Source organism: Symphalangus syndactylus, chromosome 15 (assembly GCF_028878055.3).
Source record: "Symphalangus syndactylus isolate Jambi chromosome 15, NHGRI_mSymSyn1-v2.1_pri, whole genome shotgun sequence".
In the NCBI taxonomy this organism is placed as follows: Eukaryota; Metazoa; Chordata; class Mammalia; order Primates; family Hylobatidae; genus Symphalangus; species Symphalangus syndactylus.
In genome coordinates this window covers 75,099,759-75,168,628 of record NC_072437.2, presented here as the reverse complement: position 1 = coordinate 75,168,628, position 68,870 = coordinate 75,099,759, and the positions used below count along the sequence as shown (strand labels likewise).

Genomic DNA, 68,870 nt, shown 5'->3' with positions numbered 1-68,870 from the left:
TTTTTTTTCTTTTGAGATGGAGTCTCGCTCTGTCGCCCAGGCTGGAGTGCAGTGGTGCGATTTCGGCTCACTGCAACTTCAGCCTCCCGGAGACGAAGTAATTCTCCTACTTCAGCCTCCTGAGCAGCTGGGATTACAGGTGCGCACCACCACGCCCAGCTAATTATTGTATTTTTAGTAGAGACAGGGTTTTACCATGTTGGTCAGGCTGTTCTCAAACTCCTGACCTTGTGATCCACCCACCTCGGTCTCCCTAAGCGCTGGGATTACAGGTGCGAGCCACCGCACCCAGCCTTATTGAAGCCATTTTAAACTACCTTGTATACTAAAATTTAAAAGGGCTAGGATTCAAAATTGAAATCACTGAGAAGTATATTCAAAATGAAAAATACACACAATTCTTGGGTTGGACACTTTTCAGTAGCTTTTCAGTTACTTGCTATGGAATATAAAGAGCATTCACTTTTACAAAAATCTAAAATAAAATATTATAAAGCTTGATTAAGGTTCTCATCTTTTGATTTGAACACAAACTTCAAAGTAAAAGAGGAAATATATAAGTAAAAGTCAATTATATGGTTACAGTGTACAATGAAGTTTCAATAATCTGCTTTATGTCTTAATGCCTTCTATAAACTATATCTATTCCCACTGAAAAGCTTTGGATTATATTATCCTCTTAAATCTAGGCTGCTAGTTTTCTCTGGCACATAATCACTGCCTCTAGCCCTCTCTCTTAAAGACAGTGTCTTTATCAGGCTAGGCGCGGTGGTTCATGCCTGTAATCCCAGCACTTTGGGAGACTGAGGCAGGTGGATCACCTGAGGTCAGGAGTTCGAGACCAGCCTGACCAGTATGATGAAACCCCATCTCTACTAAAAATACAAAAATTAGCCAGGCATGGTGGCGTGTGCCTGTAGTCCCAGCTACTCAGGAGGCTGAGACAGGAGAATTGCTTGAACCTGGGAGGTGGAAGTTGCAGTGAGCTAAGATCATGCCACTGCACTCCAGACTGGGTGACAGAGTGAGACTCCATCTCAAAAAAAAAATTGTCATTATCATTTGGTGACATCAAACTTTACCATCAGAATCACCCAGATGACTTGTTAAAACACAATTTTTTAGGTTCTACCCTCAGAGTTGCTCATTCAGTAGGTCTGGAGTGGGGCCCAAGAATTTGCATTTCTAGTAAGTACCCAGGTGATAATGCTGCTGATCTGGGACCAGCCTTGGAGAACCACTGACTTACACCATTTTTAACATAGTTAGAAGGCCAAAAACAAAAAACAAAGCAAAACAAAACAAAACAAAACAAAAAGCAGGAAATAGTCTGTTAAGGAGCAAGGAAAAGAACAGTCCCAGAGGCCGGGCGCAGTGGCTCACACCTGTAATCCTGGCATTTTGGGAGGCCGAGACGGGCGGATCACTTGAGGTCAGGAGTTCTTAACCAGCCTGACCAACATGGTAAAACCCCCATCTCTACTAAAAATATTAAAACATTAGCCAGGTGTGGTGGCAAGCACCTGTAATCCCAGCTACTCAGGAGGCTCAGGCAGGAGAACTGCTTGAACCCGAGCGGTAGAGGTTGTGGTGAGTTGAAATCATGCCACTGCACTCCAGCCTGAATGACAGAGCAAAACTGTCTCAAAAAAAAAAAAAAAAAAAAAGAAGAAGAAGAGGCAAATAGTCCCAGAACCCTCTTTTTTTTTTCAAAATGTTGGGATTACAGGTGTGACCTACTGTGTCCAGCCCCAGAACCCTACCCTTTTTACTCCACAGAAGTATGGAGTCTTATACAGGCCTTCAAGCTGACAAACGAGTACATACTGGCTTTTTGATTCTCTTCCAAATTCCTTATTTGTGACTATACTTTTGGCAGTCTCCTGATAAAATGAAATCTACCAATGTATTTCAGTTCAATCACATGTTTGGGAAATACCTACTTCCCGTCAGGTCTAAACTGCTGTGAAGGAGAATATAGGAAAAACAAATAAAACCAAGTTTCTACCCACAATGTACTTCCAATCTACTTAGGGTACAAGACCAGCACACATATGTTCACAAAAACAGCTAAGAAAAGATAGTGCAGCACTAATAAATGAGGATTCAAATGATAAAATCAAATATTTGTATTTGTTCATTTAACAATATTAACTAAACACCTACTTTGTACCTGGCACAGTTATTGGTACTGGGACTAAAGTAGTGACAAAACAAAGCAGAGCTAACAATCCAGTGAATGAAACACATGTTGCCTAAGACGTATGTGTACCAGTAGCATATGTTATATTTACTTAGAACCAGAAACACAGTTGCAGGCAAAAGCAGTGAATATAAAAATAAACACAAAAAGCAACTGGATGCCTATTTAACTCTGGAGTCAAGTAGAGAACTGATGTTCAACTTAAAAATTGCTTGCTTGCTTATTCATTTATTTGTTTATTTATTTGAGACAGGGTCTCACTCTGTTGCCCATGCTGGAGTGCAATCATAGCTCACTGCAGCCTCGAAATCCTGAACTCAAGCAATTCTCCCACCTCAGCCTCCCAAGTTGCTGGGACTATAGGCGCACACCACCACATGCAGCTAATTTTAATCTTTTTGGTAGAGACAGGGTCTTGCTATGTTGCCAGGCTGGTCTGGAACTCCTAGCCTCAAGCAATCCTCTCACCTTGACCTCCCAAAGTGCTGGAACTACATGCATAAGCCACTGCACCAAGCCTAAAAACTGTATTCTAATCTGGTATTTATTCTACAGCTAGTTTTACTTTTTTTTTGAGACACTCTCTCTCTGTTGCCCAGGCTGGAGTACAGTGGTGCAATCTCGGCTCACTGCAAACTCCGCCTCCCAGGTTCAAGCAATTCTCCTATGTCAGCCTCCAGAGTAGCTGGGATTACAGTCACCCGCCACTGCATCTGGCTAATTTTTGTATTTTAGTAGAGACGGGGTTTCACCATGTTGGCCAGGCTGGTCTCAAACTCCTGACCTCGGGTGATCTGCCTGCCTCGGCCTCCCAGAGTGCTGGGATTACAGGTGTGAGCCACCGCACCCGCCTAGTTTTACATTTTAACAAACTAGTGAGTCTCCTGAAATTTTCCTAATAAATAAAATTACTGTACCATTTATTTATCTATTGTTACATTTCAAAAAAGGTAAGATGTGAACTTATGGATTATATTGAAAATAAAGATAAATTTCATTTTATGTTTTTTAGAGATGAGGGTCTCTCTTTGCTGCCAGGTTAGGAGTGCAGTGGCATAATCATAGTTCACTACAGCCTTGAACTCCTGGGCTCAAGTGATCCTTCTAGATAACATTTTACTTCTGAAATGCTATAGGAGATACTGGTATATTCTTTCAAAAGCAATCTCTCCATCCCTAAATGCAAGATTACAAATATAGATTTTCGTATACAGAAAACCCTCAACTGCTCAAATTCTCACTTAAAGCACTAAATTAATTACACCCACATTATCACCTTATGGCAGCTTATAAATAAATGTACGTCAGTAGATTTCTTGAGATCCCAAAGGCTCCCTCAGAACTCGAATCAGTCAGTTAAATTCCCTCAGCACGTCTTCCTATCTTTCAACTCTTTATAAATGTTCCTTATGTTTGCTCAAAGGGCTAGAAATTCCGTTTTTTTTAACTTACACACACACACACACACACACATATATATGCAGTTAGCCCTTCATATCCATGAGTTCTACATCTGCAGATTCAATCAACCATCTATCAAAAACATTCAATAAACAATAAATACAAAATTTTAAAAATATAACAACTATTTTCATAGCATTTACATTAAGTATTATAAATAATCTAGAGATGATTTAAAGTATATGGGAGGGTGTGCATAGTTTATATGCAAATACTATGCCACCTTATATAAGAAAATTGGAACTTGAACATCCAGTTTTTTGTATTGGATGGGGGAGTTCCTGGAACCAATCCCCTACAGACATTGAAAGATAACTGTATATGTACATATACACATATGTAGAAGAAAAGAGAGAATAAGATATCAATCAAGGGAGGAATTCTGCAGATTTATGGTATGAGACAATATGACATTCGTAGATTTAACATTCATGGTTACCACTGTTTTGAGAGCTACCCAGAAGATACTTTGTTAAGAAAATAGAGAAGCTAGAGGCCCAATCTAGGGGCTAAATGCATGAGTCTAGCCTAACACCAAGCAAATTTTTTTTGGAAGTTTTTTTGAGACGGTTGGAGTGCCATGGCACAATCACAGCTCACTGTAGTCTTGACCTCCTGGGCTCAGGCGATTCTCCTGCTTCAGCCTCTCGAGGAGCTGGGCCCACAGGTGTGTGCCACCATGCCCAGCCAAGCATTTGTATTAAAGTTAAAAGGCAATGACTCTAAACAGTTTAAGAAAAAAAACTGGGCTGGGCACGGTGGCTCAACCTTGTAATCCCTGCACTTTGGGAGGCCGAGGCAGGCAGATCACAAGGTCAGGAGATCAAGACCATCGTGGCTAACACAGCGAAACCCTGTCTCTACTAAAAATACAAAAAAATTAGCTGGGTGTGGTGGCGGGCACCTGTATTCCCAGCTACTCGGGAGGGTGAGGCAGAAGAATGGCGTGAACCTGGGAGGCAGAGCTCGCAGTGAGCAGAGATCACACCACTGCACTATAGCCTGGGTGACAGAGGGAGACTCCGTCTCGAAAGAAAAAAGAAAAAAAACTAAATCTATTGATGTAAAATGCTCCCTGCCCCCACAAAGAAAGAAAAATGTAAGGACTAAGAAAATGGCAGCTCTTAACCAGAAAAAGAACAGAAATGTTCTATACCTCCCCCACCAAAAATCACTGAACTAATTCAGCAAATGCTGTAACCTGAGCAAAAAGGATTCAAGTGAAATAAAACCTTCACTAAAGCTGAAAAGGATATTAACTTGTAGAATATGCGTACATGTAAGAAACATAACATATTACTCTCAATGGAAATATAATTCAGATAAAGAATTCCACAAAAAGATGTCTTAATCTTAAAATCTGACGATTTACAGAGCTCTCAGAAAGTATTACTTGCAAATGATAAGTCTTCTATAATGTATGATTTTGTTTATGGTTAGCTCCAAAAGAGTTTTTAACATGTTTTAAACCAACATGATTATCTGTTGATAGGTATATAATCTCTAAAGGAGTATTCTTCAATAGGCAACACTTCTCATATTTAAAACATTCAGTCTTTATGTATAAATTATGAATCCATAAATCTTAAGGAACTACATAAAGCCCAAACTCTTCCCAATGGAACAAGGCTATCGACAATCTGTTCCCATCCCCTCTATCTAGCTTTGTCTTCCACATTCCTACTCACACATCCTATGCTCCAGTCAAAGTAGACAATTAGGCTAGGCGCGGTGGCTCATGCCTGTAACCCCAGCACTTTGAGAAGCCTAGATGGATGGATCGCTTGAACTCAGGAGTTTGAGTCCAGCCATGGGCAACATGGTGAAACCCCGTCTCTACTAAAAATACAAAAATTAGCCAGGTGTGGTGGCTCAAAACTGTAGCCCCAGCTACTCGGGAGGCTGAGGCACAAGAATCACTTGAACTTGGGGGGCAGAGGTTGCAGTGAACTGAGACTACGCCACTGCGCTCTAGCCTGGGCAACAGAGGGGAGGATGGTGGGCAAAGGAGGGAACGAAACTCACAATTTTATATTTTAAAAAAAATAAGTAGACAATTAGTCTTCAGATACTACCTGAACTTTCCCAGCTCCATGCCTTGGCTTATGCTCTTCTCTCTCCTACCTCTCCAAATGCCCTTTCATTTTCAGATTCTACCAATGTCCAAGTCTGAGCCTACACACACCACAGTAATCCCTTCCCCGAATTCCAAGAGCATTTATTTTCTATTTAAAAACAAAACAAAAAAACCTCTGTATGTACATATTTTTAACACTTTATGAGGCTTATATTAATGTTCAGCAAAAAGGCAAGAAAATAAGGACATTGGCATACTTAATATGTATCACGTACTCTACCAAACATCTTCTATAATTAATCTCATTTAATTAGGACTATGACATAATTATTGTCTTGTTCTCTTTTAATTTTCAAAATGTTCATAATTTATCTCATCCCAAACCAGATAAGCCCTCTAAAGGCAGAAGCCTTCATTCACGCACACAACATAAAATAATTAAGTGCCTACTAAGTGCTTCCCACTTGTATTGAGGACACACAAAAAGGGGATTTTTGCATTCTACTAGATTATAAATCTGCTGAGGTTAACGGCTAAATAAAAATAGACTCAACTGTTCCATCCCAAAGTGCCTTGCAATACTGTGGTTATTCAATGTTATTTGATCTAAAAGATAAAATTTCAATCACAGTAAATGGAAAAAAACAGGCAAGAACGTACAAAGTAGAAGTGTAAACAATAATTACCACAAACTAGAAAGTTTTCTTTTCCTTAACCTTTGAAATTTTTTTTAATTCTCAGTTCTTTTGCCTATACAAAGGTGGCTATGAAAAGTGAATTAGAGCTCCTATAAATAAAACAAAATAAATCAAAAATGTTGGTATTAACGTGTAAATAATAAATTTATAAATATTATAAATATTATGTACTTAGACAAAAGCAAAGTGACAGAAGCAGATAGGAAATATCATGAAAACAATTTCTCTAAAAAAAAACTTATGATGCCTAATCCCCTGAATAAAGACATTTAAGGCTTTCTTGCTTCATATTTAGACAAAAATCTTCCTGCTTGCTTATGTTCCTATTTCATCTCTGAAAACAGTGTAAGCAACCAGTTGCTCGAGGCACCATTCTTGGACAGTAATAGTGTGCTGTCGTTAGCATATGAAGATGTAATTACTGTAGTAACAACAAAAACCTAAGCTTTTGGATTGGATTCTGTTTTGGTTTTATTTTCTTCTACCACTACAATAAATGACACAATCTTTCACTCTTAACGATAAATGGTGCATAATTTTAAGAAAATTATGTGGAATTAAGAGAGAAATTCATGCTCATAGAACACAACTTATATTCTGTGAAGTATTAACAATGACTAAGTGAATGAACACATAATCTGACTTAACTAACACCATCTTATTAATTGATATTACATACATAGATCAAAATTTTGTAATATATTGAACAAGACTTAACAGAAAACTACATATATGTAAGTGATTAATAATCTTTCAATACGATGATGAAGCCAACAGAAAACTATAAAAACAGTATTTGAGAAAGATGGAAAGTGGTAATAGGAGTATATATGTTCTCCAACTTTTTTTTTCTTTTTTTTATTAACCTTTTTGCATACAAAACAACAAACATTTTCCAAAAATACATACAAACAAAAAGATGCACATCAAACATACTAGGAAGGTTGCACATGGGAAGACGGGGAATAGAAATGGGAGGTGGGAATCAAAGAAAATAAATGAGAGAGGGACTTTGTATGGCTCAATTATAATAACTCAATCCTCTATTTGACAAAGAAGAAGGAGAAGGAAGAGGAAGAAAAAGAAAGTGGGACAAAGGATCAGAAAGAGAGGAAAATAGAAAAAATCAGAGTATGACTCCAGGGTAGACCTGCCTTGTTGTCGCTGGGTTGGTTGGTTGGTCTGTCTGTTGTATTCTTCATATGTTTCGCCATGTTGGCCAGGCTGGTTCCGAACTCCCAGCCTCAAGTGATCAACCCGCCTCGGCCTCCCAGAGTACTGGAACTACAGGCGTGAGCCACCATGTCCAGCCCCCACATTGCTTCTGGCCTCTGTGGTAGACCTCCCAGACAGGGCGGCCAGGCAGAGGCGCTCCTCACATCCCAGACGATGGGCGGCCAGGCAGAGGCGCTCCTCACATCCCAGACGATGGGCGGCCTGGCAGAGGCGCTCCTCACATCCCAGACGACGGGCGGCCGGGCAGAAGCGCTCCTCACATCCCAGACGATGGGCGGCCGGGCAGAGGCGCTCCTCACTTCCCAGATGGGGTGGCCGGGCAGAGGCGCTCCTCACCTCCCAGACGGGGTGGCCAGGCAGACGCGCTCCTCACCTCCCAGATGGGGAGGCTGGGCAGAGGCGCCCCCCACATCCCAGACGGGGTGGCTGGGCAGAGGCACCCCCCACATCCCAGACGGGGCGACCGGGCAGAGGCACCCCTCACATCCCAGACGGGGCGGCCGGGCAGAGGCGCCCCTCACATCCCAGACGGGGCGGCCAGGCAGAGGCGCTCCTCACATCCCAGACGGGGTGGCAGGGCAGACGTGCTCCTCACTTCCCAGATGGGGCGGCCAGGCAGACGCACTCCTCACTTCTTCCCAGACGGGGCGGCCAGGCAGAGGCGCTCACTTCCCAGACGGGGCGGCCGGGCAGAGGCGCTCCTCACTTCCCAGACGGGAGAGTGGGGCAGAGGCGCTCCTCACATCCCAGACGGGGCAGCCGGGCAGAGGTGCTCCTCACATCCCAGACGGGGCGGCCGGGCAGAGACGCTCCTCACTTCTTCCCAGACGGGGTGGCTGGGCAGAGGCACTCCTCACTTCCTCCCAGACGGGGCGGCCGGGCAGAGGCGCTCCTCACTTCCTAGACAGGGTGGCGGCAGGGCAGAGGAGCCCCTCACATCCCAGATGATGGGCGGCCGGGCAGAGGCGCTCCTCACATCCCAGATGGGGCAGCCAGGCAGAGGCGCTCCTCACATCCCAGAGGATGGGCGGCCAGCCAGAGACGCTCCCCACCTCCCAGACGGGGTGGCGGCCGGGCAGAGGCTGCAATCCCAGCACCCTGGGAGGCCAAGGCAGGCGGCTGGGAGGCGGAGGCTGCAGCGAGCCAAGACCACGCCACCGCACTCCAGCCCGGGCAACACCGAGCACCGGGTGAGCGAGACTCCGTCTGCAGTCCCAGCAGGTCGGGAGGCCGAGGCGTGCAGAGCACTCGAGGTCAGGAGCTGGAGAGCAGCCTGGCCGACATGGCGAAACCGCGCCTCCAGCCCAAGGAGAAAAGCCAGGGAGGGGTGGCGGCACGCGCCAGCAATCCCAGGCAGCCTGCAGGCCAGGGAGAATCACGGGAGCCGGAGGCAGGGAGCCTGCAGCGAGCCGACTACACTCCAGCCTGGGCCACAGAGGTAGGACAGGACAGGACGGGACAAGACGGGAGGGGAGGGGGACGGGGACAGGACAGCACAGGACAAGACAGAGGCAGGCAGGCAGGCGGGTGGGAGGGCAGGCAGGCAGGCCAACTTCTAAATTAGAGAAAATCTTATGAGTCAGCAAGTTAACATTTAATTTGATTATTTTTGATGTTACCAGCCCCAGAAATAGCATTCTGAAACAGATTACAGGCTTTCTTCTTTCTATTTGTTGATACATCAACTATCACAACTCACCTTTCATTTTGTTGCTCAATTTTCAGAATAAAGTGTGTGTGTGTTAAAATTCTCCTTCTAAAATAATCTTTCTATGTTCTTACATATTTAGGTTTGGAATATGGTTCATGATGGCAGAATTGTCTAGGTCAATATAGTAAAATACTCTGACCAAGACAGTAGGACCCAGACTCAAGCTGGGGAAGAGATAAATAAGCTCAGTTAAAAAGATAAAGAGGGCCAGGAACTGTGGCTCACGCCTGTAATCCCAGCACTTTGGGAGGCCAAGGCGGGCAGATCACCTGAGGTCGGGAGTTCCAGACCAGCCTGACCAACATGGAAAAACCCTGTCTCTACTAAAAAATATAAAATTAGCCGGGCGTGGTGGTGCATGCCTGTAATCCCAGCTACTCGGGAGGCTGAGGTAGGAGAATTGCATGAACCCAGGAAGTGGAGGTTGCGGTGAGCCAAGATCATGCCACTGCACTCCAGCCTGGGCAACGAGAGTGAGACCGTCTCAAAAAAAGAAAGAGAAAGAAAAAGAGGTCGGGCATAATGGCTCAAAGCCTGTAATCTTATCACTTTGGGAGGTCAAGGCAGGAAGATGGCTTGAGCCCAGGAGTTCAAGACTAGCCTGGGCAACACACTGAGAATCCATGTGTACAAAAAACTAAATAACTTAGCGGAGCATGGTGGTGCACACCTGTAGTCCCAGCTACTTGGTTGGGAGGCTGAAGTTGGTGGATCACTTGAGCCAGAGAGGTTGAGGCTACAGTGAGTCATGTTTCTACAACTGCACTTCAACCTGGGCTACAGAGCAAAATCTTGCCTTAAAAAAGAAAGAAAAGAAAAAAGAGAAGAAGAAAAGAAGAAAGAAAAGAAACTTGCTGCATAGACATGACCATATTCATTTGAAAGCAAGTTAATAAATATGTATCCTGAAAAGATAATTTAGAAAAGAAACTTACAGGCTATGACCAGAGTGATTATAAAACATTCTCTTAACAGTTAGCAGGAGGAAGAAAAAGTGTATTCTTTAAAATGATTTCATTACTAGTAAATAGTTCTATAAGGAAAAGTAGGGGGAAAAAGGCAAAGAAATATGAAACTAAGTCAATGAAAAGCAAATAGGCTATGATCACACATCTAAAGGCCATGAACATGGCAATGAGTATTTTAAAGAATCTAAAAAGTGTACTTTGAATTTTAAAGTATTTTAAGAGATTAATTTTATAAAAGGAAAGACACTGTTATCATGCAGAAGGAACATATTTAGTATAATCAAAAGTTTAAGAAATTGGCCAGGCGTGGTGGCTCACACTAGTTATATCAGCATTTGGGGAGGCCGAGGCAGGCGGATCACCTGAGGTCAGGAGTTGAAGATCAGCCTGGGTGACACGGCAAAACACCGCCTCTGCTAAAAGCACAAAAATTAGCCAGGTGTGGTGACGCACACCGGTAATCACAGCTACTTGGGAGGCTGAGGCATGAGAATTGCTTGAATCTGGGAGGCAGAGGTTGCAGCGAGCCAAGATCATGTCACTGCACTCCCGCCTGGGCAATAGAGCAAGATTCTGTCTCAATTAAAAAAAAAATGAGTTTAAGAAATAAAGGAAAGCTGAGTGTAAGGAAGTCTTTTCAAGGGTAGTACTGGTATAGCTCAAACTTGGTTTGAATTCCAGCTTTGTCACTTACTGGGTAAGTAAGTAGCAGCCTTAAGCCCAACTGTTGTTTGCTATTTGCATGTATTTTCATAAATAAAAGTGGTCTGTAATGTTTTTACAGTGTTGTCAAACTTCAAGGTTATTAAAACTATTAATAGCCTGTTTAATGTTTAAGAATAAATAACTATTTGATATCTTTTAACTACTGTCCTATCATTGACTTTTAAGACTCTTACTGACAATTTTGTGATTTTTCATGTAATCATCCTTTATATCTTACTTAGCAAGTTCTCTATTAGACATAATATATGTCTACTGAATGAAATTTAATTACAGATAACTTTGAACATTTATTAAATTTAAATTATATTTGTACTTGTAAGAAATATTTAAACAATGCTTTATTTTTCTAAAATAAAAGAAAACCAATAGCACAAACCTTCATTTTCTAAGTGTGTCAAGTTGTTTTCTTTTTTTTTGTTTGTTTGTTTGTTTTTTGAGACTGAGTCTCCCTCTGTTGCCAGGCTGGAGTGCAGTGTGTGAGCTCGGCTCACTGCAACCTCCAACTTGCTGGTTCAAGTGATTCTCCTGCCTCAGCCTCCCAAGTAGCTGGAATTACAGGCATGTGCCCCTACACTCGGCTAATTTTTTTTTTTTTTGCATTTTTAGTATAGACGGGGTTTCACCATGTTGGCCAGGATGGTCTCGATCTCCTGACCTCGTGAGCCACCCGCCTCGGCCTCCCAAAGTGCTGGGATTACAGGTGTGAGCCACTGTGCCTGGCCTATTTTAACTGTTTTATGTCTTCTGTTTTTGTGTGACAATGAAATCAGTTAATATTTCCTGCCTGCACCAACCACATTTAGGCTCTACCTTAATTGTTGATGAGGTCTTGGAGCCTCCCTTCTGCTCCCAGAGGCTTTTCTTGGTCATGTCTCCAGCCACAATATCCTGGGGGCAGCACAAGGGTATGTCACAAGGGCAGACCCCTGGATCTCGGGGAGTAGAAGCCCTGGGCCCTTCTCTCCTGCCTTGCCTTACCTGGCCAGGGAGCCTGGGATCTGCCTACCAAAACTTTTTCTGTGTGATCTCAGTGGAAGAGGCAGGGAAAGGAATAAAGGTGCCATTCACCTCCACTCGGACAACACAGCCTTCTACACCAGCAAGGGTGAACCCAACCCTACGGCAATACCTCAGGGTTCTGTCTGTCCACATTCATCCTGGACAGTCCCACACTTGTCTTAACAAGGAAACCTGGCCTGCTACTAAACTCCCAGGTGCTGGCTCTGCAGCCCAGCCTTGCCCCTGGAGGGGACCTTACCTTGCAGGACGGAGTCTTGGCCGCAGACTGAGCCTGTACCTCACCCGTCTCCCACTGACTCTTGGTACTGGCCACGGCCATGCTGGGCAGCTCTATGGAGGCCTGGTGGGCTAGCTTGGGGGTCCAGCCAGCGGTCTGCAGAGGAGGAAAAGCATCAGGGTTACCTTAGTGGGCAGCCACCGTGGTCACATCAGAGGGTCACACTGGGCAACCCTCTGCTTTGTGTTTGTTTTTTCCCTGGGAGCGCTTTCCCAATGAGGCCCTATAGTGGGGATCACTGGAAAAATGTGCCTTCCTCCATTTGATGCAATTGTGAGACACCTCCCTGTCCTGAAGAGCATCAAGGAGATGATGGCGCACAGGACAGATGTGGGTCTGCCTCCATGCTGCTCATGGGGTAGGGCTGGGGGACCATGGGATGGATGGAGGGACATTGAATGGATGGAGGGACGTGGTTAAATTGCAGAGTATTGGTTGGATGGAGGAGCATTGATTAGATGGAGGAGTATTGGTTTTATAGAAAGGTGTTGATGAAGGAATATTGATTGGATGGAGGAGTACTGATTATATGAGGGAGTATTTGTTAGATGGAGGGGCATTGATTGAATGGAGTAGTATTGGTTGGATAGAGCCATATCGGTTCAATGAAGGGGCACTGATTGCATGCAAGGACATTGATCGGCAAAGGAGTATTGGTTGGATGGAAGGGCACTGGTAGGATGGAAAGGTACTGACTGGATGGAGGAGCAGTGAATGAATGAAGGAGTATTGATTGGATGGGGAAGTATTACTTGGATGGAGGAATATTGATAGGATACAGGAGCATTGATAGGATGGAGGAGTACTTGTTGGATGGAGAGGCATTAATTGGATGGAGGAATATTGGTTTGATAGAAGGATGTTGGTTGGATAGAGGAACATTGATTGCATGGAGGAGTACTGGTTGCATGGAGGAGTACTGGTTGGTTGAAGGGGGATTAATTGAAATCAGAAGTATTGGTTGAATAGAAGGGCACTGATTGGGTGAAGGAGTAATGTATGGATGGAGGGGCATTAATTGAACAGAAGAGCACTGATTGGACGGAGGAATACTGGTAAGATAGAGGAGTGCTTCTTGGATAAGTGAGTACTGGGTGGATGGAGGGGTACTGGGTGGATGGAGGCATGCTGATTTAGCAGAGTAGTATTGGTTTTATGGAGGGGCACTGGGTGGATGGAGGGGCACTGATTTAGTAGAGGAGTATAGGTTGGATGGAAGGATACTGGTTAGATGGAGATGTCCTGATTAGATAAAGAAGTATTGGTTGAATAGAAGGGCACTGATTGGAAGCAGAGGCACTGATTGGGTGAAACTATTTTGGTTGGATGGAGGGAAATTGATAGGATAGAAGGCCACTGATTGGATGCAAGGCATTATTGGAGGGAGGGGCAATGATTGGATGAAGTTGTTTGGTTAGCTGGAGGGGAATTGACTGAATGGAGGAGCACTGAATGAATAGGGGTATTGATTGGATGAAGGTGTATTGGTTGGATTGAAGGGAGTTGGTGGATGAAGGAATATTGGTTGGATGCAGGGACACCAACTGGATAGAGGAGTATTGGATGATTGGATGGAGAGGTACTGATTGAATGGAGGGGCTGGCATGTGGGATTGGCATTGGTTACATGGTGAGCCATTAATTGGATAGACGAGTATTGGTTGGATGGAGGGTATTGGTCAGATGGAGAAGCATTGATGGATGGAGGAGAATTGATTGGATGGGAGGGACATTGGATGGAGGGGCATTGATTGGACAGAGAGGCACTGATTGGATGGAGTAGTATTGGATGGATGGAGGAATCTTGATTGGATGGAGGGGTATTGATTGGATTAAGGAGTACTGGTTGGATAAAGGGTCATTGATTGACTGAAGGAATATTGGCTGGATAGAGGGGCACTGATAGGATGAAAGAGCATTGATTGGATGGTGGAGTATTGTTCCGACGGGGGCATTGATTGAATGGAGGAACACTGAATAATTGGAGGAGTATTGGTTGCAGGAGTATTGGTTGTATAAAGGAACATTAATTGGATGCAGGAGCATTGATAGGATGGGAGATTATTGGTTGGACGGAGTAGCATTGATTGAAAGGAGGGGCATTGATTACATGGAGGGACATTGATTAGATGGAGGGGCATTGATTGGGTAGAGGGGCACTGATTGGATGGAGAAGCATTGGTTGGACAGGGTGTAGGTTGAATAAGGTGGCATTGATTGGATGGAAGGGCGTTGGTTGGATTAAGGAATGGTGCCAGGATGCAGGAGGGACCTGACAGCAGAGGGGAGCCAGGTCATACCTTGATGGCCTGGGTGTATTTTTCCAGCCAGTGGTCAATCTTGGAGATGGGCAAGTCTGGTTGGGATTTCTTCACACTGTTACTGGAGGGTAGAAGATGTGTCAGGCCCCATGTCTCCCACAAGGCTTCTCCCAACCTGCCCAAGCCTCTCCCAGAGCCCCCTCGGTCTCCAGATCTTTACCCTGTGACTCCTTTCAACCCCCTCTTGGGGAAACCTAAGATCTGAGCCCAGAAAGCAGACAGACAGACCTCTTCTCTATGGAGCAGTTTAGGAACTCGGTCCTGTCGATGAGCTGCAGAGGGTGGAGAGCGACACAGGCCTGCAGCAGCTAAGGTAAAGCCCACCCTCCATCTCCCCAGCTACTCCATCCACTAATCCAACCTCCAACCCTTATATCACAGGGGTTTGCTGAGGGCTGGGCAATGGGGGGATAGCAGACAAAAGCCAGGCCTGGGCCCGGTCTTCCTGTGGCTGGCATGTGGGATTGGCCTTTTGGGTATGAGTCTGGGAGAGGGGAGAAGATGGCAGGCTTTGCAGCTTGACCTACTTTGATGGGAGGGCTCAAGGGAGGTGAGCTCTGTTCTATGGTCCCCTCCAAGACCAAGGGGCTGGGTGTCCTGGGCTGCTGATATTTCTGGTGCTAGAAAAAAAAAAAAACAAAAACAGACATCCCAGGTGATCCCCTGCTTGTACCCCTCCTGCCCTGCCCAGCACCTGTGGGAAAAAATACTGTTCCTCCCTGAACCCCAGGTTCTCTGTGGCCCTGACATGCTCGTTTTGGGGCTGGCGGGGAGGGACCAAGGAGTCTGGGGAAATGACTCCGGATCTTGCAAGAGGATCACTGAGCCTCGCCCTCTCTGAGAATGTGGGCCCAGAAGGGGCTGCAAGGTCTAGGGGTGTGGGGTGCTGACCCACTCTGGCCTAGACCCACAGGGCCCACAGAGTGGTGCAGACAGCAAAGGCTGGCTCATCCCTGGGGTGGGGGTACACCCAGACCCTCTGAGGTGGAGCCATCACCTCCTCCTGTTCCTCCTCAACCCCTGCAGCCCCCAGGTTGTCCTGGACAGTGTCCTCTGGGTCTGGCCCCTCCTTGCTCAGACTCAACTCCTCCAGGTGGACTTCATCACTGTCCTTTTCGCAGGCATGCAGGCTGGGCCTGTGGGTGGAAAGGGAGGCAAAGCCGTTCTAGGGCCGTTGGATTGCTTGGTTGACCCCTTCCTTTTTCCAAGCCTCAGTTTCCCCATCTGTAAAATCAAGGTAGTCAGGCTACTTGAGTGCCAAGGGTTCTGAGACCCAAGCCCATTGGGAAACAAGGTCGAGTGGCCTCAGAGCCAGCACAGTCTGCTTGGGCCCCTGTGTCAGGGCCTGAGGCCCTTGGGGAACTGCCCAGTCCCCGCTAGGCAGGGCTCTACAGACTGAGGGTCCCCCAGGCACTGAGGCTGGGTTCAACCCCCCAGCTTTCTGGCTGGGCCTCAGCTTGGCAGCTGCTCGCCACTCAGTTGGTCTGGCGGGGTCCCTGCAGGGTCGGGCTGCCGGGGCCACCACTCCTGTTCTGCTCCCTGTGGGGGCCCTTGGGTGTTTGGGGGACTGGAGGCTGGGTCATTTGGAGGGCTAGGCAGGGGTAGGGGCCACGTCACTGAGGAGCAGGGCCAAGGGGCTGCCGGCTGTGGGGGAGGGGAGGCCAGCCAGCTGGCAGCTTCCAGCGGCTCTGCATTTGAGCAGGACTGAACCTGGAGAAGATGGGAAATTCTCGAATTTTCCATGATTTCAGGCCCCTGGGTATGCGTGCCAGCCAAGACCCAGACCCACCCGCCCAAGGTGGGCAGGGGTCTGAGCCAGCAGCAGCCACACAGAGGGGCCATTCAGGAGCAGGTCTGTGCAGCCAGGCAGGTGCAGGGTGTGGGGTGGCAGCCACAGAGCTGGGCTCCACGGAAGAGTCAAAGCGCCCCCTGCTGGTGGGAGCAGCCTTGCCCACCTAGGCCTGAGGCCAGGGAGAAGGGAGCTGCCCAATCTCAGAAAAGCAGGGCCGCTGACTCCTAAGCGCGTAGGGGGAGACTGAGGCCTGGGGAGGGGGGCGGTGGGCACTGCGCCAGGCCAGGACCAGTGGCTCTTGGGGAGTGGGAGCCTGGTTGTAGGAGGACAAGGGAGTGTCGCTCAGCAACACTGGTCCCTAGAGCTCCAGGCTGGTTTAGGGCCTCAGAGGGGCCAGGAAGAACCCTGACCAGGGAGAACTGTCAGCCCAACCATGAACTCTGGTCCCACTCAAGGCAAGGGGGTCCTGAACAGGGCTGGGGTCCCAGATGGCCCGGGCCCCGCAGGGCAGGTGGGGTCAGCCCCATCATGGCCGCAGATGACAGAGTGGCAAGGAGCCTGAGCAGGGGTAGTGAGGTGGGGCTCGGGAGCAGCCCGTCGGGCCTGTTGGGGTTGAGACAGGCACACACATCCCCACATCTGGAAAGTGCGTCCTCCCGGCCGACTCTCCGGCGTGCACATCTGGAAATACCTGCTCCCCTCTGTGGGAATGGAGATCTGCCAGCCCCGAGGGAGGAAGGGGTGGCGGTGGGCTCTCAGCCTCCATTACAGAAGTGGCCGCAGCTGTGTGCTGATGTGGCAGCACCTGGCCTGGCCTCACAGCTGCCTGGATGAGGCCCAGGGGCCCTGGGGAGCCCCGGAATGAGGTTTCCTCGCGGCCCCTCGCTGGCCACCATGCTGTCTCGCCCTCTTCCTCCCTTCCCTCCTTTCTCCCCCTTTCCTGGCCATGGGGGCATTTCAGGGGCTGCTTGGAAAGGGGAGGATGGGGTGGCTGCTCAGGCGCAGGTCGAGGGCCTGAAGGGAGCTCTGCTGTGCCCCAATCCGCCCAGCGCCTGCCCTCGAGGTCCAGAGGGAGCCCCGCTCTGCCCAGCACCCGCCCTCGAGGCCCTCACTCACCTGTCCTCTTGCTCCCCGTCAGGACTCCTGCACCGGGGGGGCTCTCCGCTGTCCGAGGCGCCCTGCACCCCCTCATGCTGCTGCCACTGCTCTGGCCTCTGGGACCAGTTGCCAAAGCCCTCGTCCACATCCAGTTCAGGGGCCTCCAAGGGCTTCAGGCTGAGGCTGAGGGTAGCAGCAGGGAGCTTAGGACTGGGAGGCTGCTGCCTCCTCTGCCCAGGGCCCACACTCACCTCACAGCGCCTGCTCAGGCCCTGGACTCCAAGTGTGGGAGACCCTGTCTGCCACAGAGCTGGCTCTGGGCTGTGTCTCCTGTGGTCAGAATCCCTGAGGGCAGGGCTGTGTCTCCCCTGTCGGTTCTGGGGCAGCCTGAGAACTGTGCTTCCTCCATCAGTCCAGGATTCCTTGAGGCGCAGCAGGGCTATGCCTCCTCCATCAGTCTGGGGCTACCTGAGGGCAAGGCTGTGCCTCCCCCATCACTCTGGGACTCGCTAGGGCAGGGCTGGGCCTCCCCCGTCAGCCTGTGGCTCCCTAAGAGCAGGGCTGTGCTTCTCCCATCATCCTGGGGCTCCCCAAGGGCTGCCCTGGTCCCCACATGAGGACCCTACATGAGGTCCTCCTAAGCCCCGACTTCTCAGGCCTCCTATGTGGCAGGGAGAGCCTCGGGATAGCTGGGGCCCTTGGTGGGGGTGGCCAAGGGCCTGACTATGGTGACCGCTGAACCCCCCTCTGCCCAAGGCTGCTGACTTGGAGAAAATGGAACAAAAGAGGCCAGGAGGAAGGGAAGCATTATTGGAAAAACAGCCCAGCCCAGCCCAGCCGCGGAGGCCTCCTGGGCCCAAGGAGGAAGCAAGCCAGCCTGGCCGCCAAGTTGGACGTGCCTCTGTGAGTCACTGGCGGGGGAGTCTGGTGGGGGGCTCGGGCCAGGCTGCGTGGCTGGGGTCAGAGGCGGTCCGAGCAAGAGCCAGGGCATGGGCACAGAGCCTGGGTCAGTGCCGAGGAGGCTGCCAGGTATTAGCAAACCCTCATCCAGGGCTGTGGCCACCCTCACCCCAGGAGCACTCACCCACTCCCGCGCATGCTCCCGGGGGCCCTTCCTCGCTCTCATCCTGCACTGGAACCCCCAAGCCCAGGCCCTTGACCTCCCCCTCTGCCCAGGCCCCAGGGTACACGAATAGGGGCTAGAGCCCAGGCATGCAGTAGGGGGCTGCTCACAGCATCTCCTGCTCCGACCTCTCAGGGACAAGGCCACCTCCGTCCTCGTCCTGGGCCGGAAGCTGCCTGTCTCTCTCATGCTGGCATTGCTCGTGGACGGCCTCCATGCTCCAGGAGCAGTGGGCCTGGTGGGGGACACAGAGGGAGTCACGCCATAGCCAACACAGGTGCTGTTTTGCACCCATTCTTCCCATCTACACAGGCCTTTCTGGGGCCACACGGTGTAGGCAGCCCTTTCCACGAAGGCAGTCCCAGGCTGGCCCTCAGGCCTCACCTTGTCCATCTTTAAATAGAGGCTGCCCACATGGTCATGAGGTGCCCTCTGGCCCAGGAGAGGGTCCTGGGGCCCTGTGAGGATCTGGGCACACCTGTGCCCTGTGGGGATGAAGGTGGGACTCCAAGGCCCATTCAAGCCTGAAGAAACTCAAGGACAGGACAAAAGACCCTCTGCCCCCTCTCCCAGCCTGCCTCTCTCTCTAAATAGAACCAGGACCTAGACCCAGGTGACCCTGGAGGGCCCAGGAAGAAGATACTGGAGTCCAGGGAGACTGGCCGCAGCGCACCACCAGGCGGCACCTCCACCCCACCTGCGGGTGCTCCCTCCTGCACCCCAAAGGCAGGGCGTGTTGGAGAAAGGGGACCCCGCATGAGGTCCAAGGCTGAGGAAACGAGGGCCTGAGCATGTCCAGGCAGGACACCTCCTGTCCCACCACCAGCCCTGCTCACAGAAGCCCTGCAGACCCATGGGCTCCTGCCTGGGCCTAACCCCATAGCTGGGGGCACCTTACAGGGTCGGCTCACCCAACCCCACCCCATCCTTATTTCAGAGCCCTCTGCGGAGTCTCTCTGAGCTGTTTCTTTTGTTTCAGACGGAGTTTCACTCTTGTTGTCCAGGCTGGAGTGCAATGGTGTGATCTCGGCTCACGGCAACCTCCGCCTCCTGGGTTCAAGTGATTCTCCTGCCTCAGCCTCCTGAGTAGCTGGGATTACAGGCATGCACCACCATGCCCGGCTAATTTTGTATTTTTTAGTAGAGACAGGGTTTCTCCATGTTGGTCAGGCTGGTCCCAAACTCCCGACCTCAGGTGATCCACCCGCCTCGGCCTCCCAAAGTGCTAGGATTACAGGGATGAGCCACCGCACCCAGCCGATTGAGCCATTTCAAAAATGGGGAAACTGAGGTAAGGGAGTGCTTCTGCTCTCAGAGCCTGAAACCATGGCTTCTTGGGGTCCCACACGCCCCCCTCGGGGACAGAGGTAGACGCAGGCTGGCCTGGACCTGGGCATCAGAGCCCCGGCCCAGCAGCTCTCAGATGGTCCAGGTCCTGCAGACACCGCTGACTCAGCTGTCACAGCCCTGCCTCCCATCACCCTCCTAGAGCCTGAGGGGAGGTCCAGGGTTTCTATGCTCCTACAGGGCTTATTATCCCAGACCCAGGGAGGGAGCCCAGGCCAGAACAGGGAGCAGGGCTGGGGTCTCCCTGCTGGGGTCTCAGTTCTTCCCGGCCAGTGGCCGCTGCCTGACCCTGGAGCCTCATCCCCACTGGGCCCCAGTCCCCTGGCCAGACAGCCCCGTCAGCGTGTGATCTAATCTCTCCTAGGTCTCCCCTAAGCCTCTCAGACAAAAGCCAGGCCATTCCACAGACCTGAGTTCAAGGCCCACTCCCCCCACCAAAGCCACAGGGGACTCCAGCCACTCAAACCCAGCCGCCTGTGCACCCCACCCCCCGAATCCACCTGCCTGTCCTGCTCCTCAGAAGTGCCTTCAGCTCCAGGCCCCCGAGGAAGCCACTTAATTCCCCACACCTGGCTCCCATCATCTGGGCAGATGAGGCCCAGCTTCCCGCTTCTGCCGGCCTCGTTCCACCTGGGGAAGCAGAGCCTGGGGTGCAGGGGCCCTCGTGCTCACTCACACCCCCACTCACACCGCAGCCCCTCCAAACGAAGGGCGGCGCAGAGCTGGGGCAGGGTGTTGAGGAGGTGGAGGGGTTCCATGCAGGAGAAGCCTGGCCATGTTGCTCCCCGTGTTCCCATGTCCCAGCCCCTCCATGTGAGCAACGTCTCAGCTGAGGTGTGTGTCCCTGGGCCTGGGGCATGAGATGGAGCCCAAGCTCCTCCTTGGACCTGGGCTTCCGATGGGTCCAGGGCCCTCACTCCAGCTCCACAGACCCCCTCCACCAAGCCATAGGGGAGGCGAGGCTTGGAAGCACACATTGGTGCAGAGACCCCAGAAGCTCGTGTGCACACGTTTCCTCAGGTCCACCCCTAAGGGCAACGAGTCCGGGCCCCAACAGCCCCATAAAGGCCCTCGCTCTGCTCACAGCTCATGCCCAACACATGGAGTGCGGCTGGGCATGGGACTCCCTAGGCCTGGGGCACACGCAGGTGTGCACCCAACTCACACACGTTCTCCACGAGCCCATGCTCCGGTCACACAGGCACACATGCCCGCACCCCATGCACACACAAGTATGAACGTGCTCACACACGGGAACCCCTGACATCCACGTGCATGTGCAGACAGGCTTGGGAACAAGGGGACCACGTCCCCCTCCAGGGATCCCTTCAGGGTGCTGCAGCCTCACTTTAGTGAGGCAAACATTGACCGTTTGCCTTGCCATTGCGCCGACAACGGCGGTGCCGGCCCTGGCACAAGGCCCAGGTGTGTACTCTGGGAACATCATCTCTGCAGAGCTGGGCCCCTGGAGGATCACTCTGACTGAGCTCTCCCTGGCTAGGGGCCTGTGGGAGAGAGTGGGGGTGCAGAGTAAGCATCTCCTGGTGTCTCCCCTAAAACCCAGCACTGGAGAGAAGCCCCGCCGGCCCCTGGCCTCTGACCCAGCAGAGCTGAGGACGTGGAGGCCTCTGGGCCCCTTCTCCGTCTCCTCCCTTTCCCCTACCCCAGGATATGAGTCATTCGGGCCCCCTCCCCATGACCTCACCTCCTCACTATTCCACAGCTGGGCTCCGTTCTGGGAACTGAAAGGGGGGCAGCTCTCCTGGGGTGGAGTGGGGGCCTCTGGCCTGGGAAAGGCGCCCCCCACGGCCAGCGGCCCAGGCCCCTTGGCATGCACTGCGAAGCTGTCAGGACTCTGGGATGGCCGACCCCGCCCGTAGCCCTGGCTCAACCCCGTGCAGCTGGGAGGGATTTGGTGTTCCTGCGCAAATGCAATTAGGCAATTTCCTGTGTCTGTTCTGGCTCCGAAGCCCAAGGTTCAGCCCAAGGGGCCAGGCGGTGGGGGGGGCTCCATCCACCTCCCACCCCAGCACACCCCTGCACCCTCACAGTCCCAGGCTCCACTTCGGGGCCTGGCCCTCAGCCAGGGACACCAGTATGCACAGAACCCTGACGAATGCCTCGTTCTGAGTGGAGCTCCCCAAGCTCAGGTCTGTTCCTGTCGGCCTCGTCCACTGCCAACCACCCCCGACTCAGGACACTGGCCCTTCTTCTCCTTCCTCCACAGACCCCCCCACCTCTACCTCCCAGTCCCCACTGAGGGCCTGACAACGCCCATCTTCGGCCCAGCACTCCCAGCTACCCACCACCGTCCTCCCCCTGCCTGGAAGTGCAGACACTTCCAGAATGGGTGTCCGGCTCGGTCCCTGTCCCGACTCTGCCCCCTGCAGGCAGCTCCTGTGGCTGCCCCACCTGGCTGTCCTGAGCCCAGAGGTCGGCTGGAGAGGGTCAGTCCTCTCTGGGGTCCTGGGGAGTGAGGAGGCTCTGGTGAAGAGCAAGGGATGCAGGATGTCAAGGGGAGGAGGAGCTTCTCCTCCAGGCCTGACCACAGGTCTCCTGGACACCACAGGGAGCTGGCAGGAGGCCTGGGGAGTTGGGCTGGGCCTCCCACCAGGGTGGCTCGGGACTCCCTGCACAGCACTGAGGTCTCTGGTCCCCTCATGAGCCCAGCCTCCCCTGGGGTCATACACTTGACCCCTCAAGTCACTGCAGAGCCCAAGAGTGGAGAGACACAGCACCGTGTGCCGGGAAAAGGTGCCCACAGGGGCCCTTCATGGCTGAGGCTTCCAGAGGGTAGTGGGACAGCAACCCTGCTCCCCGCCAGCCGCCTACCACAGCGTTCATGATACAGCTTCAGAGTGTGGGTCAGGGTCTATCTGGGAAGCCAGGGCAAAGGCGGTGGCAGCTGGCAGCACCCATACCCACAGCTGGGGCACTGCTCACATGAGCCCCCATCAGCAGGCCCCTTGGTTGTGCCCACACGCAGGGGTCCTGCCCCAGGGAGGGGGTAGTCCAGGGAGGGGCTCGAGGGTGTGGCACAGGCCAGCTGTCACTCCTCCCTGGAGAGGCAGCTGGGGATGCAGCTGGGAGGGGAGCCAGGAGCAGAGACAGCCTGGGACCAGCAGGTGGGTTACAGGTGGGGCAGCAGGAGGGGCACACGCCGTCTGCCTGGGGCTGGGGTGTAGAGACGGAAACCTGCCCCACAATGCCTGGTGCTGTCCCAGCCTCCCCCCAGGGCCTCTAGCACCTTCCCAGTTGTGTCTGCACCCTCCTGGACATGGCGGGGGAGGATGGGGGTCAACCCCTTTCCTTGTAGTCCCGTGCCAGTGGGCGAGAGAGACGCCCCAGTGAGCAGGACCCTAGCCTCTCTGCCTGGAGAGGCCAGGTGATGAGCCACCCGGAGAGGAAGGAGGCCTTGAACTTGGGTCTGAAAGATGAGCAGGGGTTTGCTGGGCCGGGTGCAGGCAAGAGCTAATGCAGGAAGGCAGAGAGCAGGAGCGCTTAGAGGGAGTGGCTCTGTGCAGCCGGAGCCAGATGGGTGAACCTCACTCAGGAGGAAGCAGTGGGACCCTCTCTGCTCACGCTGGGTCCCCTGCCTCCCGCTAGGATCCCCACACCCAGCTCCTTCTGGGCCTCTGCTGCACAGATCAGGTCTGGAAGGCTCCCTGGAGGAGGCAGCGCCTGGACTTGGACATCGGCCTGCAGAGCAGGCTTCCCTCACAACCCTGGGAAGACAGAACTCCTCAGCGGGTTGATGTGGGGGAGGGCGGAGCCTCCCTCCAAGGCACCAGCCCAGTGCTGGGGGCGACACAGAGTGCCAGAAGCTGGCGGGGACAGGAGGCTCTGCCCCCCAAGGGCTTTACATCCCGAAGCACCCCTGGCCGAGCTGGGACCCAGGGTCAGCCCAGGCAGGCCGTGAGAAAGGAGACTGTGGGCCCCACCCCATCACACAGGGAGGAGGTGCTGTGCCCGCTGGGGGGGCAGCTGCCCCTCTCTGGGCCCTTTGGGAGGGAAGAGGCTTGGTGAGGTAGAAAGCCCAGCCCCAGCCAGCAGCGTTGCCTTCTCAGAGTGGCAGCCCTTTGTAACCCGGGGGGTCCCTGCAGGGCCTCTCCTTGTTTTCTCACCACGGGGCAGCATTTGGGGGCCTCTTGAGGGACCCCCTAGATGCTTCTACTCAGAGCCCCCAAAGCCAAGGAGCCTCCACTCCTCTGTCTGCAGCCTCCCCTGCCGGTTCTTGCTACCCAGGGTTCAGTGGCCTGGGGGCTGACGGAGGGGGTCGCCTCTGCCAAGGCCCCTCCCGGTGCCTCCCTGGCTCATCCAGCCCACCTCCTTCCCACGCTGGCTCAGGCAAAGTGCTCTGGTCACCAGGAGCCCTTCCTGACCAGCCCCGGCTCCTTCTTGCCTTCGATCCACCTGGCCTCCCCTGGAGCCCTGGCCTGGGTGCTGGGCCTGCTGGGTCCAGAGCCCACCCCGCCCTGAACAACCCCGAGCCTCAGCCACCCTCAGTTCTTACCCTTTCACAGCTGGGAAGCGGAGCCTGGGCTTGAGGTCTCCTGTGCGCCTCTCTGCGCCTGCGCCGGCGCTGTGGGCCTCTCTGCGCCTGCGCCGGCGCTGTGGGCCTCTCTGCGCCTGCGCCGGCGCTGTGGGCCTCTCTGCGCCTGCGCCGGCGCTGTGGGCCTCTCTGCGCCTGCGCCGGCGCTGCGTTCTCCTCAGCACACACATGGAGAGCATCGCCGGGGCGGAGCTCAGTTCTCTGCACAGACTTCGGAGATAAAGCGAAGGCAGAGCAGTGTTCTCCTCAGCACAAACCCGGGTGGGCCGGGGGCACCGCGAGGGCGGAGCTGCATTCTGCTCAGCACAGACCTTAAGGGCACTGCCTCGCTTTGGGACAACTCGGGGCCGCATCGACGGTGAATAAAATTCTTCCTGTTCTGCAGCCAGCCAGAGCGTAGAAAGGCGTCGGGGTAAAGCGAAGGCAGAGCAGTGTTCTCCTCAGCACAAACCCGGGTGGGCCGGGGGCACCGCGAGGGCGGAGCTGCATTCTGCTCAGCACAGACCTTGGGGCACTGCCTCGCTTTGGGACAACTCGGGGCCGCATCGACGGTGAATAAAATTCTTCCTGCACTGCAGCCAGCCAGAGCGTAGAAAGGCGTCGGGGTAAGTGCGCTATCCAGGCTGCACTGCGGGTGGCCTGGGACGGGTTGGGGGCCCTATCTCAGGCGTCACTGCCCGCCTTGGGTGGCTGGTTGGGTGTGCTATCTGGGGCTGTGCTGCCTGCACGGGGTCGGGGGGGGCGGTTTGGGGGCCCAAACGGGGGCTGCACTGCGCTTGGCGGGGAGCCGGTTGGGGGCACTATCCCAGACTATATTGCTGGCAACAGTGAGGTGGGCTAAGTGTGCTATCCGGGGCTGCACTGCGTGGCTGTGGGGGGGGGGGGGGGTGGCGGTTTTGGGTTGAGGGCGCTATGGGGTGCTGCAATACCCATGGTGTGGGGAGGCGGGGCGGTTTGGGTGTGTTGGGTGTGCTATTGTGGGGGGGGGGCGACACTGCTGGTGGTAGGGGGCAGGGTGGGTTGGGGGCCATATCAGGGGCTGCGCTGATTGCTTTAGCTGGGATTTCCAGTACTATGTTAAACAACAGTGGTGACAGTGGGCATCCTTATCATGTTCGAGATCTTAGAGGAAAAGCTTTCCATTTTTCCCCATTCCATATGATCCTAGCTGTGGGTGTCTTTCCTGAAGTTTTTATTACGTTGCGGTATGTTTCTTCTGTACCCGTTTCTTTGAGGATTTATAGCATGAAGGGATGTTGAATTTCATCAAATGCTTTTTCAATTTCAGTTGACATGATCGTACAGTTTTTGTCATTTATTTGGTTGATATGATGTATCACATTGTATGTTGAGTGACCCTTGCATCCCAGGGATACATCCCACTTGATCATGATGAATTTTCTTTTTAATGTATTACTGAATTTGATTCACTGGTATTTTGTTGAGGATTTTTGCATCAATATTAGAGATACTGGCCTGTAGTTTCCTTCTTTGATGGCTTTGTCTGATTTTGGTATCACAGTAATAATGGTCTCATGGAATAAGTTTGGAAGTATTCCCTCCTGTTTTTCAAAATAGTTTGAGTAGGATTCGTACTAGGTCTTTAAATTGTTTGGTGTGAAGCCATCAGCAGTGAAGACATCAGTTCCTGGGCTTTTCTTTACTGGGAGACTTTTTCTGATGGGTTCGATCTCATTACTTGTTACCAATCTGTTCTGGTCTTGGATGTTTTCATTGTTCAGCCTAAGTAGGTTGTATGCATCTAGGAATTTGCCAATTTCTACTAGGCTTTCCAATTTATTGGCATATAATAGCCAGTTATGATCCTTTGAATTTCTGAAGTATTAGTTGTAATGTCTCCTTTTTTTTTAATCTGTTGATTTTATTTATTTGAGTCTTGTCTCTTTTTTCTTAGTTAGCCTGGTTAAAAGTTTGTCGATTTTGTTCAGCTTTCCAGAAAACCAACTTTTCATTTAATCTTGTGTGTTTTTTATTTCAATTTTATTTCTGCTACGATCTTATTTCTTTTCTTATTTTCGGTTTAGTTTGTTCTTACTTTACTAGTTCTATAAGATGTATTGTTTATTTGAAGTTTTTCTTTTGTTTGGATGGTAGGCACTTATAGCTATAAATCTCTGCCTTTGTACTGCTTTCTGCGTAAAAAGTTTTGGTATGCTGTGTTTTCATTACCCTTTGTTTCATGAAATTTTTTAATTTCTGTCTTAGTATCTTCATTGACCCACTAGTCATTTATTCAGGAGGGTAGTGTTTAACTTCCATGTGATTGTATTGTTTCCAAAATTACTTTTCTTACTGATACCTAGTTTTATTCCTTTGTAGTCAAAGAAGATGGCCACGGAGACAGCAGTGTGGTCAGAGTGGTAGGAGCCAGCCATCAGCGAGAGCTGCTCCGTGCCTGGCTGCTGGGTGCTAGAGCCTGCGGCCCACTGGCTTGCCTCACTGTGGTTGGTGGTGGCGGTGACAAAGACTGCAGCACGACCAGAGTGGTAGGACAGGGGCTATCCAGGGCTGCACCTTTCGCAGTGTGGGGTGGGTTGGGGGCACTATCCAGGGTGTCATTGCCTGCATTAGGGGTACTGGTTGGTAGCACTGTACAGGGCTGCACTGCCCAAGGCAGGGAGGGTGGGTTTATGGGCGCTTTCTGGGGCTGCAATGCCCATGGAGGAGGACAGGTTAGGGCACTATCGGGTATACGCTACTGGCGGCATTGGAGGATGGAGGTAGGGGGAGCTATCGAGGGCAGGACTAGCCGTGGAGGGGGAGCGAGTTCGATGCTATCAGGGGCTGCACCGCTGGTGGTGGTCAGCAGAGTTGGCATCCACAGAAGGAGTGGTTCTCCTCTCCGTGACTCCACACTCCAGAGGGCGACCTACTCTTGGTCATACTGGAGTGCAAGCGTGCAGTGTTTGCATGGGAATCCTGAGCATGGCAGAGCCCCCACACCCACCTGTTCCTGGGCCTGTGCACTCTGAGTCTGTGCCTCAGAGGCTGCCAGGCACCCCTGGGGACACCACGGGGGACAGGGCCCTGTGCGTGGAGGCGTCTGGAACAGGAATTGGCACCTGGGTGCGGAGGGCTGGCTGGGTCTGAATTTTTCTGCTTCTCCTGCTCCCCAAGGATTGCAGCCCCAGTGGGCCCAATGTTTCCTGTGGAGTGGGGAGCTGGGTGCTGTGGTGACTCCAGCACCCACCCCAGACCCCAGTTCCCGGCTAGCTTGGGCCAAAAGGAGAGGCTGGACTTTGGAGGGTGGGTGTGAGTGCCTTTGCTGAAACTGGCCCCTGCCACCCAGTGGCTGGCATGACAAGTTGAGGCTCTAACCCTCCCACCCCTCACATCTTCCTCTAGGCTTTTCTGGCTTTGCCCACCCAGCTGCTCCATGCCAGGAGGAGGAGAAGACACCTAGAGCCTGCGACACCACGGCTCGCCTCGCTGCGGGTGGGTGGCAGCGACGGAGACTGTAAGTGTGCCAGAGCGGTAGGAGAGCGGCCGCGCTAGGAGGGCAGGCGGCTGCAGCCAGGGTTGGGGGTCAGGCTTACAGCGATGGATGGGCTGCAGCAGTGGCCAGGTGTAGGAGCCTTGTAGGGAGGGCTGGTGCATTGGCAGTGGGCCTGGCCTTGCCTTGCCCCTGCCATGGATCTGGCCCTGTACTGCCCTGCCTTGCCCTGTACCTGCCCTACTGTTACTTGGACTGTCTCAGCTCTGTCCTGCTCTGGTCCCATCCTGACCCTGTCTTGGCCCTGTGCTACCCTGTCCCTGCCCTGGTCTTGCCTTGGCACTGGCCCTGCCCTGAACCTGCACTGGCCTGGGCTTGGCTCTGGCCCTGGCTCTGGCCCTGCCCCTTGTCCTGACCCTGGTCCTGTCATGGCACTGGCCCTGCCAATGGTCATGGTCCTGTTCCTGTTCTGGCCCTGACCTGGCCTTGGACATATTCTGGCCCTGCTTTGGCCATCCCTACCCTGGCCCCACCATGGGCCTGCCTGTTCTGCCCTCTCCTGGCACTGACCTTGCCCTGTCATGGCCCAGTGGTGCCATTGCCCTGCCTTACCCTGCGCTGGTTGTGCCTTGGCCCTGCTTGGTGCTAGCCGCTTCCTGGACCTGCCCTGACCCTGCCTTGGCTTTTGCCCTGCCTTCACTATGGCCTGGCCCTGGCTCTAGCCCTGGTCCTGCCATATCCCTGGCCCTGCCCTTATCCAGGCCCTGCCCCTGCTGCTGCCCTGGCCCTGGCCTGGAACCTGGTCCTGTCAAGGACCTGCCCTGACTCTGCCATGGCCCTGGCCCTGTTCTGCCTTGGTCCTGGCCCTGACCCAGACCCTTTCCTGGCTCTTCCCTGGCCTTTTCCTGGCCCTGAGCTGGCAGCGGTCTGCCCCTGGTCTTGCCATCAGCCTGCCGTGCTGTGCTCTGGATGTGTCATCACCCTGCCCTGGCCCTACTCTGCCTTTGACCCTGCCCTGGCCTTACCTTGGCCCTCACCCTAGTCTTCGCTAGGCCCTGCTCTGGAGCTGGCCCTAGCCCAGACCTGGCCCTAACCCTGGCCCTGGTCTTGGTCCTGCCATAGCCCTGGCCCTGAAGTGGACTTGGAGGTGTCCTGGCCCCGGCGTGACATGGCTCTCCATTGGCCTGTCCCTGCCCTGCCCCTACCAGCGCCTTCCTGCCCTGCCCTGCCCTGCCCTGACTCATCCCTGGCTCAGCCCTGGCCCAGCCTTGGCCTTGGCATTGCCCCTGGTCCTGCCATATTTCTTTCCCTGTCCCTACCCTGGCCTTGGCCCTGACCCTTACCTTGCTCTGGCTCTGCCCTTGCCCTAACACAGCCCCTGGCCCTGTCATGGCCCTGGCCCTTCCCTGCTTGAGACCTTGCCCTGGTTCTCCCCTGGCCCTGACCCTGAAATGCCTGGCCCCACCCTGGCCTTGCACTGCTCTGGCCCTTGCCCTGACTCTGGTCCTGTCACTGGCCTAGCCCCAGACCTGTTGCTGGTCTTACCATGGCCCAGACCCTGCTTTGGCCCTGCCCTGACACTGTCCTGGACCCTGGCTGTGCCAAGATCCTGCACTGTCCTTGCCTTTGTTTTGCTCCTGCCCCAAACCTGGTCCTGCCCTGGCCCTGGCCCTGCCCTGGCTGTTCCCTGGCCCTGCCCAGGTCTTGGCACTGGCCTGGCCCTGCCCTGTCTTGGCCCTATGCTTTCCTGGCCCTGCCTTGCCTGCCCTGGCCCTGCCTTGGCCCTATCCTGGCTTTGACCCTGCCCTGGCCCTACCTTGGCCTTCACCCTAGCCTCACCTGGGCACCGTGTTGGACCTGGCCACAGCACAGACCTGGTTGTGGCCCTGGCCCTGCCATGGCCCTGTCCCAGACCCTAGCCCTGCCAGGTACCTGTTCTGGCCCTGCTCTGGGCCTGGCTTTGTCCCTGGTTCTTAGATGACCCTGGCCCTGCCCCTGCCCTTGCCCTTGCCCTTGCCCTGGCACTGGCCTTGGACATGTCCATGGTCCTAACCCTGGCCCTGCCCTGGAGCTGCCACTGTCTTGGCCCTGCCCCGGCCCTGGCTCTGCCCCAGCCCCAGCCATAGACCTGCCCTGGTTGGTCGTGCCCTACCTTAACCATGTGCTACCCTGGGCCTGCTCCACCCTGCCCTGGCCCTGCCCTCCCTTTTGCCCTGCCCTGACCCCGCCTTGGCCCTCACACTGGCCCTAGCACAGACCTGGTCCTATCTTTGTCCTTGGCCTGGCATTGACCCCTGCTCCTGACCCTGGTCCTGCCATGGCCCTGGCCCTGCCGATGATCCTGACAGCCCTGGCCCTGGCCCTGTCTTGGCCCTGGCCCTGAACTGGCCCTGCCCTGACCCTGGCCCTGAAGTGGATTTGCAGGTGTCTTGTCCCTGATTTAACCTGGCCCTACCATGGCCTTTTCCCTCCCCTGGCTCTGCCCCTCCCCTGGCTCTGCCCTGGTCTTGTGCTGACCCTGACCCAGACCTTGGCCCTGCCCCAGCCTTGTCCTAGACCTGGCCATGGCCCTGCCTCTGCCCTGGACTGGCACTGGCACTGGCATGGACCCTGGCCCCGGCCCTTCGCTACTTAAGGCCATTCCCTGTCCCAGCCCTGGTCCTGACCCTGTCCTGGCCCTAATTTGGCCTGGCTCTACCCTGGCATGCTATTCTGGCCCTAGCCCTGACCTTGTCCCTGTCCCTGTCCTGGCCCTAGCCCCGTTGCTGTTCCTGCCATGGCCCTTGTCCTGACATTGCCCTTTCCTTGTCCTGGCCCTGGCCCTGCCCCGGCCCTGCTCTGGCCCTGGTCTGAACCCTGGCCCTGCAATGGACCTGCCTTGGTCCTGCCCAGACCCTGGCTCTGGCCCTACCTCTGCCCTGGCCATACCCTTGCCCTGGCCTGGACCCTGGTCCTGGTCCTTGTCCTGCCCCAGCCGTGGCCCTGGCCCTGCCCTGCCTGTGCCCTGTTCTATCCTGGACTGGCCCTGCCATGGCCTGGTCTTGCCATTGCCCTGCCCTAGCCTGCCCTGCTTGTGCCCTAGATCTGCCCCGGCCTTTGCCCCTGTCTTGGTTCTAGCCTTGACTCAGTCCTGGACCTTCCCTGACCTTGCCTCAGCCCTGGCACTACCCTGGCCTTGCCTTGGCATTTGCCCTACTCTCTCTATGGCCTGGCTCTGCTCCTGCCCTGCTCTGCTGTTGTTCTGTCCTGGCACAGCCCTGGCCCTGGCCCTGGCCCTGCCATATCACTGGCTCTGGTCCTGCCCTTATGCAGGCCTGACCCTGCCCCTGCCTTGGCTTTGGCCTGGACCTTGGCCATACAGTGACCCTGCCATGACCCTTTCCTGGCCCTGGCCTGGAACCTGGCCCTGCCAAGGACTCGCCCTGGCTCTGTCATGGCCCTGGCCCTTTCCTGGATTTGGATGTGTCCTGTCCCTTATTTGCCCCGGCCCTTCCCTGGCTCTGCCATACCCCTTCTCTGGGGTAGGGCCAGGGTCAGGACCAGACCAGGGCAGGGTCAGGACCAGGGTAGGGCCATGGTAAGGCCTGAAGATGGGAAGGGCCAGGGCAGTGGCAGGACCAGGGAAGGGTCAGGGCCAGGGATATGGTAGGACTAGGGGCAGAGCTGGCACTAGGGCTGAGCCAGGGCAGAGCAGGAGAGATTACATTAGGCTATTATGTAAAACTTTTTATTTTAGATTTTTAAGATAACTATAGTAGCATTAATAATGTCTATACTATGTTGTTTGTAATAGTAATAATATTTGCAGTAAATAATCACTAAATTTTAACTAATACTATCTTTGCTTCCAGTAGTGTTCTATGAGTATAATTTTATCAATATGTAAATATGTGAGGCATTGATTCTCACAATAATTCTATGTGCTAGGTACTTAAAGCATCCCCATTTTCCAAATTTAGGAAACAGGCATACAGAAGTTAAATACTTGGCCAGATTACTCCTATAATCCCGGCACTTTGGGAGGCCAAGGCAGGCAGATGGCTTGAGCTGAGGAGTTTGGAACCAGCCTGGGCTACATTGTAAAACCCCATCTCTACTAAAAATGCACAAAAAGAGCTGATTTAAGTTTCTTGTAGGATTCTGGTGTTATAAAACACTGGTCAAACACACAGGGCATGGATAGGGCAGGGCCAGGGACAAGGTCAGGCCAGGAAGGGGCCAGGGCCAAGGCAGGGCCAGAGCTGGACTTGGAGGTGTCCTGGCCTGATTTACCCTGCCCCAATGTTGGCCCAGCCCTGCTCTGGCACTTCCTGTCATGCCATGTCCCTGGCCTGAGCATTGGCCCTGGCCCTGTCCTGCTTCTGGCCCTGCCCTGGAGTTGACCAGGCACTGCCATGGCCCAGTCCTGCATTGCCCTGCCCTCCTCTGCCCTGGCGCTTCCATGGCCCTGCCTGGGCCCTAGCTCTGCCTCGACTCTGGACCTGCCCTGACCCTGCCTTGGTGTTGCCCTCCCATCTCTATGGCCTGGCTCTGGCCCTGCCTTGCACGAGCGATGCTCTGCCCTGCGTGTCCCAGCCTGGGCCCAGCCCTTATGCTACCATATTCCTGGCCCCAGCTGTACCCTTGTTCTGGCCCTGACCCTGCCGTGGCCCTCTCCTGGCCCTTCCTTGGTCCTGCCCTGCCCTTCCATGCCTGGCCATGCCCTCACCCTGCATTGGCCCTGCACTGGTCCTGCCCTGCCCTGGCACTGCCTTGGCCCCGGCCCTGCCTTCTCCCTGGCCTTGCCCTTGCCCTGCCCTGGCCTGACCCCAGGGCTACCGAGTCCATGAAATGGCCCTGGACCTGCCTTGCCATCGTCTGTCCTGGCCCTCTATTGTCCCCACCATGCTCTGGTCCTGGCTCTGTTGCTAGTCCTGCCACTGCTATGGCCCTGCCCTGTTTTGGGCCATGCCCTGTACTACCCTAGTCCTGCCCTGCCTTCGGCTTGGCCCTAACATGGCCTTCTCCTACCCTGGCCCTGCCCTTCCCTGGTCTTGCCCTGCCCTGGCCTTGCCCTTCCCTGGTCTTGCCCTGCCCTGGCCTTGGCTTTGCCTTGTCCTTCCCTGGCCCTGCCCTTGTTCTGGATCCTCTCTGGTTCTGCCTTCTCCCTGACCCTTCCCTTGCTCTGGCCCTGTCCCTGGCCCAGACTTGACCCTGGCCCTGGCCCTGACAATCCCCAGGCCCCACACTGGCCATGCTTGGCCCTGGCCCCTCCTTTGGCCTTGCCCTGGCCCTGCCTTGGCCCTGTGCTATCTTAGTCCTGCCCTGGCCCTGAACTTGCCCTGGTCCTACCCTCACCCTACACTGGCCCTGCCCTACCCTGGCCTTGCCCTGCCCTGGCCCTGCCTTTGGCCTGCCCTGGTTCTGGTTCTGCCCTGGCCTTGCCCTTGCCCTGGACCCTCCCTAGCCATGTTTTTTCCATGGTCCTTCTCTGGCCTTGCCCTTGCCCTGTCCCCTTTCTGGTCCTGCCGTGTTTCTGGCCCTGCCCTGTCCATGTCCTGGACCTGACTCTGGCGTTGGACCTCCCTGTCCCTGCCCTGCCGTACCCTGGACCGTTCCTTGCTCTACACTGACCCTGCCCTGCCTTGGCCCTGTGCTACCCTAGCCCTGGCCTGGCCTTCTGCTGGCCCTGATCCTGCCATGGCCCTGGCCCTGCCATGTCCCTGCCCTGGCCCTGGTTCTGCCCTGCTTCTGGCCCTGGCCTTGGTCCTGTCGTGTCCCTGGCTGTGACCCTGCCCCTGGTTTTTCTCTGGCCATGACCCTGCCCCAGTTCTGTCGTATCCCTGGCCCTGTCTCAGTTCTGTCCTAGCCCTGGCCTTTCACAGTACTTTATGCTTAGTAAGGGCTCCATAGTGTCTGTGAGTTGAATGTTGTGTTCATAGTATCTGCCAAAACAGAAAGAAAAAGAAACAAAAAAAATAATGAGAAGTTGAAGCTTTGTATATAATATATATGCCTTGAATTGTAAGTGCCTGTTAGTTGTATTACATATAGGTCATGGTTTTGTACAAATAACTCCAAACCATTGATACTGTTAAAAGAATATATGAATATATGAAAGAATGTATAAACATAAGAATGTATGAGTATCTAATGACCTTTCCAAATTAATTTTTATTTTTAGCTCTATTAGATTTTTCTCTGTGTAACAAATGTTTATTCCTATGTAATTAAGGGCATATTTCCTGTACAGAATATTCATATTACCTAATTGAAAATTATATAATACAAAAATATAATACTATTTTTAGGCCAGGCATGGTGGCTCCTACCTGTAATCCCAACATTTTGAGAGGCCAAGTTTGGAGAATCATTTGAGGCCAGGAGTTGACCAGCCTGGGCAACATAGTGAGACCTTGTCTTTATTAAATAAATAAATAAATAGGTTGGGCACTGTGGCTCATGTCTGTAATCCCAGCATTTTGGGTTGCCAAGGCAGGAGGATTGCTTGAGCCCAGGAGTTTGAGACCAGCCTGGGCAGCATAGCAAGCGTCCCTCTCTACAAATAATAAAATATTAACCAGGTGCGGTGGTGCGCACCTGGGGTCCCAGCTACCTGGGAGGCTAAGGTGGGAGGTTTGCTCGAGGCTGCAGTGAACTGTGAATGCACCACCGCATTCCAGCCTAGGCCACAGAACAGGACCTTGTCTATAAATAAAGAAATAAGTAAAAATATAAATAAAAATAAGTAAAAAGAAATATAAGTAAATATAAACGTAAATACATATAAATATAAAAATGAATACATGAAAACAATTTTTAAATTTAACATCACTGAGGGCATCCTATCCATTTCATTTCATGATTCCATTACATCATTTCACTTAGATGAAATGATAAGATGACTTGAGATGAGATGAAATGATGAGGTGAAATGACAAAATGATGAGATGAGATGAAATGATGAGATGAAATTTTGAGACGAAATGATGAGTAGAAATGATGAGATGAAATGATGAGACAAAATGACAAAATTGAAAAGAAATTGAAAGGAGATGAGATGAGATTAAATGATGAGATGATGGATGAAATGATGAGATGAAACGAGATGAAATGAGATGAAATGAAATGAAATAATGAAATGATATGAAATAATGAAATTGAAATGAGATGAGATGACATGAAATAATGAGATAAAATGATGAGATGAAATGAGGTGAACGATGAGATGAAATGATGAGATGAGATGATAAGATGAAATGATGAGATGAAATGAGATGAAAAATGAGATGAAATGAAATAATGAAATGAGATTAAATTAAATGAAATGATGAAAGGAAATTATGAAATGTAATGATGAAATTGAAATGAGATGAGATGCAATGAGATGAAATGATGTAATGAGATGAGATGAAATGAGATGAAATGATGAGATGAAATGAGATGATGAGATAAGATGAAATGATGAGATGAAATGGTGAGATGAAATGAAATGAGATGAAATGAACTGAGATGTCATGAAATGAGATGAAATGAAATGACATGATGAAATGAAATGACCTAATGAAATGAAATAATGAAATGAGATGAAATGAAATAATGAAATGATGAAATAATGAAATGGAAATGAAATGGAAATGATGAGATGAGAAGAAATGATGAGATGAAATGATGAAATGAGATGAAATGATGAGATGAAATGAGATTAAATGATGAGATGAAATGATGAGATGAGATGTGATGAAATGATGAGATGAAATGAGATTAAATGATGAGATTAAATGATGAGATGAGATGTGATGAAATGATGAGATGAAATGATGACATGATATGATGACATGAAATCAGATGAAATAATGAGATTAAATGATGAGATGAGAAGAAATGAGATGCAATGTGATGAGATGAAATGACATAATGAAATGAAATGATGAAATGGAATAATGAAATGGAAATGAAATGGAAATGATGAGATGAGATGCAATGAGTTGAAATGATGAGATGAAATGAGATGAAATGATGAGATGAGACGAGATGTGATGAAATGATGACATAAAATGAGATGAAATAAGGTGTAATGATGAAATGAGATGAGATGAAATGGAATGGTGAGATAAAATGATGATACGAAATGAGGTGAATGATGAGATGAAATGATGAGATGAAATGAAATGAAATGAAATAATGAGATGAAATGAAATAATGAAATGAAATTGAAATAAATTGAAATCAGATGAGATGAAATGATGAGATGAAATAAGATGAAATGATAAAATAAAATGATGAAATGATGAGATGTGATTAGATGAAATGATGACATGAGATGACATGACATGAAATAATGAAATGAGATGAAATAATGAAGAAATGAAATTGAGAAGCTACGAGATGAGACGAAATGATGAGATGAAATGAGATTAAATGATGAGATTAAATGAGATGAGATGTGATGAAATCATGAGATGAAATGATGACATGACATGATATGATGACATGAAATCAGATGAAATAATGAGATGAAATGATGAGATGAGAAGAAATGAGATGAGATGAAATGTGATGAGATGAAATGACATAATGAAATGAAATGATGAAATGGAATAAAGAAATGGAATAATGAAATGGAAATGAGATGAGATGCAATGAGTTGAAATGATGAGATGAGATGAAATGATGAGATGAGACGAGATGTGATGAAATGATGACATGAAATGACATAAAATGAGATGAAGTAAGATGTAATGATGAGATGAAATGAGATGAGATGAAATGAAATGGTGAGATAAAATGATATGAAATGATGAGATGAATGATGAGATGAAATGATGAGATGAAATGAAATGAAATAATGAGATGAAATGAAATAATGAAATGAAATTGAAATAAAATTGAAATGAGATGAGATGAAATGATACCGTGAGTGTCTGAATGTTTGTCCCTCAGATAGGATTCCATAACAAATTGGCAGGGTTCTGAGTGTTTGTCACTCACAAAGGATTCCAGAACACTGCTGCTGGGTTTTTTTTTTATTATTATACTTTAAGTTTTAGGGTACATGTGCACAATATGCAGGTTTGTTACATATGTTTCCATGTGCCATGTTGGTGTGCTGCACCCATTACCTCGTCATTGTAGCATTAGGTATATCTCCTAATGCTGTCCCGCCCCTCTCCCCCCACCCCACAACAGTCACCGGAGTGTGAAGTTCCCCTTCCTGTGTCCATGTGTTCTCATTGTTCAATTCCCACCTATGAGTGAGAACATATGGTGTTTGGTTTTTTGTCCTTGTGATAATTAACTGAGAATGATGGTTTCCAGTTTCATCCATGTCCCTACAAAGGACATGAACTCACCATTTTTTATGGCTGCATAGTATTCCATGGTGTATATGTGCCACATTTTCTTAATCTAGTCTATCGTTGTTGGACATTTGGGTTGGTTCCAAGTCTTTGCTATTGTGAATAGTGCCGCAATAAACATACGTGTGCATGTGTCTTTATAGCAGCATGATTTATAGTCCTTTGGGTATATACCCAGTAATGGGATGGCTGGGTCAAATGGTATTTCTAGTTCTAGATCCCTGAGGAATTGCCACACTGACTTCCAGAATGGTTGAATTAGTTTACAGTCCCACCAACAGTGTAACAGTGTTCCTATTTCTCCACATCATCTCCAGCACCTGTTGTTTCCTGACTTTTTAATGATGGCCATTCTAACTGGTGTGAGATGGTATCTCATTGTGGTTTTGATTTGCATTTCTCTGATGGCCAGTGATGATGAGCACTTTTTTATGTGTTTTTTGGCTGCATAAATGTCTTCTTTTGAGAAGTGTCTGTTCATATCCTTCGCCCACTTTTTGATGGAGTTGTTTGTTTTTTTCTTGTAAATTTGTTTGAGTTCATTGTAGATTCTGGATATTAGCCCTTTGTTAGATGAGTAGGTTGCAAAAATTTTCTCCCATTCTGTAGGTTGCCTGTTCACTCTGATGGTAGTTTCTTTTGCTGTGCAGAAGCTCTTTAGTTTAATGAGATCCCATTTGTCAATTTTGGCTTTTGTTGCCATTGCCTTTGGTGTTTTAGACATGAAGTCCTTGCCCATGCCTGTGTCCTGAATGGTATTGCCTAGGTTTTCTTCTAGGGTTTTTATGGTTTTAGCTCTAACATGTAAGTCTTTAATCCATCTTGAATTAATTTTTGTATAAGGTGTAAGGAAGGGATCCAGTTTCAGCTTTCTACATATGGTTAGCCAGTTTTCCCAGCACATTTATTAAATAGGAACTCCTTTCCCCATTGCTTGTTTTTGTCAGGTTTGTCAAAGAGCAGATAGTTGTAGATATGTGGCATTATTTCTGAGGGCTCTGTTCTGTTCCATTGATCTATGTCTCTGTTGTGGTACCAGTACCATGCTGTTTTGGTTACTGTAGCCTTGTAGTATAGTTTGAAGTCAGGTAGCATGATGCCTCCAGCTTTGTTCTTTTGGCTTAGGATTAACTTGGCGATGTGGGCTCATTTTTGGTTCCATATTAACTTTAAAGTAGTTTTTTCCAATTCTGTGAAGAAAGTCATTGGTAGCTTGATGGGGATGGCATTAAATCTATATATTACCTTGGGCAGTATGGCCATTTTCACGATATTGATTCTTGCAACCCATGAGCATGGAATGTTCTTCCATTTGTTTGTATCCTCTTTTATTTCATTGAGCAGTGGTTTGTAGTTCTCCTTGAAGAGGTCCTTCACGTCCCTTGTAAGTTGGATTCCTAGTATTTTATTCTCTTTGAAGCAGTTGTGAATGGGAGTTCACTCATGATTTGGCTCTCTGTCTGATATTGGTGTACAAGAATGCTTGTGATTTTTGTACATTGATTTTGTATCCTGAGACTTTGCTGAAGTTGCTTATCAGCTTAAGGAGATTTTGGGCTGAGACAATGGGATTTTCTAGATATATAATCATGTCATCTGCAAACAGGGACAATTTGACTTCCTCTTTTCCTAATTGAATACCCTTTATTTCCTTCTTCTGCCTGATTGCCCTGGCCAGAACTTCCAACACTATGTTGAATAGGAGTGGTGAGAGAGGGCATCCCTGTCTTGTGCCAGTTTTCAAAGGGAATGCTTCCAGTTTTTCCCATTCAGTATGATATTGGCTGTGGGTTTGTCATAGATAGCTCTTATTATTTTGAGATACATCGCATCAATACCTAATTTATTGAATGTTTTTAGCATGAAGCGTTGTTGAATTTTGTCAAAGGCCTTTTCTGCATCTATTGAGATAATCATGTGGTTTTGTCTTTGGTTCTGTTTATACGCTGGGTTACATTTATTGATTTGCGTATGTTGAACCAGCCTTGCATCCCAGGGATGAAGCCCACTTGATCATGGTGGATAAGCTTTTCGATGTGCTGCTGGATTTGGTTTGCCAGTATTTTATTGAGGATTTTTGCATCAATGTTCATCAAGGATATTGGTCTAAAATTCTTTTTTGGTTGTCTCTGCCAGGCTTTGTTATCAGGATGATGCTGGCCTCATAAAATGAGTTAGGGAGGATTCCCTCTTTTTCTATTGATTGGAATAGCTTCAGAAGGAATGGTACCAGTTCCTCCGTGTACCTCTGGTAGAATTCGGCTGTGAATCCATCTGGTCATGGACTGTTTTTTATTGGTAAGCTATTGATTATTGCCACAATTTCAGAGCCTGTTATTGGTCTGTTCAGAGATTCAACTTCTTCCTGGTTTAGTCTTGGGAGGATGTATGTGTCAAGGAATGTATCCATTTCTTCTAGATTTTCCAGGTTATTTGAGTAATATCTTTTTCAAAATTCTGTGTTTCGTTTATGTACCTTATGTTTGTAATTAGTGTTGCTGCTAATATCAAAAATTATTTTCTTATTTTAATCTTTTGTCTTCTGTTATTCCTTTAAGTATATTTCTTAAATTTGTTAATGCTTTTTGTTTACTTATATGCTTTTTCTAGGTTTTCAGGTGGATAATTTAGTTGTTTTATTAGATTTTCAGTTTTTTTTTTAAAAATACTTAAAGTTAGAAACATACCTCCAATTGGTGCTGGCTTTGACGAATACAATATGATGTTGATTGTTTAGAATGCATTGATTTCTCCTTGGTTGTCTAATTCATGACCTACATTTGAAAACATGACTAAATTTATATTTTTTTGTTGAATGTACTGTGTATACTTTTAGATAAAGCTTATTGACCATGTTATTTATACTTTTTTCAGCTTTTTTACTTTTGTCTTTCAATATTTCGGTACTAGTTAACTAAAGAACTAATTAAAATTAATTTTCCACCTATTTTCCCTATCCTATTTGTTTAAATTAAAATTTCAAAGTTATGCTTTTAATTATATTTATGTTACAGATTTTCATATTTTCAGGTGAATTTTTCTTTACCACTGTTCCTTGTAAAGTCATTTTTGGTATCCTGTGATTGACCCTTCAAATGGTGATGAACAGAGATAATAAAGCAAATGAAGCATGATGATAAGAAAAAATGAGAAGACAGAAACCAATCAATGTGTCCATTTACTTGAAATTTAACTGCATAAGAGCAATGATTAAAAAAAACCCCAGAGTTATTTTTCAAAACTATATAGAAAGTGAGATTACACACACACACACACACACACACACACACCCCACACACACACACAGATACAGGCCCCAAGTAAAGACCAGGCTTCTCAAGGACTCAGACCCCAGGTGAACACTGAACTCCAGGTTTACATTAGGCCCTGGTTTGACTCTCAGGCCCCAGGAAGGTAACCAGGCTCATGGTATATGGCTCCAGGTGGATACGCAGGATCCAGGTAGAAATGAGGGACAAGTGGGCACCAGGCCCCAGAAGGATGCCTAGGCCCCTAGTGACCTCAGGCCCCAGGTGGACAGTAGGCCACAGGTGAACTCGTCTTCAGGTGGACATCAGGTCTTAGGTTGACCCCTAGGCCACAGGTGGACACTGATCATAGGTTTACCCCTAGGCCCCAGGTGGACACTGGCCTCAAGTGTCTAGTATCCTAAAAGCTAGGGTGTGAAGCCCCACTGGGCATTGTGGCCAGGCCTGCCATATCTCCTTGTTAAGCTGCCACATTCTGAGGGGGATGGTGGGAGTTGTTAGCCCACAATCTAGGTTTGTGTTACTTCATTTTATTTCACCTCCACTGAGTGCTGACTCTCCTCTCACGTAATAGATTTACTCTCATCTGCAAGTGGTTCAAATGCATAGGTTTACTGAAGATTTAAAGAGTGTTATCACAGTTGGCATGATTTAAACTAACAGTACATGTTGCATTTTAAAACAATAACTCCCAGAGGATGTGTAGGTTGTTGAACAATGACAAATTTTCAACATTGCTTCCCCTACGTGCTGTTTCCAAATAAGAGATTTTTGATTCCCTACTGATGTCGGATGAAAACTTTAGTATGCAAGCAAAATATCATTTTTTAAGTAAGGGCCCGTTAGTATCTTAAATATGCAGAGCTTAGTCTGCAGATGGAGGGTGAGGGGTTTGTTCGAAGCATGGTGGAGAGTAGTCTTGGATCTCACCTCCCGGCCCGTCCATCCTGTACCCTCTCAGCCTGGGTGCCCAAGCCCCACCTTAGGGTGCACCCCTTCACAGGGCCACATAGGCCCCAGTCCTCACCCATGGGGTCATCTCCAAATGCCACAGCAACACCTTCTGTCCAGGCCCAGGCCAGGGTCCCAGTATCTCCAGGGGGGCCTGGCATCCAGGCATTGTTGAGCCCTGGCCCAATTTCAGGGTCCAGGCTACCCTCTGGGACCTGGACATGGGGGGCAGCTACACAAGGACTCACGCCTGACTTTATGTGTGGCACCAGGAAAGGCACTTTAATCATATTCATTTGTTGCTACACAAGACCTCTGAGGTGGGTGCCTTCCCCATGTCACAGATGGGAACAACAAGACTTAATAAGGTTAAAGAGCATGCTGATGGTTGGATCCTGGTCAGGAAATCAGAATTGGAGTCTGTAGACCCCTACCTGTGACCTCTGTGGCCCGAGGACCCTCTCACACGGGGTCTGTGTTTGCAGCATGTCCTGTCCTTCCCTAAGGGTCTCAGGTTCTGAGGCATGGTGAGGGCTGCTGGAGCCCATCACTGAGCTGCAGAAGGAAATACTAAAGCTAGCCATGCCACCCTCCAGGCAGACACAGGTGGGGTTGGAAATCGAGATGGGGCAGGGCTGCCAGGAACAGAGGGAGGCAGGTGGAGAATAAGCCACCGGGGAGGGGCTTCCCTGCTATCACTTTCCAGGGCCGTTTCCACTTTCTGGGTGGCATATTGGGGCAGCTCACACAGTCCACCCATACAGCCAGTCCCCAGGGACACAATCCCCAGAGATTGTTCATCTTGATGACAGGCCCTGTGCCTCTCCAGGAGTCTCTGTGGGTCCTGCCCAGGTAAGTGTGATATGTCCTTGCTGTCCTCAGCCCAGGGCCCTGGCAGCATCTTCCTTTCTGGCCAGGGTGAAAGCTTTGTTGACCACCTCTAGGATAGGGTGGCCAGCTGGCCCTTGGAGAGCCAGTCATTCCAGGTGACATGCCTTGGCTGTCCTGGCTGGGTGAGGGTTGTTGAGGTGACCCACTGGCCCATCTAGCTCTCCTCAGAGACTCCTCATGTGCCTCGGGTGGAGGGCAGAATGCTTCATCCGCAGGCTGCTACCCTAGTCCTCCAGGCAGTGCATGGCCTGGGCTGGCTGGAATACAGGTTGGCCTGGACCGTCTGTCTAGAAGAGGCACAGGCTAGGGGAACCCCTCTCGTCCTGCTGACTCCTGCCTCCACGATTCTGGGGGCCCCATCTGGTCAGCCCCTTCATCGCCAGCCCTTCTCTAGCAGGGACACGACAGACAGCTCTCCTTTAGCCAATTCCTAAAGGGGGGCTCCAGCACATTTTGAGGAAGGGCAGCAACCCCTGCCCTGGCTGCTGCTGGATCACCCTTCAAGGGAGATAGGAGCCCTTCTGTCTGGCACCCACTGCGGCAGGAGTTCCAAAAGCTCTAGCGTCCATGCTGCTTACTCTGGGCCCTCCATGCAAGGAAGTAGCTCCTGCAGCAGGGAGGTTTGGGGGGTCCACTAGGTTCCTCCTTAGCCTACACCCTACCAGAGCTTCAGAAGCCAGTTTGCCCAGCCCTCTGTGTATGGTAAGGATGAAGGGATGAAAAGCAACATTTTTCTAACACCTTCCCACAAATGGCTGCCTCTCAGGAATAATTCTTTCTGGTAATATACTTGTAAAACATTTGGACATTAACACCCAGACAAGAGAGGATGACAGGTCACAGACTAAAAATACCCACACCTGGAACCTCAATTGCCTGCTTAATTGCTACCTTGGGTGGGGGTGTCCTACTAAGAGCTTTCTTTGTGGCCAGCCTGGGGGCGTGTCCTTCTCCCTCCTCCCTCTGCACCAGAGCAGACTCATCTTTTGGCAGGGGCTGGGGCTCACATGCAAGGTGGGCTCCTAATCCCAGCACCCATTAGGTCCCCCCAGTTGGTCGAGGTGAGTGCATGCTTAAGGCAAGCTGGCCAAGGTGCGCTATAGCTAGGGGAAGCTCCTGTGAGGACTGGGAATGCCAGCTCTGCACACGGTCCACTCATGACAGTGATATGACCCTGCTGCAGATGGACTAAGGACGCCTTCTTGAAGAGAGATGCCCCAGCCATCATCTTCCCCCAGTCACTGCATTCTGACCCCCCTGCTACACTGACCAAGGTCTTCTCAAAGATGGTCCCTTGTCATGCAGGGTGGGGGTGTGACTCTAGGTCCTACTGGGCAGGCCCTTTGGGGTGTCTGGTGCTGAGATATGGCCAGAGTTGATCTTTCTGGAAGGATGGTGTATGGGGACACTGAGGTCCCTGCAACAGTGGCCGTTGTAAAAGCCCTTCCTTCAACAAGTATATCCACATCACAAGAGCTCAGTGCCTCCAAACTGCTCAGCCCATGTAGATAAAGTAATGTACTCCTCACAGCGACTCTACGGGTGAGGAAACGGAGGCAAGGAGAGACGGGGTCTCATGCCCACCCTTGAGGGGAGGGGACGGGGCTTTTAGCCCAGCCTTGAATTTCCTCTGACAGTGCCGGTCAGGGCTCAGGTTCCCTGGGCCTCATTTCTCAGCAGTTTCTGGAGGCAGCCTCTTTGGGAGTCCTGCCTCGGACCCTGCTGAGAGAGATTTTCCTGCTGCTCCACTGGGAGGCATCTGAGCCAGTGCTCTTGTGTGGACAAGAGCCATGAAGTGTGTGCTGAGCTCACACCCTGGGGGTGGGAGGCCCAGCAGCCCAAGACCCCAGTTCCCACCCAGCGGGCACGTGTCCCGACACGTCTCAGCTCCCAGGAGATCCACAGCCACGTCGAGCCCCTTTTCTGTCTGGCTGCCTGTGAACATGTGTCCCATACCCCATAGCTCTGAATCTCTTGGGGCCCAGCGAGCGCGGGGCCCTGGGGCTGTGTGGGTGGCCTTGATTTCGAGGTGCCTAAAGGATGAGATCCTGATAGGGAACTTCCCAGGAGGAGCTGCATAAGCTGAACCCTGTGGCCATGGACAGTGGGGCCAGGGCTGAGGGAGAGGATGAATGGGCTACAACATCAGCCAGGCTGACCATTCTAGTCTTGAAGCCACAAAATAGAATGGAATTTTGCCATCCAGTGCACCGTGTTTAGGCTTTGCCTCTCCCCAGGCCTAGGGTATTAATTACTCTTCTCCACTGGCTCTCAAAGCCCTCGGCCACAGGCCGCTCCCAGGAGGATGTGAGTAAGGCCCAGGCATCACATTGACCCTGAAGGGGTTCTGTTCCCCTGTGCTAGGAACTTCACCTCACAGGTGTGAAAATCAAGGACCTCAGTGGACAGAGATCCCCAACACCTTCTACCCAGGGAAGGAGAAGGGCCACAAATGGGCAGTGTCTTTCTGGGCCCCGACAGGTAGCTGCTATTGTCATCCAAGTTTAAGTGAGCCACCGCTGTGTGGTGAGTGGGCTACAGACTCATGTTCAATCTGTCTAGTATTCAGCCCTGGCTGCCTCCCTGAACTTCTTAGCTGTGGCCACACTGCCTCTCAGCAAGACCAGGGCTGCCCCCAGACAGAACCACTCAATACCTGAATCCCCAGGGCTCAGGCACAGCCCAGGACTCAGGCAGTTGGTGGCCTCCTTCTTGTGGGACCGCCCCAGTGAGGCTGGTGTCAGCAGGAATTTTCCACCCCAGGGTGGGTTGGCCTGGGTGAGGTTTGGCTTGTCCATTGGTGCTGCCAATCAAGGAAAAGCCTCTTCCCAAGGCATGAAGGGTGGAAGCTGAGGCTCAGAGGGTACATCTGCTACAATTGTTGGAATTGCAAATGACAGAAACTACAACCCAAACCAGCTTAAGCCAAGCTGTACCAATGTACATAGGCAGGAAGGATCTAGGGCAGATGTGGATACCACAGGGCTCCATGAAGCCATGAGCACCCACCAGCTCTTCCTTTCCTACTTAGCTATCTTGGATTCCATCTCAGCTCCAATGGCAGCAAGAAGGTGGCTGGCCTCAGCCCCACCCTACCCAGCCTCCAGGCCCCTAAGGAACAGCAAAAGGCCTGGCAGATCTTGTCAGCCAGCCAGGGACCTGAAGCAGGCAGTTGCATTGGCATACTCAAGGCCTCTGCCCAGGAAGTGGGGGCAGGGCCCGCTGCCCCTGCTGGAGGGGCCGGGGAATGAGTGAAGAACCTGCACAGAGGGCAGCTGGGCCCATCTCAAAAAGGGAAAAGGATGCTAGGAGGCAGGAAGGCCACATCCTCCTGAGATTATCTGTATTGAGCACCCAGGCTTTCTGGCTCCAAAGCCAAAAGACTGGTCATGAACTCGTCTGCCTCCCACTCTCCAAACTCCCAAAAACCAAAATGCCACAGAGACCAGGCCCACATGACAGTAGGGGACACAGGCCTCAGAGTCCCACTGCCCCCTGACCAGCAAGGTTTATGTCCTCAGATGGGAAGTCAGACATTTTAGTTACCATGGGGGCAACCCTAGGACCAAAGCACTGGAAGGAGGGGCTCACAATCATTGGCCTGCTGCGTGATCATGGCATGGTGCAGCCACTGTACCTGTGCCTGGATCACAACCCTCTGGAGAGACTGGATCTCCATAATTCAGGAGAGTCCTCCCCAAATGGGGAATTGGAGCAGTGTCCATCCTGGGCCCTGCTGCAGTCAACCCTAAAGCAATTTCTGAGCCCTCCTCACACCAGGCCCTGTAGAAATCCACTGAGGGTCACTAGAGGAGGCCGTGGGTGGTGCCCGGGCACATGTCCCATGCCCCACACAGTGCAGGCACACAGTGGACCATGGGGAGGTGTCTGAACAGCCAGCCATAGGGCCACCCTGAGGACTGCAGACAGCATCTCTGCCAGCCCAGTTTTGGCCCACACCCTAGGCAGGTGGAGCACAAAGTGTCTGCATGGCCATCACAGAGAAAGGGCTAAAGACAGGAAGGGGTGAGGTTGGGCTCCCAGATCTCAGCCTCCAGAAACACCCTTTGCAGACTTTCCCACTCTGCTTAGCCCCTATCCCCTAACACCCCTCCCATGCAAAAGGGAATTATAAGAAATTGTTTCATGCAGTGGAGCCAAGATGGCTGAATAGGAACAGCTCCAGTCTACTGCTCCCAGCATGAGCGACACAGAAGATGAATGATTTCTGCATTTCCAACTGAGGTACCTGGTTCATCTCACTAGGGATTGTTGGACAGTGGGTGCAGGACAGTCATTGCAGTGCACCAAGCCTGAGCCTATGCAGGGCGAGGCATCGCCTCACCCAGAAAGTGCAAGGGGTCAGGGAATTCCCTTTCCTAGCCAAGGACAGATGGCACTTGGAAAATCAGGTCACTCCCACCCTAATACTGTGCTTTTCCGACAGTCTTAGCAATGGCACACCAGGAGATTATATCCCGCGCCTGGCTCAGAGGGTCCTATGCCCACAGAGCCTCACTCACTGCTAACAAAGCAGTCTGAGATCAAACTGCAAGGTGGCAGCGAGGCTCGAGGAGGGGCTCCTACCATTGCTGAGGCTTGAGTAGGTAAACAAAGCAGCCAGGAAGCTCAAACTGGGTGGAGCCCACGGCAGCTCAAGGAGGCCTGCTTGCCTCTGTAGACTCCACCTCTGGGGGCAGCGCATAGCCAAACAAAAGGCAGCAGAAACCTCTGCAGAATTAAGTGTCCCTGTCTGACAGCTTTGAAGTGTAGCAGTTCTCCCAGCACACAGCCTGAGATCAGAGAATGGACAGACTGCCTCCTCAAGTGGGTCCCTGACCCCCAAGAAGCCTAACTGGGAGGCACCCCCAGTGGGGGCAGACTGACACCTCACACAGTCAGGTACTCCTCTGAGACAAAACTTCCAGAGGAACGATCAGGCAACATCATTTGCTGTTCATCAATATTCGCTGTTCTGCAGCCTATGCAGCTGATACCCAGGCAAAGAGGGTCTGGAGTGGACCTCTGGCAAACCCCAAAACACCTGCAGCTGAGGGTCCTGACTGTTACAAGGATAACTAACAAACAGAAAGGAGATCAACACCAAAACCCCATCTGTATGTCACCATCATCAAAGACCAAAGGTAGATAAAACCACAAAGATGGGGAAAAAACAGAGCAGAAAAACTCAAAATTCGACAAATCAGAGTGTCTCTCCTCCTCCAAAAGAACGCAGCTCCTCACCAGCAACGGAACAAAGCTGGACAGAGGATGACTTTGATGAGTTGAGAGAAGAAGGCTTCAGATGATCAAACTTCTCTGAGCTAAAGGAGGAAGTTCGAACCAATGGCAAAGAAGTTAAAAACCTTGAAAAAAGATTAAATGAATGGCTAACTAGAATAACCAATGCAGAGAAATCCTTAAAGGACCAAATGGAGCTGAAAACCATGGCAGGAGAACTACGTGATAAAGCACAAGCCTCAGTAGCTGATTCGATCAACTAGAAGAAAGGGTATCAGTGATGGAAGATCAAATGAACGAAATGAAGCGAGAAAAGTTTAGAGAAAAAAGAATAAAAAGAAATAAACAAAGCCTCCAAGAAATATGGGACTATGTGAAAAGACCAAATCTACATCTAATTGGTGTACCTGAAAGTGATGGGGAGAATGGAACCAAATTGGAAAACACTCTGCAGGATATTATGCAGAATTTCCCTAATCTAGCAAGGCAGGCCAACATTCAGATTCAGGAAATACAGAGAATGCCACAAAGATACTCCTGGAGAAGAGCAACTCCAAGACACATAACTGTCAGATTCACCAAAGTTGAAATGAAGGAAAGAATGTTAAAGGCAGTCAGAGAGAAAGGTCGGGTTACCCACAAAGGGAAACCCATCAGACTAACAGCTAATCTCTCGGCAGAAACTCGACAAGCCAGAAGAGAGTGGGGGCCAATATTCAACGTTCTTAAAGAAAAGAATTTTCAACCTGGAATTTCATATACAGCCAAACTAAGCTTCATAAGTGAAGGAGAAATAAAATACTTTACAGACAAGCAAATGTGGAGAGATTTTGTCACCACCAGGCCTGCCCTAAAAGAGCTCCTGAAGGAAGCACTAAACATGGAAAGGAACAACCAGTACCAGCCACTGCAAAAACATGCCATATTGTAAAGACCATCAAGGCTAGGAAGAAACTGCATCAACTAACGAGCAAAATAACCAGCTAACATCATAATGACAGGATCAAAATTCACACATAATAATATTAACCTTAAATGTAAATGGGTTAAATGCTGCAATTAAAAGACAGAGACTGGCAAATTGGATAAAGAGTCAAGACCCATCAGTGTGCTGTATTCAGGAAACCCATCTCACGTGCAGAGAAACACATAGTCTCAAAATAAAGGGATGGAGGAAGATCTACCAAGCAAATGGAAAACAAAAAAAGGCAGGGGTTGCAATCCTAGTCTCTGATAAAACAGACTTTAAACCAACAAAAATCAAAAGAGACAAAGAAGGCCATTAAATAATGGTAAAGGGATCAATTCAACGAGAAGAGCTAACTATCCTAAATATATTTGCACCCAATACAGGAGCACCCAGATTCATAAAGCAAGTCCTTAGAGACATACAAAGAGAGTTAGACTCCCACACAATAATAATGGGAGAATTTAACACCCCACTGTCAACATTAGACAGATGAACAAGACAGAACATTAACAAGGATATCCAGGAAATGAACTCAGCTCTGCACCAAGCAGACCCAATAGACATCTACAGAACTCTCCACCCCAAATCAACAGAATATACATTCTTTTCAGCACCACACCACACCTGTTCCAAAATTGACCACATAGTTGGAAATAAAGCACTCCTCATCAAATGTAAAAGAACAGAAATTATAACAAACTGTCTCTCAGACCACAGTGCAATCAAACTAGAACTCAGGATTCAGAAACTCACTCAAAACTGCTCAATTACATGGAAACTGAACAACCTACTCCTGAGTGACTACTGGGTATATAATGAAATGAAGGCAGAAATAAAGATGTTCTTTGAAACCAAAGAGAACAAAGACACAACATACCAGAATCTCTGGGACACATTGAAAGCAGTGTGTAGAGGGAAATTTATAGCCCTAAATGCCCAGAAGAGAAAGCAGGAAAGATCTAAAATTGACACCCTAACATCACAATTAAAAAAAACTAGGGCCGGGCGCGGTGGCTCACGCTTGTAATCCCAGCACTTTGGGAGGCCGAGGCGGGCGGATCACGAGGTCAGGAGATCCAGACCCCGGTGAAACCCCGTCTCTACTAAAAATACAAAAAATTAGCCGGGCGTGGTGGCGGGCGCCTGTAGTCCCAGCTACTCAGAGAGGCTGAGGCAGGAGAATGGCGTGAACCCGGGAGGCGGAGCTTGCAGTGAGCCGAGATTGCGCCACTGCACTCCAGCCTGGGTGGCAGAGCGAGACTCCGTCTCAAAAAAAAAAAAAAAAAAAAAAAACTAGAGAAGCAAGAGCAAACACATTCAAAGGCTAGCAGAAGGCAAGAAACAACTAAGATCAGAGCAGAACTGAAGGAAATAGAGACACAAAAAACCCTTCAAAAAATCAATGAATCCAGGAGCTGGTTTTTTGAAAAGACCAACAAAATTGATAGACTGCTAGCAAGACTAATAAAGAAGAAAAGAGAGAAGAATCAAATACATGCAATCAAAAATGATAAAGGGAATATCACCACCAATCCCACAAAAATACAATCTACCATCAGAGAATACTATAAACAGCTCTATGCAAATAAACCAGAAAATCTGGAAGAAATGGATAAATTCCTTGACACATACACTCTCCCAAGACTAAACAAGGAAGAAGTTGAATCTGTGAATAGACCAATAACAGGCTCTGAAATTGGGGCAATAATTAAGAGCTTACCCACCAAAAAAAGTCCAGGGCCAGATAGATTCACAGCCGCATTCTACCAGAGGTACAAGGAGGAACTGCTACCATTCCTTCTGAAACTCTTCCAATCAACAGAAAAAAAGGGAATCCTCCCTAACACATTTTATGAGGCCATCATAATCCTGATACCAAAGCTGGCAGAGACACAACAAAAAAAGATAATTTTAGACCAATATCCCTGATGAACATTGATGCAAAAATCCTCAATAAAATACTGGGAAACCACATCCAGCAGCACATCAGAAAGCTTATCCATCATGATCAAGTTGGCTTCATCCCTGGGATGCAAGGCTGGTTCAACATACACAAATCAATAAATGTAATCCAGCATATAAACAGAACCAATGACAAAAACCACATGATTATCTCAATAGATGCAGAAAAGGCCTTTGACAAAATTCAACAACGCTTCATGCTAAAAACTCTCAATAAATTAGGTATCGATGGGATGTATCTCAAAATAACAAGAGCTATCTATGACGAACCCACAGCCAATATCATACTGAATGGCCAAAACCTGGAAGCATTCCCTTTGAAAACTGGCACAAGACAGGGTTGCCCTCTCTCACCACTCCTATTCAACATAGTGTTGGAAGTTCTGGCCAGGGCAATAAGGCAGGAGAAAGAAATAAAGGGTATTCAATTAGGAAAAGAGGAAGTCAAATTGTCCCTGTTTGCAGATGACATGATTGTATATCTAGAAAACCCCATCATCTCAGCCCAAAATCTCCTTAAGCTGATAAGCAACTTCAGCAAAGTCTCAGGATACAAAATCAATGTGCAAAAATCACAAGAATTCTTATACACCAATACCAGACAAACAGAGAGCCAAATCATGAGTGAACTCCCATTCGCAATTGCTTCAAAGAGAATAAAATATCTAGGAATCCAACTTACAAGTGATGTAAAGGAGCTCTTCAAGGAGAACTACAAACCACTGCTCAATGAAATAAAAGAGGATACAAACAAATGGAAGAACATTCCATGCTCATGGGTAGGAAGAATCAATATGGTGAAAATGGCCATACTGCCAAAGGTAATTTATAGATTCAATGCCATCCCCATCAAGCTACCAATGACTTTCTTCACAGAATTGGAAAAAACTGCTTTAAAGTTAATATGGAACCAAAAAAGAGCGCGCATTGCCAAGTCAATCCTAAGCCAAAAGAACAAAGCTAGAGGCATCACACTACCTGAAACAAGCTATAATACAAGGCTACAGTAACCAAAAAGCATGGTACTGGTACCAGAACAGAGATATAGACCAATGGAAAAGAACAGTGCCCTCAGAAATAATACCACATATCTACAACTATCTGGTCTTTGACAAACCTGACAAAAGTAAGAAATGGGGAAAGAATTCCCCATTTAATAAATGCTGCTGGGAAAACTGGCTAGCCATATGTAGAAAGCTGAAACTGGATCCCTTCCTTATGCCTTACACAAAAATTAATTCAAGATGGATTAAGACTTAAATGTTAGATCTAAAACCAAAAAAACCCTAGAAGAAAACCTAGGTAATACCATTCAGGGCATAGGCATGGGCACTGATTGTGTTTTAAAACATGAGGATGTGAGATTTGGGAGGGGCCAGAGGCAAAATGATATGTTTTGGCTGTGTCCCCACCAAATCTCATCTTGAATTGTAGTTCCCATAATCTCCATGTTTCATGGGTGGTACCTCGTGGGAGATGATTAGATTAGGAGGGTGGTCCCTCCATGCTTTCTTCAATATAGTGAGTGAGTTCTCCCAAGATCTGATGGTTTTATAAAGGGCTTAACCCTTTGCTTGGCTCTCATTCTCTCTCCTGCCATGTTGTAAAGAGTTGCCATCCACCAAGATTGTAGTTGCCTGAGGCTTCCTCAGCCATGCTGAACTGTGAGTCAATGAAACCTCTTTCCTTTATAAATTACCCAGTCTCGGGTGTGTCTTTATTAGCAGCACGAGAACAGACTAACAAACCACCCCACTGCATCTTTGCTGATTTGGAGCGCTCAGCTGCAGAGCCTTGGAAGAAATTCGGAAGAACAGCCAGCTCTGCAGCTGGGGGGTGCTGGCCTTCTGCTCCGTCCCAGGTCTCAGAGGGCCCAGCTGAGCCCCAAGAAGCTTCAGCACCCAAAGTCTCTTGGTGGTGTGTCCATCCCTGCAGCCACCATCTGTCTTAGGCATGGCCACCAGCCCAGTTCCTTCCCCCACCTGCCTCTGGAGTCCTACAATCTCTGAGACTTGGGCCCTGGGTGCATGCCACCCAGCAGGGGTCCAGTCAAGGAGGATCTATTGAGCATCTAAAAATCCAGGGTACCCAGTTAAATTTGAATTCAGATGAACAAAGAATAATGTTTGGGTCTAAGTATGTCCCATGCAATATTTGGGACATATGCACCCTAACAATTTAATCACTGTTGGTGTGAAATTCAGAGATAAATGGGCATCCTGTATTTTATCTGGCAACCCTAGCAGACAATGTGTGTGGAAAAAAATAGAAGAAGGAACCTGGAAACCAGCACAGGAGACTGATGGGCAGGAGCTGAGGATGGATTCCACTCTGTGGGGCTGCAGCAGCCGGGAAGCCTGGGCTGCCCACAGAGTCTTCCCTCAGGGCTCAGCCTAAACACAATGGTGTAACCATTGTCATAAAGAAAAACAGTTTTAATGACCTACGATTCACATACCATACAGTTAACCCACTTGAAAGTTAAAATTCAATGTTGATTAGTAAATTCACAGATATGTGCGGCCATAACCACAATTTTAGAACATTTTCATCATCTCAAAAAATAAAACCCTATACCCTTTCATTATCACCCCCATCCCTCCCATCCATCAGCCCCCAGTCACCACTGAGGGTCCCATCCCTCAGCCCCTGGCTCCTCACTCTCTGTGGATCTATCTGTTCTGGACATTTGACATAAATTGAATCAGACTCTACATGGCCTTTTAGGCCTGGCTGTGTTCCCACCACATCATGTTTTCAAGGTCCAGCCCCATTGAAGTTGGTGTCACTGCTTCATTCTGTGAAAAGAAAAGAAATCTTGGGACACCAAAATCACATAGCCTGGGCAAAAGTCAAGCTGGGAACTATGTCAGGCTAACTGGCCTCCCATTTAATTCTTAAATAAGATAGATACAAAGATTTTTTAAAAGCTGCATACCTCATTTTAAAAAATCTTCTTAAAATAATTAAGGTTATTACATCCGTGTAACTTTCTATGTGTTCTTTTAAAGCCCTTGTGTCGTTAAGTTGCAGGGCTTTGACTCATGGGCCTAAAAAGAACTCAAGTTTCTGCTGAATATTAAATACTGACAGTGGTTAAATCCTCACCCTCAGACCCAGTAGAAGATGCCAAACAAAATAAAGTGCATTTTTGAGACACAGGGCCAGAAATTAAAACTATTCAACTCCTCAGTGCCCAGGCACTGTCACGGAAGAGTGGGCACATGAGAGTGTAAGGGCTGATTTTGAGAAATAAGTAAGTTTACTTTCTCTATAAATTAACCACTAATGTTGAAGGCACACTGACCAGCATATGAGCCCCAGGTCAAATTAACAAGCTTTTCTTGGGACATTAATCCATTTGCTTTGTTTTGTTTTGTTTAAACTTTTATTTTAAGTTCAGGGGTACATGTTCAGGTTTGTTACATTGGTAAACCTGTGTCATGGTGGTTTGTTGTACAGATTGTTTCATCACCCAGGAATTAAGCCTGGGATCCGTAAGTTATTTTTCCTGATTTTCTCCTTCCTCCCACCCTCCAACCCCTGATAGGCCCCAGTGTCTGACGTTCCCCTGTATGTGTCTTTTGATACATTATAATATTCTGTGAAAAGAGATGCTTATTGGCAGGGTGCAGCGACTCACACCTGTAATCCCAGCACTTTGGGAGGCCAAGGTGGGCAGATCACGAGGTCAGGAGATCCAGACCATCCTGGCTAACATGGTAAAACCCCATCTCTACTAAAAACACAAAAAGTTAGCCGGGCTTGGTGGCAAGCGCCTGCAGTCCCAGCTACTCAGGAGGCTGAGGCAGAAGAATAGCATGAACCCGGGAGGCAGAGATTGCAGTGGGCCAAGATCGTGCCACTGCACTCCAGCCTGGACAACAGAGCAAGACTCGGTATCAAAAAAAAAAAAAGAACAAAAAAAAGAAAAGAGGTGCTTATTTTATTTACTCTTCTGTCTTCTACAATATGTAACACAAGTTCTGCCTGCAATAAATGCTAAAATTATAAATAAAAATCTGACCTTGTGCCAAAAAATGTTATAAACTCAATATTTGTTTTCTCATATTATTGTACATCTTGCCTCTTTCAAGTATTCTGTATTTCATTTATTACACTTTTGCCATCATTTAAAACCATACGTATCTAATACAGAGAAGGACAATGGCACTACAAGTTACTTCAGAGTTCAAGCAACAATTCCCTTATCTTTATGTCAGTAAATATTATTAAGACTAATTTGAAAATAGAGTTAAATGTTATATCATCAATAATATGGTTTTTAATAGATCCACCCTGTAGCTTGTAGTGTAAAAAATAAGAATCTACATGTGATTTCCTTCTTAGAAAGATATGCAAGTAGACTCCTACAGGATTGTTTAACTGATGTTTTCAACAATCATTACATTAAATAATATTCTAAAATATAATAATCATCTAAGAAATGAATACATCTCAGTTAAAAGAAGACAAATGACCGGACAATAAGGGCGGGTCCATCAGCTGCTGATGGACAAACACATCGTGACATGCTTATATTATGGGGTATTTCTCAGCAATAACAAAGAAGCCGCCAGAAGTATGACTGAGCATATCTTGGGTGGCTGAAATCAGGGACTTCCCAGCATCCCAGATCTAGACCCAAAGTGGTTCTTTCATTGTGTGTTTATGAGATTTTTAAAATTTGAGTATTTCCGTATCTAAGAAACCAGAGACTCTACCTACATGATCTTCAGGTGATCCAGTGTGGTGTGTGAAGAAGCTGCCAATAGATTACTCATTGGTTCAGACATGGTTACTGGAAAAGTATGTAATAAATCCCATTCCTGAACTGTCATTATTATGCCTCCTAGAAAGACAGGGCAAGATCTGTCTTGGAGTGTGAGGAAGAGGGAAGTTTTTTCTAATTTCATTCTTGGGAAATATCACAGTAGGAAGAGTTGTGTACAAAGCTTTTCTACTGGTTATCCACATTTTCTTTGTCTACCTCAGGTTGAGGTACATAGTGTTCCACACATGATGAAGAAAAGAAAGCAAAGGCTCAACCACAAATTATAAGTGTAGATGAAACATCATTTCTGTTTGCCTAAATTGTCCCTCTTGTTCAAGATATCCTTGGTTGTCTTACATGAGTTCACATAAGGCTTCTTTCCCTTCTTCACAATTTTATGATGTTCTTGCTCCCTCTCTCCTTACTTGGGACATGTGGTTCTACCTTTCTAAAGTGGCATGGTCTTCTACTTTCAAGCTGCTGGTTTTCAGTGGAATGTCCAGAAACCCAGGGTTTCAGTTGACATGGGCATTTTTAGGACATCACCATCCTAAAAACTTGTTGCATGATCCTGGAGTGGATCAAAGGACAATCTGAAGGACACACACAGCAGTTTGGTTTGGATCATCCCTTTGTTCTTGATGGCATACAGGTGCTTTTTGAGAATTGATCTTTTGTAGGAGCCGTTTTTCTGAGGTAAGAGGTGACATGACTCCCAAACAATGAAGAGTTTTAGCTGATGTTGCCAGCTTATGCCTTGACTGTGTCCATTCATTGCAGCTGGAGAGACTGTTTAGCTTAGATCCCTTGGTTCATTCCATTGCCCTTGTGATCTGAGTCATGTTTGAGACACAGATGTGTCATGTTCTTTTCTTTCATTGGTTCATCCATTCAACAGATCTTTTCAGGTTGTATTATGTGTCAGGAGTTGTTCTAGTCTCCAGAGATAATAAATCTGTGGTATCATAGAAACCCTTCTGCACTCATGGATTCTATCTACATCCTTCATGGTGAATATGGTCCAGATACAAAGAAGAATGTATAACGCTTTCAATTTTTATAAATAGTAATGGGTAAAGTATATCAGTAGGCAGGGGTGGTTGTAGATAATGTGGACAGGCAACGCTCCACTGGAAGGGAAACATTTCAGTTAAAATATAAAAGATATACAGGAGCGAGTTGTGTGGCTATGTATACATAGACAAAAAATCTTCCTAACTATATTAGAATTTATTCATTCTACTGTTGACTAACATTTGGATACATTCCCCGTTTTAGCCATTATAAATAAAGCTGCCATGATTATAAGGATGCATTTCTATGGATATATATTTACAGGAACGTCGCTTAGTCACAAAGGAAACATCTGTTTGACTTAAATAAATACTTAAATAAAGTTTTTTCTAAGTGATTGCAGACATTCACTATGTTTTGAGCATTCTCCAATTGCCCTACACATTCTTCCATAGCATAATTTGAAATAATTTTATTGAGGTTCAATTTACATTCTTTAAAATTCATCAAGTATGAATGGTTTGTAAAATTTTACACATTATGATTTCAAAATATGTTACATGTGACTGTATAATCACTACCACAAAAATGACGTAGAACATTTCCATCAGCACGAAAAGTTCAATCTGGTCCTTTTCATTAAATTGTCTCCTTGTACATGATGCCTGTGACAAAATTATCATATTTCATTTACTATATTTGCCTTTTGAAAAATTTCAGATAATTGTGATATTAACATTTATGTAGTGTTTAGTGTCTTATTCTGTTAACTCATAGTAATTCCTTTGGAATCATGCAAGTTGTACATATCAGTAATTTCTTACTTGTTATTTGCTGAGAAATAGTCCATTGTATGGGCACACCATGTGTTTATCCATCAGCAGCTAATGGGCCTTGACCATTAATGTTTGTCAGGTCATTTGTCTTCTTTTAACTGAGTTATAGGAATTATGTACGTACAAATCTGAATACCAACATTTATTAAATATATGTATTTCAATATTTCTCTCAGGCTATGGCTGTCAATTTATTTGTTAACAGTGTCTTATGAAGAGTAGATTTATACATTTTATGTTTTCTGCATGTGTATCCTATCTAAGAAACCATTTCCTATCCCAGGGTCACAATACATTTCTCCTATGCTTTTCTCATACAAAATATATAATTTTGTCTATTCCACTTAGATCTCAAATTCATTTGAAGTTAATTTTTAGATGTACTTTGATGAATCAATATTCACATACTTACATATGGGAATTCAATTTCTCCAAGAATATTTATGTAAATATCTATTCTTCCCTTTGAATTGTCTTTATACAATCATTGATAAAAAATTATATGTGTATAAATACATACATCTACATACACACATATATATGTATGTGTTTATATATGTATGTGTGTGTATATATATATATGCCTGAGCTTCCTATATGATTATAATTATTTATAATTATTTCCTTAGGTAATAACACACTGTTGTAAATACTGTAGTTTGATAGTATTTATTTCAGTTAATATGTCTCTGAATGTGACGGTTTTTCATTACTGTTTTCACTAATTTAGATTCTTTGTATTTTCAATGTACTTTAAAAATTGGCTTATCAAGTTTTACAAAGCTCTTTGCTGAAATTTTACTGAATTACGTTGATGCTGTATATTAATTTAGGGAAAACTTACATATTAATTATATTGAATATTCTGACATGTGAACATGATAGCTCTATATTTGGGTATTCTTTAATTTTCCTCAGTACTTTCTTGAGGTTTTTCAGGGTAAGGTTCGATTTTCACTGACAGTCTATAAAAATACACATTGACTTTTCATGTATTTGGCTTATATGCTGTGGCTTCACTCAACTCATCTATTAGTTTTAGTAACGATTTCTAGACATGTTTGGATTTTCCTATTTTACAAATTATTGAGAGATTGACAGATGGAAGTGGTTGGGTGTAGAGGGAGTCTGGTAAGATGGTGGAATAGTAGGTTCCTAGCCCTGATTCCCTTGAAGAAACATCTAGTTGGCAACTACCTACAGGAAAGAATGCTTTTGTGAGAACTCCAAATACCAGTGTGAGATTGCAACACCCAAAAGAGCTCAAAAGCAAACACAGACTCATTAAAAAGGATAAGAGGAATGATTTTACTTTGTTTGCTTTACCACTTCCATATCCAGAACAATGCTGTGCTGAGAAGGATACCCTCAGCCCATTATTTTTCCACTGGGAGAAAAGTAGATCAAAGTGGATATTCAACATCTATTTGGGGAGTGCTGCCTGATGGGCACACTTCTGCTTTGCCTCAAAATGAACACTGGAAGATTTTTAATACTTAGACCACTTTAAGATAACTAGGACCAAAGAAAGGGGGTGAAACACTCAGTGACTGGTGCATACAAATCTCAGTGTGCTCCACAATGCTTCAAGTGGCCTCACCGAACAAAGCTATCAAATCGGGGGATTAAAACCAGCAGACATTTCTGACCATGAAGAACTGCCAGGTGGCCAAATCCATCAACAGGCTCAACCACCTGACCGAACAAGAACACCAGGCCACACTTAATGGTGAAGGACTTTTCCTGCTGAAGCCAACCTGTAAAGAATAGAGAAAGTGACCATCTTCTCAAACATAATTATACCAGCACAAGTCCACAAGAATCATGAAGAATCAGGAAAACATGACACAATTTAAATAAACCAATAAAGCTTCAATAATGGACCCTAAAGAAATAGAAATTGACAAAGTGCCTTTAAAAATTGGAAGTAATTATTATAGATCATAAGCTCAGCGAACTATATGAGAACACATATAGACAGCTAAACAAAATTAGGAAAGCAATACATAAATAAAATCAGAAGTTACACAAATAAATAGAAACCATAAAAATAAACACAAAAATGTTAATGGTGAAGAATATAATGACTAAACTGAAAAATTTAATAGAGTGTTTTAACAGCAGATTCAGTCATGAAGAGGAAATAGCAAAGTTGGAAACAGGTATCTTGAAATTATACTGTCAGAGGTACAAAAAACAAAAAAAAATAGCAAAAGATAAAGAGTAAAAAAAAGTCTATGAGACTTATAAAACATCATCAAATAAAGCAATATATGCATTATGTGGAAACAAGAAAATGAAATAGAGGCAGGAATAGAAACTTATTTTAAGAAATACTGACTGTGAATTTGCTGAATTTGAGGTGGGAAGTGGACATCCAGACTCATGAAGTTCAAGAGCCCTTAAGTAGGTTGAACATGAAGAACCTCACACCAAGACATATTCTAATAAAACTGTCAAAAGTCAAAGGCAAAAAGTGAATTTTAAAAGCAGCAAGAGAAAATCAACTCATCACATAACTATCAGCGCAATTCTCAGAAGAAACCTTTCAGGACAGGGCAGAGTGGGATAATATATTCAAAGTACTGAAAGAAAAGCTTCTATTTAAGAGCACTTATATTTGCTAAAACTCTCCTTCAAAATAAAGGAAAGACAAAAACTTTCCTTTATATTTCCTTTGACTCAATTTATACTACAAGGATACAGTAACCAAAACAGCATTTTGCTGGTATAAAAATAAACACATAGTCCAATGGTACAGAATGAAGAATCTAGAAATACAGCCAAATGATAACAACCTTTGACAAATCAGACAAAAACATGCACATACATAATAAATGGTTCAGGGAAAATTGGGTGGCCACATGTAGAGGAATGAAACTCACCATATCTAAAGATTAACTCCCGGTGGATTAGAGACTAAATCTAAGACCTGAAACCATAAAATTCTAGAAGAAAAACCTAGAAAAAAACTCACAATAAACCACAGAGGAAACAGACATTATATAGAATGGGAAAAAAATTCAAACTATATTTATGATTAAGCAGTAATATGCAGACTCTGCAGGGAACTAAAAAAATCAACAAGAAAAAAGAATCATTAAAAAATGGGGAAACTGCCCTTTAACTTTGGCTTTTATTAAGAGGAAGGACTGAAAAGACCTCATATTTTTATCAGCATTTAGATAAGGGAGAAATATAATTTTAATAAAAATAAATGAAAATAATATACTTGAAGAATGGTATTCTACATATGCTTGTATACATACATGTATGTACGTACATACGTACATAAACACATACAATGGAATGATATTTATTCATACAACAAAATAAAGTGCTGTCATTACTGTCAACATTGATGATCCTGGAGGATATTATATTAAGTGAAATAAGCCAGGTGCAGAAAGAAAAATACTGCATTATCTCATGCATATGAGGGATCTAAACAAGTTGGTCTCATAGAAGTAGAGAGTAGAATGGTGGTTACCAAAGGCTGGAGTGGTTAGAGAGGGGAACAGGATGGGGAGATGTTGGTCAGAAGACACATAGTTACAATTAGATAGATAAAATAAATTTCAAGAAATCTATTGTATAGCAAGGTGGCTGCAGTTACTGATGATATGTTGCATTCTAGAAAATTGCAACTAGAGTGGATAAGTGTTCTCACAACAAAAATGATAGCTATGTTAAATAATGCATTTGTTATTAGCTAGATTTAGATTTAACCATTCAACAATCTATATGTGGAATGTTCAAAACATCATGCTGTATGTAATAAAATCATCCAATGTCGTCTTAAATTTTAAAAAGTCAAAAAGCATGCTTAGAAAAATTATTATTCAAGCTAGCATTGAATATGTAGCTAAATATCTTTGGGGGTAAGGACAATTAAAATGATTTCAAAAGTAATAACACAGAGATTTCATTACCAACAGTAGCTACGTAAGAGTACACTTCAAGAATAAAAAGTATTTTCCTGTGTGAAAGTAAAATGAGAACAAAGGAGTGAGAGACATGCCTTGGGAATATCAAATCCTGGTGGACACTGCACTGAAGGAACCACATAGTTCTTGCACCAGCACAGAAGTGTGACATGATCTGACCTAGTATTGAGTTGCAATGAGACTTCAGGAGTCAAGGATGGAAGCAGAGACCAGGTTGGGGGAGAGAGAGGATGGGGACTCAGACCAGGTGATGAGCAGCCATGGAGCGTGAGAAGCAACTGAATTCTTGTTTCTCAAATGTGGGGCCCACGGGATGTGGGCGTGAAATGGTGAGTGTGGTGGCCTGGATAGCTAACTGAAAGGATGGAGGTGCTGTGGGGGAAGCAAGTCCAGGGAGAAGGATGCAGTGTGAACAGCCTGTGTGCAGCACTTAGAGCTTCCCCTCCAGCCGTGTGTCAGGGGGAGCTTGCCTCTATGCCTTTGCACATGCCAGCCTGGGTTCCCAGAAGGCTTCTCCTGCCCTGGCAGAAAAACTCCAACTGCCTTCTCAATGGTCCCAACGGTGACTCTGTCCTTGTACCTCCACTCCTATCTATCCCTCTTTGCTTCGTGCACATACTGGACCTCACACATGTTGCACAGTCTTTACCGTATTGTGTCCCAGAAGGCACCCCAGAAGTCAGGATGGAGTGCCGTGAGTTTCTCAACCCGGTGTTTATCAGAATGCCTGCACCTCAGTGATCCCCACATGGCAGGGGCTCACCCAGTGACTGGCTGGGGACCTGCTGGAATCCTAGCTCTGCTATTCACAGGTCTGGCCGCCCTGGACCGCTTACCCCGCCCCCACGGACCTCAGTCTCTGCACCTGTCAAATGGGTGTGCTCTTTCTCCACCCCAACTCTGAGGGTCTTATGGGGACGGCACCACACCCAGGATCCCGAAAACCGCGGGCAGCGCACCCTCTGCTGGGAGGTGATGGGGTCTTCGCCCACACCCTTTCCGTGCCCCAGTTGGCGCCGGGGGAAGGCAAAGCCAAAGGGAGGCGGAGGGACTGCTGGCGACTGTCCACTTCCTGGGAAGTGGATTCATTTTGCCGTTAATGCTCACCTTGACTGTGGAAGGGGCCGGCGTAGACCATTTTACTGAGCACCTGCTAGTTTCTTGTTACGGTTACGTTACCCGCTATCACCCCTATTTGTTTAAGAGAAATAAGCGACTCATTGAAAGGGGTGTGGGTCCTGGAGAGGAAGGGAAAGGTGGGCCGGGCATGTACCGGTGAAGCAAGGGGGGTGTGTCTCAGGAATGGCTGAAGTCCTGATCTGCCTACACTGTATACACTGCGGCTGGGGTTGAGTTGGTCTCCGTCCTCGCTCAGTTTGGGAGGATCTTGACCAGACCCTGCCACCCAAGGGCTTTGATTCCTGGTCTATGAATGGGGGTGGCACTCCCAGCCCTCCGCTTGTTGGGCTGAAGCGCCCCCGCCCATGGGGTGTGACAACTTCTGGCCACGGCCACGAGGGGGCGCGCGAGGCTGCCGCTGGCCGCAACAGGGAGCTGCATTCTGGCAGCCCAGGCTCCAGCACCAGAGAGGCTGAGGTTTCCGTGGGTCTCCGTCTCCTTTTCGGGGGGCGGGATGAGCGGAACCTTGCACGTCAGGCTCAGAAGCCCCAGGAGCTGGAGCCTGAGGAGCTTCTGGGGCCCTGCCCAGCGCTGACCGGCCTGGCAGCGGGTCCCAGTGCGACCCGTGAGGGGAGGGTGCTTGGGCTCCTGGTGGCCAGCGGCACCTGCTTCCTGGGCCACTGGTTCTGGCGAATGCTGGGGGCGCCGCGGGGAGGCGTCGCGGGACTGTGGGGTCCCGGGGCGGGGAGGGCCCTGCTGGTCGCTGAGGGATCCCGGGCGCCCCAGTGGACCTCCTGCAAGCTTCGGCTCTGCCACCCGCCACTTGCACCCCTGGTTTTCCTTTCCAGAGCTAGAGGGATTGATCCCAGCTCTGTTAAATTTCGGGACGGTTCTTCTTGATACAGAAAAATCAGGAAAAGGGGAATTGGATGTGCAACAGACTCCAAGTCAATTCGGATCCTTTCACTCCGGATTCTGTTGGGGTCATGGGGATGATTCTTGTGGTGAAGACATGGAAGCCAGTGCTCAGGAGCTGGGAGATGAAACGTGGCCTGCTGAGAGAACTGCAGTGACGGAGAGCGACGTGAGGTTACGGCGCGCAGCAGTTTCATGAGCTGCAGACAGTTGCTCTGGAGGCTTTGGTTCTGTGTTTACTGTGTGAAGAGGGAGGATGGATGCATGCATCGCATTAGGTGATCAGAAAAGCCTTAGGCCGATTCTGCGTGAGCAAAGCGCTCTGAGAGGAACACAGGCTCTACTGCAGTGCCTGGATGGCTTCCTCATGCAGTTCCGTATTTCTCTGCCTGGGCAGAAGATGGTGCTGTGCTTACACAGGATGAATATTGTCATAGTGGAAGTTTAGCTGATGCTGAAGTGAAAACTGCGGAGTCATGAGTTACTTCAAAGAAGCAGAGTTGAAGGGTCTCCTTTTGCAAGGTAGCCGGGGCTTGACCTATATTCATTTAATGTCTTTGGTTCACAGGGATACAAAATCTAGTAGTATTTTTACATCTCGAGTCTCAATCCCAGATGCTGCCTCTGAAGAATACGAAGATGACTGGGGATCCAACAAAACTATGTTAAACACAGGTGATCTTGGACGTGTAACAAGGATGTCTAGTCCACAGTTTGAAGAGGGTGATAGTCGTTTTCCTGCAAATGAAGGTTTGCAGGAGAATTATACCCATCTACCCAAGGAGATGTGCTGCTGATGCTGAACCTCTTTCCAGAAATAGGGACCAGTGCATGAATTCACACAGGCCAGGTTACCTTGATACCACAAGTGCTTTCCCGTGAGTTTACAGAGTTGATAAAAGTTATGATTCCTCCAGATCCAGAGAGAAGACCTTCAGCAATGGCTCTGGTAAGCATTCGGTACTGCTGTCTGCTTCTAGAAAGAGGGCAGAACGGTAACAAATAGAATTGAAGCCTGGAAAGTTCAAAAATTTACTTTTAGAAGAATAACTCAAGGAAGCACAGATGGCAGAGGCTACAGCTGAAGCAGAGCTCTGTGCTGCCGTGACAGCCACCGTGTCCAGCACCCAGAGTAATGGGCCATTCAGCCTAGTGGAAGGCACATGAGCCGCTCCATCAACCTTCCTGCATAGTGACCTACTCATGTCCCACCTCCTCCAGAAACTGTGACAAGAGGAAGCTAGGTTGAAATCACTGCTGGAATCTCGTTTGTAATTACTTTCACTATTGGTGTCAGTAGTTTTACTGCTTGGGAATTTTACTTGTGAATTACAGTTGAAAGCTGCATTGTTACCCATGTCAGACTTTTGTCTGATCTTACCAGTCTTTCCTCTGCAGGATGGCAGTCACTGTTGGGTATTACACCATCCTGTCCAGGGTTAGCCACTGTGGGGGTGTGCTGCTTATAGCTTGCTGTTGCATTGTAATAAAAGATATCTTTCCCTGTAGTGACTTGTAAGAAGAACTCAAGGGCGTTGTTACAAAAATATTCTCCCTTCAAAAAGAGAAAAGCTAAAAGACTCATTATTACTCAGCCTTCAATACACCTGTGTGTCAACCTTATATTTCTTTTTTTATACAAAACTGTAAAATATACTTTTAGGTCCAACTCTTAGTGATTTGTAAGCATTGCATGAAGCCTGAGATGATAATTCTGTGGAAGCATTGCTTTGGGAATTTGCTGTCTTTGCTGTAAGCTTGTAGCATTAAACAAACATTGTAGTTAACAGGCTTTCTCTTTGAAACAATTATGTAAATGTACAGCTGTTCTTGAGGAACTTTGAAGTTAGTGCATTAAAAAATGTTCCTTTCCCTTCCCTTGTAATGCTATATTAATGAAGTATAATAATTACTGGTTTTGTAATTTTTTTTCTGGTAATGTTCTTCTCTGACTTTTTAAAAATGTCCCCTTCCTCCTCCCAGGTTTTATACTAGACTGTGCGATTAGTCTGATTCTAAATGTTTTGCCTGTTTTCTCTTCAATATTCGTGTATATAAATTGATCCTGGTGATCCTGTACATGACTGCTTGAAATGCCAGAATGATTTCTGACATTCCAGGTTTTTCACAAAATATATTTTATTTGTGATTAGTCATTTGGCTAATAATACCAGCTAAAAGATGTTGCAAAAAATAAAATTTAAAAAATGGCTGAGCGTGGTGGTTCACACCTGTAATCGTAGCATTTTGGGAGGCTGAGGTGGGCAGATCACGAGGTCAGGAGATCGAGACCATCCTGGCTAACACGGTGAAACCCCGTCTCTACTATAATACAAAAAATTAGCCGGATGTGGTTGAAGGAGCCTATAGTCCCAGCTATTCGTGAGGCTGAGGCAGGAGAATGGCGTGAACCCAGGAGGCGGAGCTTGTAGTGAGCGGAGATCACGCCACTACACTCCAGCCTGAGTGGCAGAGCGAGACTCCATCTCAAAAATAAAATAAAATAAAATAATAAAATAAAGTGAAATGAAATAAAATAAAATAAAATAATAACAATAAAAAGAATTTGTGTCTTGTTTGTTTCCTCATTAATGTTGGTTGAAAGCACTTGTCTTTGACTTGTATTTTATTAACATTTTGATTGGCATATTAAAAGTCCCTCTGAGCTTACCTTAATTGTCTAAAAAAATGTAAGAAAAAGGGCCTGTGGGAAGTACTACCAGGCAGAGGGGCTGGTGTGAGCACATGCTGGGCAGGAGGGAAGAGGTAATGACCAGGAACAGGAAAATCCCCAAACCCAGAAAGTCAGGGAGCCAAATGAAAGCCTTTCGCCCTGTATCAGCCACCTAACCCCATCGACACTCCAAGCAAACATTCTCTTTTAGAGATACTAATTGTCCTGTTTTTTTCTGTAATCCTGTAAAGGAATCTGATTTCTCCCATTAGCCTTTCACAGGACTAAAATTTCACATTAGAATGCTATTCTTTAGAAGGCACCTTCCCAGATTAGGCTGCAAGGAGATTGAGAAAGTTACTGTCAGTCACTTATACCCCACAGGGACATTAATTCACCAGAGCTTTGGTGGGGGAGTAGAGGAGCTCATTACAAGCAGGTCTGGTTGCTGCACAGAGTGTGAAGAGGGCAGAAGGCCTCTTTACACCTCGGCCTGGAGATAGCTCCAATCCTGGGAGGTACTGTTATTATCCCCATTTTACAGAGGAGGAAACTGAGACACAGGCAGGTAATGTGATCAAGATCACGTTGCCCCACAGTACAGGAGCTAGGACCTAAACCCAGGCAGCCTGCCTTGCCATCAGAGCTCTCCCCCATAACCTCATGCTGCCGTTAAGCAGGATTGCCCTATGGCCAGGGGCACAGCCTCTGGGTTCACATTCCAGCTGCTCTACCATTTCCAGCTGTGTGACTTTGGGCAAGTTACTTGTCTGTGCTCAGTGTCCTCTGCAAAGTGGGTATAGCAATCCCTGCCTCATGGAATCCCTTAAGTGAGTTAATAGCTGTAACATGCTTAGAATGGTGCTGTGCACATCATCACCATCCAGTACATATGGACTATCATGCCTGAATCCCAGATGCACACATATCCTTGAAGGGTCTAAAATCCAGGATCCTGAAATGCCTGGCAGTGGGATCCTGAAATCCTCTGGTAGCATTCTAACATCTTTTGGCTGCAAAATTGTACCCTGCTTCCCAGGGCTAGAAGGTGTGGGATCACCTGCTCACCCAGTTGAGCCCCAAAGTAGACAAAGAAGGTTTTGTCACAGGCTTGCCTGAGGCCCAGCCCCTCTAACGTCCCCCTGTCCTTCCCTTGCATGCTCCCTCACCCAGATTTACACATGCACTCCAGGCCTTCTGGGCCCAAAGGGAAGGAGAGAGGGTGGGGAGTGGGTGCACAGGTCCACTGAAGCATGCTGCCTCCAGCCCTGCTGAACTGGTGGGTCCAGGGAATGGGTCTGGAGCTGAAGGGGTCTTGCTCTCCCTTTAACTTTAAGCCTTGATTTGCAGTGATCCAAGAGCTTCATCTCTTCCTGTGAGCCTGTCTGGATGTTTACGCTGGATGGCACGGGCCCCTTCTAGCAGGGGTGCACAGGCCAGGGCCTGGCTGGCAGCCATGGCAGGTGAGGAGAGCTTGGCAGACAAGCAGATCTTCTGCTTCAGCTTCAATGTATGGGCCTTCTCCTGGCTCTCAGTACATTCCTCCCGAGCCAAACCTGGCCCCAGTTCAATGACACCTTCTGCAGCAGCATCATGGTGTCCAAGGGTATAATCTGGAGCATGTATCAGTCCTACCCCAAGGTATATGGGTGTGGGGCTGAGTGGAGCCAGAAGGGCTGGATCTTGTATGTCTCTTCCATGTATCAGCCCCATCCTTCAATCATCTACTTGTTCTTTTCATTTTGACTCCCGGTTTTATTCTGTCTTCTCTTCTGAGCATCCTTCCATTCACTTATCCATTCATCCATCTGTTCATCCATCCATTCATCCCAGCATCAATCAATCCATGCATCCATCCATTTATTTTTCCAACTGCCCATCCATCTATCTGTCCATCATTTAGCATAAGGATTGATCAGAAGCTTCCTGGTTCTGGAGCCATGGACCAGACACCATGGGGAGACCTGATGAAAAACCACATATGATTTGTGTGCTTGAAACAAAAGTTAATGAGTGCTTACCACCTGCCTGGAAGTCTTGCATTCAGGATGCATTTCTCCCCTCATCCTGAGCCTTTTGGTACCTTCCGTAGTTTCATTTTATAGTAGAGAAGGCTGAGCTTCATAAAGTGTGGTCACTCAGCTGCATAGAGGAGTTTGGATTGGAGCTCAGATGTGTGTGACTTAGGCATCACCCTCTGCCTTGAGTCCTCCACTCCAGGGTCCCAGAGCTGCTGAGCATTCTGGGGTTGGTCAGCTCTAACCTTGATGGCATGCATTGAGCAACTCTCTATATTTTGGAGTCTTAATGTATTCCAAGCCTTAGTGATGGCAAGAACACTGCTTTGGGAGACCTGGGTGCTAGTTCCAGTTCTATCCCAAACTTTCTGTGTGATCTTTGTCTTTCTGAGCCAGTATTTGCATTTGCATAATAGGACACAAGCACCAATTTTCACAGCCTCATAGGGGTATTACAGAGGTCAGAGAAGAGAAGAGATATATGAATATTGGTAGACTGTAGAGTGTTTTGTTTAGGTGAAGGGCTGTCAGGTCCTGACAACTCTCTGGAATGAACATGTCAGAAGTTGTAAACCTTCAATGCCCAGAGAGGTGGAGTGACTCTTTCAAGGTCACATAGCTGGTCAGAGACACACCTAGGGGGAAAAACGGAGAGAAACATGTATTCTAAGTTGGGCTCTATCTCTAACTGCCTGGGAGACTGCTCAAGCCCCTTCCCTCTCTGGGCCTCAGTTTCCTTGTTTGTACAATATGTGAGACAGGATGAGGGGATGGAGGGGGAGGATATCTGGGGGACCTGCTAGACCTCACCTCTAGGACCCAGGCTTGGGAATCCCCAGAACCCCCATATTGTCCTTTACACCTGGGTGGCTGTGCTCAAAGGTTCAG

The 68,870-nt window shown here is 48.2% G+C and overlaps 1 protein-coding gene and 1 long non-coding RNA gene across 3 annotated transcripts; one reads left to right on the top strand and one right to left on the bottom strand.

The window, feature by feature from the left end:
- Nucleotides 1-8,146: 8,146 nt before the first annotated feature.
- LOC129463990 (lymphocyte-specific protein 1-like) lies at nt 8,147-24,626 on the bottom strand. 2 transcript variants are annotated; one of them, XM_063618846.1, is made up of 10 exons: nt 24,571-24,626; nt 18,821-18,945; nt 17,606-17,770; nt 15,695-15,833; nt 15,225-15,317; nt 14,926-14,969; nt 14,677-14,758; nt 12,339-12,473; nt 11,891-11,968; nt 8,147-10,767 (listed from the first exon to the last, which is right to left on the bottom strand). In XM_063618846.1, the coding sequence occupies exons 2-10, from the start codon at nt 18,925-18,927 to the stop codon at nt 10,723-10,725; spliced, it is 888 nt and encodes a 295-aa protein (XP_063474916.1). In that variant the 5' UTR covers nt 18,928-18,945; nt 24,571-24,626; the 3' UTR covers nt 8,147-10,722. The 2 variants fall into 2 exon arrangements, with proteins under 2 accessions (XP_063474916.1, XP_055100746.1); XM_055244771.2 differs by having other exon boundaries at nt 8,147-11,968.
- A 406-nt stretch (nt 24,627-25,032) lies between these two features.
- On the top strand, nt 25,033-36,974 carry LOC129464002 (uncharacterized). Its single transcript, XR_010116000.1, has 5 exons — nt 25,033-25,214; nt 26,950-27,116; nt 27,976-28,065; nt 34,354-34,971; nt 35,161-36,974. It is a non-coding gene; the product is annotated as an uncharacterized lncRNA (long non-coding RNA).
- The last annotated feature ends 31,896 nt before the right edge of the window (nt 36,975-68,870 follow it).

Bases quoted from the DNA above. Each gene is read 5' to 3' on its own strand.
- LOC129463990 (XM_055244771.2), bottom strand. From the start codon at position 18,927: ATGGAGGCCGTCCACGAGCAATGCCAGCATGAGAGAGACAGGCAGCTT. The intron at 14,970-15,224 runs GTAGGTCAAGCT...CACCCTCTGCAG, and splicing joins CCTTGAGCCCTCCCATCAAA to CTCATCGACAGGACCGAGTT. The intron at 14,759-14,925 runs GTCTGTCTGTCT...TCTACCCTCCAG, and splicing joins AACTGCTCCATAGAGAAGAG to TAACAGTGTGAAGAAATCCC.